We start from the raw sequence: 72,089 nt of genomic DNA on the forward strand, positions 1-72,089 counted from the left end.
ACTTTCACATTGATTTTGAGACCTATGTTTTTATACGATTCTTAATCAGCATAAAATTCTCTATCAGAATCAATCATAAAAAAGGGGGGTGCGAAAGTCGAGTAACGCCTGATAGTATTTTATTTCCAAAGAAAAGGAAGTGACTTTTGAATAAATACTTTTAAAAAAAAGTATTTCACTAGTCTGCTTTGCAAGGTGTTGAAGATACATTTAAGTTCATTGTGATAATAGATATGTTTTCAAGATTGAAAGGAAATGTACTGTTAATAAAGCTCTAAAAACTAGAAAACCCTAGCTCCCAGAGCAAAAAATTCCTAATTTAAACTTGAATGCAACCACATTGACTGACCTTATAACATGGAAAGAACTCTACAAACTTATCTTAACCTGTCAAATGAACAATAGTGATGTAGAGAAATTCCTGATTGTCCTATGGTATCTCATATTTCCCTGTAAACGCACAAGGAGTTGAGAAGGCAGTTAAGGAGTAAAATTAATATAAGTTATGCTTAATAATATATTTTAATTGATAAAAAATTAAGAAATATTTACTGTCATGAAAGTAGTTTTTAAACAATTAGCTTCTTTTTTAGGTAACTGCTGCTTCTGAAACAGTCTTTGGTTTCTAGAGAAAAGATCGATTGATTTCTACAGAAAATAGATTGATAATTGCTCTTTTTAATAGCATGAAGGACATCTCTTCATTTTAGCATTCATTTTAGTCATTTTTAGTGCCTATAACAGAATATATTATAGAGATATTTTAATATTAGAGAATATATTATTAGAGAGAAAATAGTTTAATTTTTGTTTGTTAAATTTTATAATCTTAATATCGTATTATAGAATAAGCATTTATGAAACCTGGCACCTATACATGCGATACCTAAAGACAAAAAAATTCTTGGAGGCGACTTTGTTAATCAAAGTTGAAAAGTACGGGATCCCCTACTGCCCATGCCCCCTGCCCTAGTCAACTACCACAAAGAATTATTAGTTCATAACACAATATAAATAATTGTTAATTATGCACTGGATTTTACACATTATATAAAACCACTTGGATGATGGTTCATCTAGTACAAAAATATTTCAATCACTATAATCGATATTAATGAAAGGGGGTTCATATGCAATTTGAGGTCAAGTTTATTCAAACTTTACTCAATTTGTTTAGCTAAGTAGCTGGAGCAGCTTTTTAAGGTTGTTTAAACTATTATTGAGTTTTGATGATTTAAGTGTGTTTATTGGTATGAATCCAAGGACTTCAGTTTTGATCTTTCTCTATGATCTTGGAGCTCATTCTTCTTATGTCCAATACTGCTTCCTCTGCTGGCTCATCAGCATTCCTAAGCTCATCAAAAATAAAAAAATTGCTCATTTTTTCAATATACTTGAGTCGACCCTTTGTGAAATTGAGCCTTTATTCTTTCTTTTTACCATTTCTATCAGGACACAGTTATCTATTACTTTCGGAACGTTTTCTTTTACGCAGAAAAAATGTTGTAGAGAAAGTTGTTGGTGTTCCCACATAAGCTGAGCTTCCACTCATCTGTTTTAGCTACGGGAAAGGGATGGGAAAATTAATCACTTGAGCATGCGCAATTTGTAATTTAATTTTGAAAACTAATTATTGCGCATGCTCACATGATTAACTTTCCCTTTCCCTTTCCCTTTCCCTTTCCCTTTCCCTTTCCCGTAGCTAAAACGGATGAGTAGAAACTCACCTTAATACCATCAACGAATCCGAAAAATAAGTTACTCAAAGCGTATATCCTTTTATCAGACATCTATCAAAAATGTATATAATTTAACATTTGCGCTAGCAAAACGTTATAAGAGCTTTGATGCTTAATACTGAGGGTTAATATAAAGCAAAAAGTTTAAGTTTCTATTCTGATTGTTAATAGTGAATTAGTTTTTATTTCATGACAAATATTCCGTCGCCGAAGTTAAATATAAACTGTATAAGTTCACTCGAATGATATATATTTGCAAATCTGTTGAAATAATATATGTTCCTGATCTAATAAAAGTTTTTTAAACTATTTTAAGTTCTTATTTTATAGAGTTTATAATCTTTATTTATTAATGAAATCTATGGATTTTCTTTATCCAAATAGTGGATCTTAAGTCAACCTATTAATTTAAACATAAGGGTAACCATTCCTTAAGGTTCAAATTAATTTTGATGGGCGATTAATTCTCCGATTCATGAAATATTTGATTGTTTGCGTCCATTTTGTCTCAAATATATCCAGGATTCGATTTTTTGAATTTGGCCTAATTCTGCTGGCAAAAAGCTATATGGTTTGCTTTTTGAGCTATCGTAGACTGATGGAGGACGAATATATTCAGATGCGAATGCCCCGTCTTATTATGCTAAAGTCAATTCGTCGTAGATTTTTTTGACTGATTTCCCAGTTTGTAGCGAACTGAAATATACGTTCAATAAGCATATTTTCCCATCTTTTTTTTTTTTGTTATTTTTTTGAAAAAGGGCTTTTGCTAGAGAGCTAACTTCATATGCATGCAAAATTTAAAATAGAGAGTGGTTTCTTATTTTTCGCACAATGAAATGGTCATCACTTGATGTAATACTTTGAGAAAAACGAATTTTTTAAAACAAAATCTAAGTAAAATTACTTTATGAATAAGCAAAATTCATGAGCATTTGAAGAAAATAATGATAATAGCAAATAATTAAAAAATAAAATAACAAAACTCGTGAGCAAAAGTTATTTCAAAATAAACCGATAAACATTTTAAAAGCTCAAAGAAAAAAGAAAACAATTTCGTAAGGTCCGTATTAATGTAAATAGCGCCAAAATTTCACTAAAATATATAATCCATTAAATTAGTAATAATTATTCGTAAATATGTTAAAGCTTGTATAATAATAATAAAAAAAGCAAAAAAAAGCAGAAAACAAAAAGTTAGCGTAAAATCGACGGAAGCTCGCAAAGAATGTCTTCAGTAATTGTAAGTACAGTATCATCTATTTTATAGTGTGTCTCCTAAAGACCCATACACCCTATTTTGTAGTGTCCTGTTTTGTAGTTTACAAAGCTTCTGTCAGTTTTTTTAAAATATATCAGCACCTTCAACAGTTTGTCTAATTTCTATATCAGTCAGCTGTTTATTAAAAGGTTAAATTTAGATGATTTCCCTGGCTTATGTATAATACTGTTTTAACATACCTCTTTACTATTGTTGAAATTTTTAAAGATTAAAGTATTTCTTGAAAGTAGCATTTCTAAAAGTAGATGTTCTGTTTAGCCATGTTATTATTATTAAAAATGATCATGTTACTATCTATACTTTTGGAAATAATTAACTTTTAGTATAGTAGTGCTTTTTAGCAAGATTATTACTAAAATCAAAATTCCTGTATGTTCAAGAAAGAAAAAGTAAATTTCAAAAAAATTTTTATATTTTGAACGCAAAATATTTCAGTATTATACAAAATGATATTAAGTAATCTAAGCATTATTATGCAAAATCTGGACCTTATCTCTGATTATGAAGCTAAATCTCTGAAAATTCCATCACTTAAAGCTAATGGGCCAAGAGCTTTTTTGCTTTTTTTTATTATCTTTTTTTTAAAAAAAAAAGACTTTTGGTTTCTTTAGGGTCAATTTGATCTCAAGCTTTCCAGATTCTATCTTTCAAATCTTCTTTCTTTATAAATGACCTTTCTGTGATCTTATGGTCTGAATTTGTCTGTAAATGCTTAATAGAATTTAAGTCTGTTAACTATGTTGAGCATTCTATTACTTCTACAGCATTTTCATGAACCTTTTTTGTGTTTCCTTTGCTGTATACATGGGATCATTGTCTTTCTGGAAGATAAAATTGTTGTCTAATTTGAATTTTTCTGGTCAAAAATTTAAGGTTCTTTTTGTGGATATCTGTTTACATTTCACTATTCATGATGTTATCAATAAAAGTTATTTTCTAATTCCTTGCCATGATATAACACCCCAAACCATAATGTTTCCAACACCAAATTTAACAGTTCCTCTTATAATGCTTAATCTATTTATCTCATTATCATTTTTAACAAACTTTTTGAGCTCCATCAGATGATCTCAGGTTATATTTTGAATTATTGCTTCATAACAATTTCTTCCAGGAGTCTAATGACATATTGGCATACTTTTTACCAAATGTCAGTCTTTGTTTTATATGTTTTTGAATCAAAAAAGGTTTCTTGCCAACTAGTCAACCTTGAAATCCTCTTCAATCTTGAAATGATCTTCTTTACTTGTTCTGCTAACTTTCTTGCAGGTTCGAATAGTTTTTCTTCAATTGCAAAGTATGTATGTATGTATGTATGTATGTATGTATGTATGTATGTATGTATGTATGTATGTATGTATGTATGTATGTATGTATGTATGTATGTATGTATGTATGTATGTTGAGCAACAAGCAATGTTTTGGATTCTAAAATAATGAAACCAGCTGATAATATTCAATTTAAAACAAAATTGCATGATATAAAACAGTAAGACAACTGAATAATAGTTTCTAAAGAATCAATGTTAGGTGATCATCTAGCTGGTGCAAAACAACATTAGATAAACTTTTGTTTCTAATTTAATTGTAGAGTTTAGCTAGTTTAAAAATAATGCAGTTTAAACATTCAAAATGGATTATTTACATACAGTATTTCTTTTTTTTTTTTTTTTTTTTTTTTGACTGATTAAATTTACAGATTTTATGAAATCAAATCCTTTTTAAAATTTCAAGATTTTGAGTACCACTTTGAATTGGGTGCCTAAATTTATTCTAGAAAAATACTACATTGAGTTCTTCAAGTTTTAATAAAATAAAAAAGTCTAAAAATTTTTTCTAAGTTGATATAGATTTACTGAAATATGACTTTTCTCTTATAATTTAGTTTTTGATAAGCAATAATATTATTTATTACAGGAAGATCCCATTCTTGAGCGTACATTCAAAGGTCATAAAGATGCTATTACAAGTGTTGACTTCAATGGTAATATTAAACAGCTAGGTATGTTCCTTATCTTTCTGAAACATATGTAAGCTTTCAAAAAATTTTTTTTTTCCATCCCAATTTCTGTTGTAGCTGTTATTATGTTTATTATTACATTATTGTTGATTATGAAGAATTATTATGGAGCGTCATCACCTCATTTTTTGTGTTTCTAAATGTTTTCAAGAGTCAAACACAAATTACTTCAATGGCGCATAATTCAATAAGCAACTAAAAATGATAGCTGCATTCTTTTCTTTTTTCTCTCTAATATTATTATTTTTCTAAAATCTTTACAGTGTTTAGAAATTATTTTAATCTATACAGATATCAATGACATTTTAGAATGTGTTCTATCTATTAAACTATTTATACTACAAATCTAAATATAAGTTTTGATATTGGTCACTTATTAGTAATGAGAAACTTCTCAAACAAATTTTGCTCTTTGTTTTCAAATAAATTCCATAGCCTCTAGTGACAGTTATAAGCTATGCAATTAATCAAAAAGCTATAAAGTTGCACTATTTTTAGTGAGTAGTTCAATGGATTCAACATTAATGATATTTCATTTCAAGCCACATATGAGAGCATACAGATTATCTGGTCATAAGGTAATTTTCTTTTCTTCATGGAAAAGGTAGTTTTAATGTTGGTGTGATTTTGTTTCTCTTTATTTATTTAATAGACTTTATAAACTTTTTTGTTTAGTTTTTTATTCTGTTTGTTCACAAATTTTAATTTAGGATGCTGTAACATCTGTTGTCTTTTCCCCTTCTGGTCACCTTATAGCATCTTCTTCTAGAGATAAAACTGTTCGACTATGGGTTCCTTCTGTGTAAGTTTAGCAAGCCATGTTTTTGTAGCATATTTCATTCATTTTATTGTTAATAATATGGATTTTCTAGTCCCATAATCTTTTTGCTAACACTGGAAAAAGTTAAAGAAAAAACTTTATTTAAATCAAAAATGAGAAAAAATTTTAAAATCAATTGGAAAGCTTTATGGAGTTTGTAGTTACAAAAGAGGATATAGTTATAGATATAGTTATAGATATAGTTTTTGATATGATTATAGATATGGTTTTTAAGATGGTTATAGATATGGTTGTAGATATGGTTTTACACATGGTTTTTGTTAAATTTCTCTGTTACTATTTTAACTACCTGCACTAGAAGCCTACTAGCAATTCTAGCAAAGAAATTTTATATAGTAGAGGGACTGAGTTTGAATGACCTTTTATAAAATGTTAAATAAGAGTAATACAAAAATCACTTATTTTTGAAAGAACAATTTTTGAAATAACAATTTTTCTTATTTGGAATTTTGACTGATTTAAAAATTAGTTAAAGAGTTTTTTTTCAGTAAAGGTGAAAGCACTGTATTCAAAGCACATACATCAACAGTTCGAAGTGTAGATTTCTCAAAAGATGGGCAGTCTATGGTTACAGCATCTGATGATAAGACTGTAAAGGTTAGATTTTTTTTTTTTTTTAATTTTGAAGCTTTTAATTTTCCTTGAAATGAATTTAATCAAAGATTGCAATTATGCATTTCAATTTTTAATATCTTTTACATTAGCAAATAAATAATTTGTCCGATCTGTAATTATTGTTTACTTTTTATCGTAAACCATTATGCTGTAAATGACTATTTTATTGAGTTTGAAGGAGTTCTGTGGGTGTGAATTTGCATACAAATATTATATTGCTTATAAATATGATATTGTACTCTTAGCCATTATAAGATATGTATATATTTGGTTGAAATGTTTTCTAAAATTGACTTTTTTTATATGAAATAAAAATATTACTCGAGAGTATATTTTTTGTTCTTAAAACAAAAAAATTTTTGCTCTTGAAACAAAAAAAAAAAAATTGTAGTGGTGAAGTCTTGAAGTTAATAAAAAGTATTCCTAATTTCTAACCAACTAACACGCAATCAATAATCGTATAAAAAAATGTCAAAAAAAAACAAACAAAAAAACATGGCGAAACAAAAAAAAAAAAGAGAAAAATAATAAAAATAAATTTACATGAGATAATATGTTTATAATTATATAACATCAAAAAAAAAAAGAAAAGAAATTGTATTTGGTTTAAAAACTAGAAATACAATTAAACAAGCCCAAAAAAATATCATGAAATGGAGCACTGATTTTAAAAATTGCATCTGTTTTTCACTATAAATTTAAGTTTTCCTGCTTCAGAATACCCATATTTCTTTTATTTATCATACCCATAACAGTTTTAAAACTTATAAATGTATAATTGATTTGTATTTAAGAATTGGAAAGGTTTATGTCTTTGCCTGGTATTTTTGATTTTGTAAAATCAAGAATACCAGGTGTTGAATTTTCATACTTAAGCCAGGAAAAGATAGATATATATATAATCAAAGCAAGCACCATATTTATCAATTGCTTTCATTTAGTATTTCATTAAGTCCAGTTGAATATGCACTTGAATATATCCAAAAGAAAATATTTTCTTTTCCTGATAGTTCAATAATAACATTCCTATCAGCAAATAATTCCTCACTAACCAATCTTATTTATTCCAACTGTAATGCTTTTTAAAAATGTAAATGTGAAATATACTTTTTGAAATCAGTTCACTGAATTTAAATAATAAAAAACAGTTCATGGAATTGTTACAAGTATTCTTTTTGTAGGTTTTGAAGATTTTAGATTTATAGAGTTTTTTTTATTGGTTTTTTAATTGTTATTGGTAATGACAAATAATGATTATTCATAAATAAATTGTTATAATTACCCTTCAACAACTATACTTCACTATTGTTTAGATTCTTTTCAGAATTTTAGAAGAGCTGTGCATTATGTGCTATTTTTTTACCAGTTGATTGTTATAAAAATGTTCTTTAAGGTTTTTTTTTATCCAAAAAACTGATTTAAACTGCAAGAATAATAACTCTACAAAAAGAGATTTAATTATTTTAGAATGTATTTTTGCTTTGGATTTACAGTTGTGGACTGTTCATCGTCAGCGCTTTTTGTTCTCATTGACAGGACATATGAATTGGGTTAGGTGTGCAAGGTATGCTTTAACTAAAAGAATTACAAATTTCAAGATATATATATTTTTTTAATGTAATCATGTGTTTCTAATAAAGCTTTTCTGCTGTCAGCCATTCATACTTTATTTCTAAAATTGAATCATTGTTAAACTCAGTTTTTCTAGTAAAAATATATTTTATTTATAAATATATATAAAATATGTTACTGGTTGTGCATATATTTATGTGCTTCAACAAATTTAGTTTAGATATTTTTTTTTGACTAAATGGATGTTGAAGGTTATGTTTAGGTGCACAGCACATTCAAAAAACAACACTGTATAGTCATATTCAATGTTGAAGACAATAGTTAATTAATTGCCCATAGTAATTTTCATCTTCTTTTTTTTCAAATGTAAGGCAAATAACAAATATGAAAATTGCACCCAATAAAGTAATGGGTATTTAACTAAAAGCTCTCATAAAAATTACAAAATATAGTTGCAATTATTTAACTACATTTTCATTAAGTTTTATTTCTTTAAGTTTTATTGATTGTAACCAAATGGCCTAGTGTACAATAACCTCATATCTTCAATTAAAAGAATTGTTTATAACCAGTGTGTAAAGGCAGTTTTCTATTCATAAATAATATTCTGAGTGAGAAAAAATGAAACAGAAAATGCTTAGATTGTTGGTAACTTATTTATTTTTCAATTAAGTAAAAGTTGTTCTAGTTGTGAAAGTTACCTTTAGTCAATCTGTATGAATTTAGTCAATCTGTATGACTTTAGTCAATCTGTATGTTATCTACGGATAACTTTTTTGTTTTAAGAAAAGTGAAACTTTCAAAAAATGAAAACACGTGAGAAAAAAAAACATGTGATGAAAATTGATAATGAAAAATTTAGAAAGTTTAGTTAAATGTTATTTATTTTTAGGTGTTTATAGGTTAGATACATTATTACTTTTGTAAAATTACATATTGTGTTCATTGTTAAAGTAAAGAAATATGAAGGAATTTTAAAAATGTCTCATTTTATACTTGTACCCTACTACATTCCAATACACTTCTATTCTAAAGACTTTTTAAAAAGAATTTAAATGTATAGGTTTTTATTCAAGTCAAGAAAACAAAACAAAAAAATAAGAAAGAAAACATTTATAAGAATTAATTTCATTTACTAACCATCATGCTTAGTAATGAATAAAGCCTTGGAGAAGTTTCTACACAAACATTATCCTCATGGATTTGTATAAAAACAAACTAAGTTAACAAATATACAAATAGAAATGCAAAAGTCTTAATCAATTGATCAATAAAAGTAGTCAGCTCTACAGCATTAAACTTTCCGCTTGTAATATTTTAGGAGAAATTATAACAACTTTCAGGCATGAAAAAAAAAACATTAAGTAAAATATGATAGCAACAATGATAAAAAAAAAATTAATTTCATATTGATTAATATTTAATACTCACTGTAAAAAACTTTTATAGATTTTCACCAGATGGGAGATTGATAGTTTCAGCTGGTGATGATAAAGCAATAAAGTTATGGGACCGAAGTTCTAAACAATGTTCACACACATTCTATGAATATGGAGGGTTGGTTTCTGCACCTTGTATTTTTTTATACTACACATGGCTTATAGATTTAATTTTAATTGATCATAAAATAAGCGTTAGTGATTGGAATTTTTTTTTATTGCTAATATTATTTTTAATAGGATTGTCAATCATGTTGAATTTCATCCAAGTGGTACTTGTATTGCTGCAGGTGGTGCAGACAATGCAGTCAAAGTATATAACTCTTTTTTGAAGTTGGGTTTTAATGCAAGTTGATGTATACTTTTTTTTAAAGAAGTTTTATCTGGTAATAAGAGAATGCTTATTTGTTTTTAGGTTTGGGACGTACGTATGAACAAGCTGTTGCAGCACTACCAAGGTAATAAAGTCAAATATTGTTGAATTGTTTTTGTCAAATTTTATGCTATTTCAATTAGAATGTTAGTGTAATGAACTGTTAATAGATAACTCTATAATTATGGTTTTAAAAAATATATTATGGTTTTTCCTGCATTTAGTTCATGTGGGTGCTGTCACTTCTCTGTCTTTTCATCCAAGTGGAAACTATTTAGTATCTGGATCTGCTGACTCCACTTTAAAGGTACCAAAATAATGGCATAAAAAGTAAGCAGAAAACTGCTGTAAAAACTTGATAGCATTTTTCTGTAACTATTTTAGTATTAATTTTCTGCTTTTATGCTATTTTTTGTATTTGTTTTGTCATGATTTCATGTAATTAGTTTTCATATTAAAAATACATTCATCATATTTTATTATGATTTAATGTATTTTTTGATTTTTAGCTCTATTCTAAGTTGAAACTTTAATTTGTTTAAACATTTTATTTAACATTCTGTAAGAGTTTTTATTTAATTTGTTTAAACATTTTATTTAACATTCTGTAAGAGTTTTTATTTAATTTGTTTAAACATTTTATTTAACATTCTGTAAGAGTTTTTATTTAATTTGTTTAAACATTTTATTTAACATTCTGTAAGAGTTTTTATTTAATTTGTTTAAACATTTTATTTGACATTCTGTAAGAGTTTTTATTTAATTTGTTTAAACATTTTATTTAACATTCTGTAAGAGTTTTTATTTAATTTTTAGATCTTAGATTTAATGGAGGGTCGCTTATTTTACACATTGCATGGCCATCAGGTCTCTTTTTATTCTTTTGATTTAGTTTTAACATGTTTATATGAATGAACCATAAATTATGAAACAAAAGTGCTTTAAAAGATTGTTAAGAAAAAGATAGCAAAGTTGTTCTGGAGTAAAATAAATATGAAATCAGCACTTGCAGATTGACACATTCATTTTATTTTCAGGTTCAAGCCCTACAATCTTCTGATAAAACTGTTAATTTATTGAGCTGCAGGATCTAGAAGAATATTAGAATTAAAACAAACATTTCTTATCTCTGTAATATAAATCTATAATATAATCTCTATAACAAAATCTTATCTCTATAGCTAATTATTTTAGATTAAAGTAACTCCTTCAAATTTTTCTCTTCATGAAGTTCAATCAGAAAGTGCATACAATAGTAGCCTTTACTTTATTTTCATTCATTTACTTAAGTAAGTGAATGAAAGTATTAATAGTATTGTTTATTCTAGGGAGCAGTGAATTCTGTGAAGTTTTCCAAAAATGGTGATTTATTTGCATCAGGTGGTGTGGATGAACAAGTAAAAAGATAAAAAATATTGCAATTTTTTATTTTATTTTTAATATCGTTTGTTACGCAACAAATCTTTAAATTTATTTAGATTTTGGTTTGGAAAACAAACTTTGATTCAATTGAATATGGTGATGGTGAGATATAGTTTCCTATTTAAAAGAAAAAATTATAATATTTGTTTCATAAGAGTTTTTTGGATGTTTAACTATGTGTAAGTTTACACAAAATTTTAAAATGTTTCAGTTTTACAAGCGCATAGACAAAAAAGCAAATCACCTCACTGCCATACACATGACCAGCCACCACGAGTACATGACCTGCCACCACGAGTGCAAACAAAACAGGTTGTTATTTTTTAATCATTATAAAAAAAAGAGAACAATATTGTAAATCATGAAATATGTTTCAAATTTCATAACGCTGTACTCTTCAAGTAATGGTGGCCTTTTTTAAGTTTTTGCGTGTTTAATGCACTTAGTTGTACCTTTCATAAGATTGCAAAAAAGAAAAGGCTCTGGTACATTAAAAATTTCTGCTTTAAACTAACACTTGTACTGCTAGAAGAAAGATTAAATAATTTTTAAAATCTAAGTATCTGTACAACAGTAAAAAACACACTTCAGAAATTTTGCTATATTTCCTCTGCTTTTTAATGAATATATACACACTATAAAGTTTACTTGTTTTGATAAAGATAATTATCAATATTCTCATTTGCATCTAATTTTAATTTATCAAAACCTTTTTCAGTATCATCATCATCATCATCATCATCATCATCATCATCATCATCATCATCATCATCATCATCATCATCATCATCATCATCATCATCATCATCATCATCATCATCATCATCATCATCATCATCATCATCATCATCATCATCATCATCATCATCATCATCATCATCATCATCATCATCATCATCATCATCATCATCATCATCATCATCATCATCATCATCATCATCATCATCATCATCATCATCATCATCATCATCATCATCATCATCATCATCATCATCATCATCATCATCATCATCATCATCATCATCATCATCATCATCATCATTGAAAAAATAAAAAACATGCAGTTTAATAAACATAACAAAAAAGCTTAACAAATTTGATTTAATCTCTTCAATCATCATTCGCCTCTACCAACAGACACTGACAGCATCATATTTGCCCTCAATTTGCCATCTTCTATTATAATCTTTAACTGTTTCAATTATTTTCTGCTAGTGTTTACAATGATTTCAAACTTTACTTCTTTTGCAAACTTTATTCTATTTTCTCCAAATTGTTCAGTATACTAATAAATAGTCCATATTTATGACCTTTCACAAAGAGGACAAAGTGGCAAATTAGGATGTGATATGTACTTTCCAGGTTCAGAATAACATTTCTAATAGTTCTGCTGGTTTCTGCAAGAACTTTTCTGGAGAACTTTGGAGAACTTTGATCAGAAGGGATTTTTCTATAGTTATATATAGTTTTTTCTGTATGCATTTTCTTCCATAGTATTCCAAGTGTAACCTGTTCAACCTGAAGAGAACTAAAAGCAAAAGCTAACAAAATTCAAAAAACTCAATAAGTTTATTACAATTGTGTGGCAACCCTAAAACAACCCTTGTAAATCAGGTTGGAGATAAATTGGTAGAAGTCTCTTGATTTTTCTTAACTTTTTGTTTCCTTTGAATAGATATACTAAAGATCTTTTTGGTCCAATCAGCAAGTTTTATTTTGAGCATTTTTTCATATGCTAAAATATACTTTTTACATCTCTCTGTGCAGTTAAAATTGGGAAAAATATTATGCAAATAGGAACTAAACTTTCTTGACATCAAATCTTTGCTATCCTTTAGCGTGAAGATAATTTAGAAAACAACACACAAATCTTCTATTTGTGTACTGTTTTCTGGTTATACGTTTCATGATATTCTCAAGTGTTGTTTTGCATAATATCCTCAAGTGTTACTTACAGGTAGAAGAAACTGGTTAACGTAATATTTCTGCCTGCATCAACAATCTTTAAACAAGATATTTTTTCAAATTCAAAAATAGTACTAATAATTTTTCCGGACTTTCATGTATTTTTAAATTTCCGTTTTTATTATAGTTTTAAAATGTTAGTGGTCATTAGGTTTTTTCTAACCTGAATAATTTAAAAATACATCATTTGGAAGAAAGTTTTTTTTCTAAAGTTGTTTTGTTGCTTGATGGTAAAAAAAACAGCAACTTTTGTTATTTTGTTAATTTTGATTGCTAAATTTCTTTATGATAAAAAACTATTTTTATTACTTCGGTCTTACTTTAGATTAACACCAATAATGAACCTCGTGACCTCGAGACGGCTCATCCTTCTATTATGGAAGTGGGCCCAGCCCTTTTCTCTATTCCCCAGGTATTAAATAGAGTTAATCCTTATAATTTTCAGGCCCATATTGTATTAATTTACTTTTTGTTGTAAGTTAACATATTTTTAGATTTGAATACGCTGATATTTATTAAAAAACGGAAAAAAGTTTTGTCGTTTATATAAACACAAGACCAAAAAACGCTACGTTTTTATTATTATTACTATGTTTTTGTTTATGTAATATACATCTAGTTTTATACTGACAAAATAAGAAATGTATTTTATTTTTGATAGATGTAAATGCAATCTATTCTAGATAATAGAATAGGCTGTATTTACATCTATTAAAAATCTATTGAATTTTGTATCTATTTGATTGCTCAGCCAAATGGACGAGATTATTCACAACTGATCAGCGGAGATGGAAACGATTCTCCAGAACCTTTTTCGGAGGCTCAGTCGTGTACAACCCCTTTAGAAAGAAGAGATATACCACCACAGCTATCAGAAACTTTAGAACATATTGTTGCGCAGTTAGACGTTATTACCCAGGTGACCCAAAGTTTATTAACTAGCTAAAGTATCAATCAATATTTATACATTTCATGTAAATAAAAATGTTACAAAAAACAAGTACAAATAGTGATTTACTAATAGTGCACAATGACCTAAATTTGACAAAAATTAAACAAAAACGCACAATGAAAATATATTAAATGATTAAAAATAAATTGTTCACATAATAAAAATAGAGTTTCTCAGAGGTTATATAGTGACACAGAAAATATGTATAGTAAAGATTATATAGTGACACAGAAAATATGTATAGTAAAGATTATATAGTGACACAGAAAATATGTATAGTAAAGATTATATAGTGACACAGAAAATATGTATAGTAAAGATTATATAGTGACACAGAAAATATGTATAGTAAAGATTATATAGTGACACAGAAAATATGTATAGTAAAGATTATATAGTGACACAGAAAATATGTATAGTAAAGATTATATAGTGACACAGAAAAATGTATAGTAAAGATTATATAGTGACACAGAAATTTACACACTATTTAAATATGTATAAAGAATTAATATAAAGAATTAATATAAAGAAGAAGCAAGAAAAAGTTATTAAAATAAAGTTTAAAATGTCAATAAAAAATCGTGGTTTGTTTTGATACTGTAATATGCTAATGATTAGATTAATTGTATAAGTTAATATTAGATAAAGTAGGTATTAGAGGATTAATGTTTTAGAGTTTTTACGTATTTTATTTTATCACTTCAACATCTCTGTGATAGTATTTTGCTTTAGACTGTTTCAATTCTGGAACAAAGGCTCACCATGTGCGAAAACAAACTTCGTGAATGCATAAGCAATCAGCAAAAAATTTCTCTTCAAATCGGTCCTAATTGACGTATTTTGTCAACATATTGCTTTTGCTCTAAATTAACTGAAAGTTGTAAAGTTTAATTCGTTTACAAAGACATGCTTAAAAGAAAATCTACTCTGAATTAAAACACCCAAGCTACTTATAAGTTAATAAATGCTTTTAGCTCCTCTTCGTTTTTTTCTCTTTGCGAATGTAAAATTATCGTGGTTGTGTCATTTTGTTGTGTTTCTTAAATTATTGTAAATAGGTAAAATATATTCCTATTAATAAACATGGTTTTTTTTTGACTGTGAATATTGTTGATGTGATTCTTTATACCTACTTGAAAATAGTAGTTATAAATATTAAAAGCAAAGATAGTCAGGGTCGACTTTGCACGACTGAATTCGAGTTTGTTAAAGTCAACTAAAGTACCCCTTTATAATTTAGTCGATTTTGGTAAAGTCTGATTTTTTCGAATTTGATCGATTTTAAAAATCAACTCAAGTCGAAGTACTTTCGAAATCGAACTGTAAAAATCGACCTCCATTTTAAACGATAATTAAAGTTGTGTCCAATTTCTGGCTTTTATTGTAAAATCGTACAACCTCGAAATCAATAATGTAAGTTTGACTAAAACCTTAAATTTTTAAAAAAGTGTGGTTTACTAGCTGGCAATCTTTGTAAAGTTGTACAAAATCGACTATTAAAGGTTCGACCAAACCGTATTAATAATTAACCATATAAAATTACCAAATTTTACCCATAAGTCATGTTATATTACCCATAAACTATCTTATACTACCCATACCAAATTAAAAAAACAAATTTATGCTAAAAGTCAATTTATCTTTGCTCCATCAAAGGCGAAATCTTAGTCAATGATATATATTAACTAGATGTCTAACTTCACAAAAATTCCGCAAGAAAAAGTGAAGCAAGTTTTTAAAGCTTTTAATGCCGGTAGTCTTTTTTTTTTAAACTGACAATACTTCATTTTGGTATTGCTTTTAATTAAAATCGCGTCATTTCAGGCTGGCAAAAAATTTGCTTCCTTGCGGAAGCGCGAGTTAGATATCTAGTAAATATATATATATATATATATATATATATATATATATATATATATATATATATATATATATATATATATATATATATCATTGGTCTTAGTTTCTAAGTCTAAAGTTTTGAAATCTCAGTCAAAATTTAAATCATAATTTGTTTTCTTCCTTAAACTTCCCAATTAGTTCAAATAGTTTTTCTGCTAATTTAGATGTATTTTTTGGACATTGAGTATATGGCGTAACATGCATTCTTTGTTTTCCATATTACAAACAATAAACTTATACAATTCATGATAATCAATTTTAATGGGTAAGAGAATTAATTTTATGTTTTGGTGGTAGGTACAAACACACACAGAATGGGTTTCTGATGAGTTTGGCAAAACACACCATTTATGTCTTACAACACAAAACTTGGAAAAACTTTACTTTAAAACACAAAACTTGGAAAAACCTTATTTTAAATGCGGATAAAGAACTTTAAATGAGAAAAATAACTCTTTTAAGCTTGATAAAAGCAATCACTTTTGCCTATGGACTTTCCAACTAATATTTACAAAATCCTTTTGACCAGGCTCTGGCGAAAGTTTTCACCATCTTCATAAACATTTTTCACTTAAGTATTTATTTGACCTGGCAGCATTTTACCTCTTTTAGTTTGTGGAACTGCAAGATGGCGAATATTAGGTATTTGTCGTATAATTTTGTGCTTTCAACTTCAGTTTAGAGCACTTTCGATTGATTTTGAGAAACACATTTTTTTATAATTCTTAATCAGCATAAAATTCTCTATCAGAATCAATCATAAAATTAGGAGGGAAGGGGGAGGAGGAGAGAAAGTTAAGTAGCGCCAAAAGTTTATAAAAATGCCAAAATAATATTGCCAAAATAAAGCTATAGTAAAATAAATATGTGCATTGAAAAACAGTGAAATAAATTGTGCCTTTTACGGGTATTTATAGTGCCGGTTTTAGCACTACCAGCGCCATGGGCGAGATTTCTACAGCGCCCCTAGCTCAATTTAACCCCATACAAAAAAAAAGGCAAAAAGTAAAGTAAAAACACTTAGTAATAACTAATTAAATAACCAATTAGTAATACAAATAACTATTAAATAAAAAAAAAAAACTAATAAAATTTAGCTTTTCTTACCTTTCTATCGGCAAACTCTTTTATGAGTTTTTATCAAAGTCAATTTTTTCAGTAACTTCATTTTCGATTGACAAAGTTGCTAAGTTTGTCAACTTAGATTGGGATACTGTTGATCTTTGAAAAATTCCTCTCCCCACTAGCAACCGTAACAGGTAGAGTCAATAATATTCGCAATGCTATCCAAGAGCTTTATCCATATATTTGGATAAAGCTCTTGTAAGTTGCAATCTTTAATAAAATTCAAAACAAAAACAGGAGTAACCACATTCTTATCATACAAAAAACTTTCAGACTTAGGAGTTCATCGCACAACATACTACCTTCAACATCTGACTTAGAGTCCGCAGTTAATTTCAATTGGAGATTACAACAAACTTTGACAAGGTCTTGTTTTTCCGGAATCTATTTTATATTGTACAAAAAAGACCATGATTCTGAATACTTATTTAACTGATCAAATCTTTCATTGAATGAAGTTAATCTAGATATTTTAGTTCTCAGTCCAAAAGATATTTTAGTTCTGAGTCTAAAAGACAGTTAAAAAATTCAACTTCAAATTTTTTTCTGGGGAAGTTATAGGCTCATCGCAGACAGTTTCTCTAGCTTAACGCTTAACACATCGAACTCTTGATGTGGCTTTAAACACAGGCTCAATTTCTAGTTCTCTAGCCAATTCCTTTGCCGTTAAAATGGCAGATTTGAATCCTGTATTTCTATATTCCTCCAAAAAGGTGCAGCATTTTTTCAACATTTCTGTGCATTGACCAAAATCCATCTCTGATGATTATAGAGATTTACTAACAACATTAACTTGAAAAAGTATGTCATACCAAACAACCAACGAAACTATGAAACTGAAATCTTTTAAATGTTCAGCTGAAGTAGAAGCCTCATGAGAGACTTGAATATCAGCTTTTTGATTTTCAATAGCCAAAGTAATTAAAGCATCATGGATTGCACTAATTTGATAACGGACTGCTTTAACAATACTTATTCTTGCTTCCCAACGTGTGTCACTTAGCTTTTTTACGGTATATATTCCCAAGTGATCGGTTAAAATTTTCCAACGATAAACAGAAGCTGAAAACAATGTAAACAACCTCTGAAGTACCCCAAATAAAGTGACTGATTTTACAGAAGACTTAGCGGCATCACATAGTACGAGATTGTAGCTATGAAAGGCACACAGTACATAAACAGCTTAGAGATTTATTTCCAAAATTCTCCTTTGAAACCCAATATTTTTTCCTTTCATGATCGCCCCGTTGTCATAACCCTGACCCCTACAATTGTTTAATTCCAGTCCGTATTTATTTAAAACATCTATAATAACTTTAGAGAGTCTTTCACCAGTTGACTCATTGACAGACAAAAATTTTATGAAATGTTCTTTCACTGATATTTTATCATCATTTGATGATAAATCAACAAATAGTATTGTCAGTGAAAGTTGCTCTAAATGAGTAATGTTCTGAGTACAGTCAGCTATAATGGAATAATATTTTGATTTCTTTGCGCGCGATACAATTTCTGACCTCACTTTTGTACCAATCAGCTCTATTAATTCATTTTGTATATCTTTTCCGCAGTAGTGGTCTGAAACATCACCCTTCGTAGCTAACCGAAAGTGTTCCTGCAACTGGATCAAATTTGGCTAAAAGTTGTACTAAGCCCAAGAACTTTCCATTATTAGGCGTATATAGTTTGTCGGAGGTACCTGTGAACGCCATATTGTTTTCAGCTAAATAAAGTGTATTATGCATCAATCTGGACAGAACATTATTCCATCTTTTTGTTTCTTTTCTAATCAAATGTTGCTCTTGGTAGTCTATTGTTTTCCCTGTTTTTAATCGTAGTTCAGTGTCGATCCATGAAAGAGAAAACTTCTTATAAGAAGTGCTATTCTCATGAATTTTTAACATTTCTGACAAGTGTTTCCAGTTGTTATATCCTTCAGATACTAAACTCGACGTTGATTTACTATCAAATAGCCGGCAACAAAAACAATAAACTCTATCCTTGGAGACGGAATATATTAACAAACGACGCTGAATTGTTTCGTTGTTTGCAAGTTTTTTTGTGAAATGACAATTAGAGAAATGCCGGCCAGTATCATTCTTTGGATAATTATCAATGTGAGTTTGTACTTGGCAGTTAGATATTATAGGATCAATAACTTTGCTATTTCGAATGAGTGGCCATATGGCTGGATCCGATATATTCATGAAATCAGTGCTAAAGTCATCTGGAATTTGTTTGCACATCGCCAACGGAGTTTGTTGCACATCGCCATCGCAAGTAGATATTTTAGTTCTGACGCTATTTTAGCAAGAGAATTTTTTAATAGCGCAATTGCAGCTCAACACTTATTGATTAATGACCCCTATTAGTGTTAAAAACTCAACACCGATCGGTTAATTACTAATTTAATGTTTTTTAGTTTAACTCGTAAAATTTATTTACATCTCTGTAGAGTTTTCTTGACGTTTTTTTTTTTTTTTTTTTATTATGGTTTATTTTTAACAAGTATAAATAAGTACTTACAACTATGTAACTTTTCTTTTCGTGCGTAGACAATAATAAAAGACAATAATAAATTTTTAAGTAAAATAATAGTACTTTTAAATAATTATAATGAGATCCAATCTCCACCAACATAATGATTTTGCGCTAAATTTCGCCCCTTTATTTTCGGCACCCTGGGCCATCGCCCAACCAGGCCCTACTCTAACGCCGCCACTGGGTTATCTTTACAATATTAGTTTATTTATAAATAAACTAATATTGTAAAGGTTTGAAATAAATAGATCAATACCTTTTTTGTAATTAGTCTTAAACTAGACATGGTTTACTGAAAAATTACTGTAAAAAACCCGGTTTGCATTTCAAAGTTTTTTACTAAATATAAGATCGAATAACTTCAAGTAATTATTTTCGATTTCTTCCTTCAAAAGTTTCTATAGCTATTAAATTCTGTAAACGTATGGTTAATGTAACTGTGTATACTTCAACGTTTCAGCGTTGCTATAGGGGTTGCTTAAGAGCGCGGAGAAAAAAAAATATGTTAAAAATCTCAAATTTCAAAGGCCCATAACTCTTGAAATAATGAAATTGGTTCCTAAATATTTTTGATTATTCCGAACAGCACTGTTAACTACATTAGTGTCAAAACTCAAGTATTTCTGAGATGATGGGTTATTTTGACTTGTTGTTTAGACATGGAATTACCCCTTAAGAATTAGGGAATCGAGAAAAAAAAAAACATCCAATTAAAAATAATGAACTATTCTATTTTTCGTAATTCTATCGTTTTTTGACTTTTTTGTGACATGAAAATCGGAGTGCCCTACTAAACAACTCTAGCAGTGTGATTTATGTCAGAGCTGAAAACCTTCCCAAAATGTTAATATCTTTGCTACTAACACTGTAAATGCAAGACATTTATGTTTTAAATGTAGATAGAGAAAGTTAATAGCAGAAACATCTTGGTGTATGTACCCAATTTGTTATTTTGTTCTAATTGTCTTGTTTTATTGGAAACTAAATTCGTTGAAAACTAAAGATTTGACTGAAGAATGAAGAATAGTCTCTATTATAAAGAGCAGTGCATATTTTTTGGAGCTTATTAGCAACATAATGTATAGTATTAGGTTGAAGGTTTTTGTTAGTTTGAAATCTTTTTGTTTTTAGCTGACAAAACGATGAAAAACTAATCAAAGCTGGTAAATATGCAAGATCCTTGGGAACAAATATGCAAAATGTAAAAAGTTCTAACAACTTTGTTAATATCTTTCCAAAAGTAAGGTAAATTTATGGATAGTTAAAACACAATATCTATCCAACACACCTCAGAGAGACCTTTTATCATTTTTTATTTTTGCACTTTTTTTAATAAAATATTTTGATTAAGGCTAGTTAACTAGAAAATTAACTAATACAATATAGATATAAGATATGAAATAATAGAGGACTATTGCGTATTAATTTTCTGTAACTATGTATGGGCTTTATTTTTTTTAAGACAAGCAAAAGACAGATTATGTTTGATAGAAAATGAATTTGATCAGATTGAAGGTAAATATTTTACAATAAGTTTATTTATCTTGAAAGATATTAACATTCTTGTTTCTTTATTATTTATTCACTTCTAGTTGAACGGCTGCCAGAAGATATCTTCAAGACACTGGCTGATAAATTGACATATCACTGGTACAGAGTTGCTCATTTTCTTTTGCTTAATCAAACAGAACTGGATCATTTAGAGGCCGACTTCTCAACAACATATGAACGAACATTTCAAATGTTAAAAAAATGGGCAAAAGCTAATCCTGATAAAATCTGGGGTGAGTTGAAGTACATCTTGGCACAAGTTGGGCGAATGGACTTAGTGATGGAATGTGAAAAAAGTATCTTTATAAATCTTATTTATTTTTAATTTAACTTAGATTAAACATGTTTTATATGAAATTCTTTAAGGTTTACTATCATTTAAGACTTTGAATACATTTTTCATAGCATATTAAACAATAAAATTCTGTGGTTTTTTACAAGTTAAAACTGTTCAATTTTTAGTAAGAATTCTATGCTTGCATTGATTTTTAAAAATATTAAATTTTCTGAGATTCTTCAGAAAATTGTCTTGATCTTTATCTTTGTCATTATTTAGTATGCTTATATACATGAATAATTTATTATGAAGTAAATAAACTTAACAATTTGCATTTTTAATGATGCTGTTATATGATAATCATTCATATTTTATTTATATAATCATAATAGTTCTTTAAAATATTATAAAAAGTTGTTGTTTATGTTGATATAAACCAGGGAGTTCATTTCTGAATTCAAATTCAAAGTTCATTTTGCAATAAAAGTATTTTTCATTTGTTCTAAAATGTTAAGAGCTTTATGCAACAGTCCTGTGAGAATTGATCTTTGGACAGTAACACCAAAAACTTTTACTTATGGTTTTACGTTTTGAGATTAACAGCTAAAGTTCTAAAGTTCTAAAGTTCTCCGCACCATCTTTCTTAGCATGGAAATGTTGAATTCCAATTCTAATTCTTTAACAAAGAGTAAATCAAATTTTTAAAATAAGTTTGTTTGCTACTTCAGGTCAATTAGGTACATGTTCTAATATATAAATTTTTTATATTAATAAACTAACTTAACATTTACATAAAATATAAAAAATGTCTATTCAATCCATTTTTAAATAAACAATTTACAACTGCATAGATATGTTGAATAAGATATGATTTTTTAAATCAACTGATCTATGTATAAAAATTATGTATATATTACCTAAATGTTTATCTTTTTGGATTTACCTCTAGAAATTATGCAAATGAGCAATTATGGCTTGCCCACAAGAGGTTTTATTCTTGTTTTAGAAAGTAAAAAAAAAACTCCTAAAAAAAGTTGTAGATGATGAGGTTTTTACAGGGAATGGGGAAAAATTTGCTCTGATACCCTCAAAAATTATTTTCTTACATGGATGTACATCAAATAATTTGTCCTTTTCATAATTGAGTCTTTTTTTTAGTCTTTCATAACATGCAGTTGAAATTTTTGAAGTAATCAGTTTTTCAACCTAAATGTACTAGATTTGACTAGTGCACCATCAGCCATAGCACCATAAAGTATGAACTTGAGAGATATTAATCAGAAATTTTAGCAACTTTAAAGAACTTGTCAGGTGATATACTGTTGGGGGTATAAAAGATCTTTGTTGGAAAGATCATGTTCCAATAGTAGTTACAGGCTTTAGTGTCTGCCGGTTGTTAAAGGTGAGCAAGATGGTTGATGGAACAGAAAAAATTTGGAATCACCAGCAGTTCTAAGACTGAAAGAGTCGAGTTTCCAAAAGCATTTTATTGAAATTTTCTGACACAACTAACTGAAACACTGTGATTTACATTAGGTCTATGCGAAGATTTATTGTAATTTGTATGTTGCCTATATATAATTGAGCAAGAGTTGGATTTAAAGCAAGCCTTAACCCCTCATATGCTCCAAAGATTCTGCTTTTTAAAGAAGTTTTCAGCAAAATTGGTCCATTTCAGATTGACAAAGTATAAAACAGGCTCAGAAATAGTTGAAAATTCTGATGCAGTGAAACAGGAAATACTAGTATTTGCTCCTGAGTCAGTGCAAGATCATTATGAATTCCTTGAGCTATCCATCATATTCCTAGGAGGTTCAACCAATACTGCAGGATCTGCACATGGAATCAATTTCATAATGCCATATGTTATACATCATTCAAGATGTAGATAATTTCTCACTTAAAGTCTGGATTTTTTGGTTACAATGTAAACTTGAAGTATTTCAAGAGAAAGTTCTCTATAAGATGTATGTTTTCACAGTTGTCATATATCTGAAAGTCTGGTTTACTGTTTTAATGGCTACTGGTACTCTTCTCAATGACCTTTAACTACTTCAGAATATCTACAGCTACAGGCAGTTTGTTAAAAGAAGTTGCAATAGCTACTTAGAAGAAGCTTAGACATCAGTTATGGTATCTGTCAAAATAATTAGTGATTCTTGCTTCTTTCAATCTGAATTTTTGATCTGATTTGTGTCATCCAAAACAAAATGAAAAACAATGAATGCACTATATAGTCCAAACAATTTGTTAAACCAGATTCTAAACAAATTATTTTGAAGCCAGCAAGTCCTTGCTACACAACTTAGAGGACTTTGTAAATTTAAACACTTGTGATTTTTTCAGCAGTCTCCATCTTAGTTCTCACTTGCACACAGACCACAAAACATGAGAAGGTAGAGATGATTTTAAGCAAAGAAAAAATATTAAGAACAAATTTCTGGTCACAAATGAGAATACTAATAGGTGTATCCCTTGTGCAGAAGTTCAAATAGAGAAAATTAACATTTTTGCCATGAAATTATCGTTTCCATATTTCATATTTTCTGAATTTTCTCAAAACACAGTTATTCTGAAACAGGAAAACTTAAGCTCATAGTGAAAACTTGATACATTTTTGGTTCTGAGGTCAATCCATATATATTTTTTTCTGTTGGTGTGTATAATTCTATTTCTAGTTTTTAAACAAAATATCAACTTTTTTGTTTATATCAATGTTTTATCTTTTTGTGGTTTCAAAAGTTTTTGCTTCGGTTGCCTTATACTTTTCCTGATTTGGTGTGTTATGTTTAACGATAACCATAGACAATTCTCTCATATTTGGTTTATTTCTCCTTTTTTTTTTAAAATTTTTTTATTGTCTGTTTATGGATTATAGGTCAACTTTTAAAAAAAAGCATTAAAGAGCGTTTAAGCTTTATATATTCCTCAAATAGCCTAATATACTGAGCAATTTCCTGGAAACAATCTTTACCTTTAGCACCTAGTGGGATATTTATATCCCACTAGCTCCTTTATATTTATATCTATATTTATATATTATAACTACATTTACATCTACTGTAACATTAAAAAGGCGTATAAGGCGTAGAGTGTGTCACGTGTTTAACGACCACTTCTATGTAATTTTAATGGATTGTGTTCATGTAACTTACATATACTAAGTAGTAAATAACAAATAATAAAATTTTTAGTAAAAATTTATTTAAAGTATATATGTAATTTGTTTGCTTTTAGTATTTGCCAATATCTCGTAATGAATATAAGATTAGTTTCAGAATCCACACTTGGTTTGTCGTGGTTGTCAATATTTTTCTGATCGTGGGATAAACTTATCACTGGCAAGCTTATAAACTTGTAAAAACTAATCAAATCACTCATTAATATTAAAACTCCCAAGTATTTCTTTCCGATTGAATTAATGTAATTCATTGTTTTGACAGTCTAATTTTCTATGATAGAAAACTTGAAGCAATTTTTTTTTGTGATATTATAAATGTATTCTAAGTATTTCCATGACAATATGACGTGCGCTTGGCTGGTGTTACTTAACGGCGAGTTGGATGCAAGTTCAGAAATACGATTTAAAGATTCTGTAAATATAAGATCAAGTAAAATAATTGTCGGACTTCTGAACAGTTTGAAAGAACACATTTTATAATACAAAGCAGTCATTCATAGTTTATGTAAAATTAAACTCACTATTTTGACCTGTCGTTAGTCCTGTAATTATTTACAGGATTTCGTAAATACAAACCTGTATATACAGACTAATTTACAGCGTTGTAGATAAAAACCTGTAAAAATTTAATGTTGTAAAATCTAAACATTTTATTTAACCTTCAGTAGTGAACAAAGTAACATTTAAAAGTAAAAAAACGTAAACAAAAGGTCAACAAAGTCATAAACAAAGGCATCAAATTAAAATATTCTTAGTAGTTTTCTGGATTTTTCATACTAGCAACGAACCCATTTTTTTTTTTTTTTTTGAATAAAATTAAAAATACAGAATAAGAAAAAAACAAAAAAAAAAACAGTTTTTATCTCTCGGTAAACTTCTTCCAAATATATTTTAAATTCAAGTATATTTTTTTCCTTACTCTTTTCTTTAGGTGAAATGAAATTCAAATCTCTAAATGCCGTCTTTTTTACGTTATAAATCTAAATTTTTTTACATATTTTTTCTCAACATTCTTTTTAGAATTAATACCAAGGTATGCCACTTTTGGAGTCCAGCGTCCATCAGTTGCATTCTTTGGACGAGAAAAGGAGTTAATCAAAATGCATGACTGTCTAATGAAGTTGCAGAAAAGTGGAAAATTGTTTTTAGTTTTAACAGGAATGTCAGGGATCGGAAAAACTCAGCTTGCTCGAAAATATGCATCGGTCTACCACAAATACTATGACAACATTGTATGGCTAAACTCAGCCTATGGTAAAATACGTGCATCCATGATAAATCTCTGCAACCAACTGGGATTGCTTATAGTAGATTCAAAGGGAGATACCTTTAGCATTGAGACAATAACCGCAAAAATTCACAACTACTACCGAATAGGAAACACGTTATACATTTTCGACAACGTTGATGACGAAAGCGTCAAAAAGTTTGAAACTTTCGTTTCGAAAATACCGAGCTCTTTCACTATGGTAACATCGCAATGCAGAGGTTGGACACATAACGCTTTAAAAATGGACGTAGAAAGTTTTTCTCCTGAGGAGGGAATAAACTTCATGAAGCAAAATATAAAAACAAACAACGAAGAAAAACTGAAAGAAATTGCCGTTGAGTTAAGTTATTTCCCTCTTTCTATTCATCAAGCAGTTATCTATATTAACAATATGCACGTCTCCCCACAAGAGTATTTAAAACTATATCAGTCTAATCCAATTGCCGTACTCGACGAGTTTCTGGAGTGTGAAGCAGAAATTAAGTCAGGAGTTGCAGCAATCAACATGGTTTTACACAAGCTACACATGAATGGCGAAATTTTGACCTTAAACGTTTTGAATTGTTTATCGTACTGTGATGGAAAAAGCATAACGCAAGAATTTCTTAAGCAAATCTGTACACATTGGGAAGAAATCGACGATACCCAGAAGAATCACGTGATCATAGTCATGATGAATTACTCTCTAATAAGTCGAGAGGAGAACGATAAAAGTTCAGAACGTCACACATTTTCCATACACGACATAACGCAGTTGGCATGTCAGACGTACCAAAAACAAACAAAAATGTTTCCGAAACATTTGAACGTCCTAATAGCCTTTATAAAACAGCAACTCTCTCTACAAAAACACCACAATCAGTTCGGTTACCATTGGTATAAACATTTGATATATTTATTTATGAAAAACGAAGAAATGATGTGTGAAGAATTTAGCGATTTTTCCAGCGAAATATGCGCGTTGCTAGAGACTAAAGGGCTTTTTCACGAGGCTGTGACTATCATGAAACAAATGGAAAAAAGACAATCTGAAATTCTCCGAAGCACTCAACCGTCGACTTTGACAATAATGAATAACAAAGCACTCTGCTTGGATCAGATGGGTAAATGTAAAGACGATGTTTTCTCTGAAATTGAAAAAGTTGAAACGGGAATTTTGGTAATTAATCATCCGTCAACTTTGACGATAAAGAATAACAGAGCACTATGCACAATGAATATAGGTAAATATAACGAAGCTTTTAAAATTTATTCTGAAATTGAGGAGACTCTAAATGAAGTCCTGGAAAGCAATCACCCGTCGCTTTTGATCATACAAAATAATAAAGCACTCTGCTTGCTTGAGATGGGTAAATATGAACAAGCCATTAAAATTTATTCTAAAGTTGAAAAAACTCAAACTGAAATTTTGGGGAGCAGTCATCCATTAACTTTGACGACAATTAACAATAAAGCAAGCTGCGTTATGGAACTAGGTAAGTATTATGAGGCCATCGAAATTTACTCTAAAGTTGAAAAAATTCAAACCGAGGTTCTGGGAAGCAATCACCCATCAACTTTGGAAATAAAGAATAATAGAGCAATCTGTTTAGATAAGATAGGTAAATATGATGAAGCTATTGAAATATACTCTGAAATTGAAAAAGTTAAAACTGAAAATTTGGGAAGTAAACACCCATCAACTTTATTAACAAAAAATAATAAAGCGCTCTGCACGATGAATATGGGTAAATATGATGAAGCTATTAAAATTTACTCTGAAGTTGAAAAAGTTCAAACTGAATTTCTGGGAAGCAATCATCCTGATACTTTGACGACAAAAATGAATACAGCTGGCTGCATTATGGGAATGGGTAAATATGACGAAGCTATTGAAATTTACTCAGAAGTTGATAAAATTGAAGCTGAAGATCTGGGGAACAATCACCCATCGACTTTAGCAACAAGGAATGCGAGAGGACTTTGCGTTATGAAAATGGGTAAATATGATGAATCTATTGAAATTTTCTCCGAAGTTGAAAAAATGAGAGCTGAAGTTCTTGGAAGCAATCACCCATCAACTTTAGTAACAAAAAACAATAAAGCTCTTTGTTTGACTGAGAAGGGTGATTATGATGAAGCTTTAACAATTTACACTGAGGTTGAAAAAATTCAAATTGAAATCTTGGGTAACATTCACCCGTTAGTTTTGACGACAAAGAATAATAGAGCAGTTTGTTTGGAAAAGATAGGTAGATATCATGAAGCTGTTGAAATTTACTCTGACCTTGAAAAAATTCAAACTCAAATTCTGGGAAGCAATCACCCGTCAATTTTGACGATAAAGAATAATAGAGCGGTCTGTATGGATCAGATGGGTAAATATGACGAAGCTATTGGAATTTACTCTGAAGTTGAAATAATTCTAACTGAGGTTCTGGGAAGTAAACACCCGTTGACATTGGTAATAAAAAATAATAAAGTTGCTTGTATGGATAAAAGAGGTAAATATTATAAAGGCTTTTACTCCGAGGTTGAAAAAGTCTGAAGTCCTGGGAGATTATCACTCGTCAACTTTGGTAATGACAAATGATAATGGGGTATGCAAGAAGCAAAAGAGTTACCAGTCGCCTGGTGTTATGTGGGAAGACTGTTTAATTCTCTGATTTAAAGTTAAAAATTTTTTCGAAACATCTTTTTAAGACTACCAAATATTTCAACTTGGTTTTAAGTTTGCTTTTACTTTTTTTATTTCAGGAAACTTGTCTGTAAGAAGAGTTTAAGATATTTTTCGGAAACTGGAAACGAGTGTGTGCGTGCTTATTTTTAAACAATAAAAATGTCCCTTTTGGATAACAAAATTGCTACATAAACTGTTTTCAAGTCCTGACAGCGTCAAATAAACTCTTGATAGACTTCAGAAATTTTTTGTTTGGCGTTGATTTAGAACTACTGGATAACGAGAATCCAATTGTATAGGTTTGGAAGAGCATAATGTGGGTTCCACTCACACAGCCAATTTTTTAGGGCTGATATCATTCAGTTTAAATGTAGAAAGGTTTTAAGCTACGTCTTAAAACCTTTTTGTTTCTTAAAATGAATGCTACTATTAAGGGGGGGGGGGGGGGGAGGGGGAAAGGGGTGCGATAGTACACTCCAAATGTGCTATCAGTTCCATGGTGAGGTCCTTTATCAGTGCTTCCTGAATCAAATTCAAGCAAATATTACTGATATGACAGGAGATAACAAAGATTATCGAGCTTTGATCAGAAGAAAACAAACTTGAAGTATTTTTAATTCTCTTCTGAAAAGAAGAGAATTAAAAATACTCAAGTTTGTTATAAATAACCTGGAAAGAGAATCATTTTTCAGATCATAAAACGAACATTTACATTAGAAATCATTCTTTACACTGGGAAATCATTCATTACATTAGAAATCATTCTTGGAATATATATATATATATATATATATATATATATATATATATATATATATATATATATATATATATATATATATATATATAAGATTAAGAACTGGTAAACTAAAATGTAAAAAAAAAAACACTTATAATTTGTTCTCCCAGTGTAAAGAATGATTTCTAATGTAGATGTTCGTCTTATAATCTGAAAAAATGGTCCTCTTTTGAGGTTATTTTTAATGTTAATATATGTATGTATGTATGTATGTATGTATGTATGTATGTATGTATGTATGTATGTATGTATGTATGTATGTATGTATGTATGTATGTATGTAGGTAGGTATGTACGTACGTACGTACGTACGTACGTACGTACGTATGTATCTATGTATTAAGATTAAGAGCTGATAAACTACTATGTAAAAGAAACTTAGGGTAAAAAACGCCTGTGACCTTCTCCCCCCCCCTTCCCACACACACACACACTGTGTAAAGTCACCTCGCATATTTATTCACCCCTAATCACGGTACTAGGATTACTGTAAATCGAGTTTTGTAATTCAGAGTAAATAAGATCTTCTCAAAATCATCCTCTGTTTATTGACCATCTTTCAACAACACAATCAATATTTACGTCGAAAAATCTTTTATGTTTAAAAAATCTTTTTCTCAATTAAAAATAGCAAGTGAATTTAGTAGGTCTGAATGATTTGATTCATTTATCATTTTAAATTAAATGAAGTCTTCGTAAAACGTAAACCAAATTTAATTTGTCTCAGTTTACTAAATGCACTGTTTTGAATTAATTTATTTTAAACAATTTATGCATTTGTGTATATTGATCTTTACGCTGATGACCTTGTTGTTTAAAAACTTAGAAATGTTAAACTGTTAGAAACAGCTGCAGCAAAATCCGAAAATCTAACGGTAAAAAGATATTGTTTCAAGATTGATAGATTTTTCTGTACTCCCTGAAAAAACCTAATGAATATTTTTTAAAATTAATAAAGTTACTAAATTATTCGTGTTGCGACCACACTCTCGAAAGGAATTAAGTATTTGCTTAACATGTCTAACTAGCTCCAAAAAAAAGAGCTATGCTCCATTTTACATGACATTCGTATTACTTGCTAAGTTATAAGACTGAAAAACTTTATCATAGGTTTTCGATCGTACTTTAAAAGATAATATGTACTTTTAGTAATTCCATAACCACTAACTCGGTGCTATTTTTCTGATTAACATATCTGAACTTTTAACGCTAACTCTATACAAATTCTAAACAAAGTCATTGGGTGTTAAACAAAATTTGAAGTTAACTTAAGACCTCATGTTACCATCTTAGAGATGGTGGATAATTTTGGTCCCAATTAAGTTAAAAGCCATTGTTTACATTTTATTTAAAAGTATAAATGCAGCTGGTGGTGCGAGCCAAAAAAATTTCAAAAACTTCAGATTGTATACTTTTACTATGTTTATAAGTAATTTAGTTAGAGAAAACTTCAATTTATGTTTATAAGTAATTTAGTTAGAGAAAACTTCAATTTATAAATATAATCTCAAAAGAAGCCCTTAGCAACAGTATAGCAACAATTAACAATGCTTACTTTTGAGCTAATTTTCAATAAATTTAATCAAAAAATTAATTTCTAAAATCTTCTAAATATATCTCCTTTGCTTTAAATCAACTTTGCAATTACATTATTTCCATTACTAATGTTTAAAATAATAATAATAGTTAAAATTGTTTTATTTTGCTTTTATGCGTTTTCTCTGTAAACAGATTTTAAAACTTTGAACAAAAATATTTTTTGGGTTATGGCTATAATTTTCACAGATTGTTTTTCAGATAACTGTGAAAGGATGTGACCAAAAAGAGGTATTTATAGTTAGCTGTTGTTGAGATATTGACATTGGCAGCACAAATTTTACCTAAAAAATAAAAATCATTATTTAAAATGCAGCCATTTTGATTCTGTAAAGGAACCCTTTCAAAAAACCTTTTTTTACATAGCGAAAGGTTTTCTAGTGGAAGAAAACCTTATGCGAGTGTAAAAAACCTTTAGCGAAACCTTTTTTTTTACAGAGTACGTAAAATCCGGTCTAAGATGCGTAAATAAGCACGAAATTTGTGTGCTACGTGAATTATCGAAACTTATTTTCATTAAACGATACTGCGATTCTTCATCGAGAGAAGAAAAGGCATTTTAAAAAAATATAAAAGAGCTTTTTACGAGATTTTAAAATAATTTGAAATTGGTATAAGGAAAAATCTCATCAAAATTTATTTAGGACTTAAATTTGTAATTGTTTTTGCATTTGTAGTAAGTAGATATATTTATGTACTGGAGACTCAAACAAATGAAGTGAAGAGGTTGAGGTTAGTGGTAGATTTGTCTAGAGAAGAGTGTATTTGGTTAGGGAAAGGTAAAATGATTTTAAGGTATGACTTTGTTGTTTTACAATAGTTCTTGTCTATTTGTTATGGGAACATATTTTTAGCACTCTGTAATTTGTTAATGAATTGTAAAATTAAATCAAAAAATACACAATAAAAAACATAAATTCTTCAAACCTTGAAAAAATTCGCGAATAATAATCTTATAATACAACCGAAACCCGTTTTAAGAAATGGCGAAAGACTATTTTCTTTCAAATTCTCCACGAAGTTGGTTAAGATTTCGGCAGGCCTTGTAACAATGAGATTTTGTCTCCCTCAATTCTGCGTATATATGTATAAAGCTTCTGTAAGATTTTTTTAAACCAATTTTTATTTCAATTACTAAGTTCTACAGGAATTTCGTAATTCTTTTATGAAGATTTCTTTCAACTCTTTTTTCGCTTTTTTTTGAAGTTCCCAATTACTACATTAATAAAAATTCGGTTTCTATAGTTTCTTATACTAATTTTATATGAAGTCTGTTTAATTCTGAGTGAATCAGGATGCAAGATTTTCTCTTGTTATTAAAATATCTACATTTTTATATTAAAATTTGAATATATCTGACATTTGTAAAGACATAGACACTACCACATGTTTCTTAAAGCTACTGTATGCTTAATATTTCTGAATTAAGTCCAAGTCAAATGCGATACACACGGTACACAACATATGAATTTATAAGATATTGATGCATTTGAAACATATAGACGCATTTATGTGAATTATATTAAATTTTCATGATTCTTTAGATTCGCATTTTAATGACTGAAATAAATATGTACAAAATTTATAATATTCACCAAGAGGTTGCTCAGATACTCGGTGCCTAAATAGTGGGACTGAGGTTTGCTGTGACATACTTTCAACGCCCAGCGTTTATTTATTATCGGGTTTGATCAATATCATTCGATTTGAATACAGATTCGACAAGCGTTTATCAAATAAGCAAACAGATTGAACTCTTTATACTGCGTGGCTTCGCCTTTATGTCTTCTGTTTTAAAAGTTGCTTTTACCTGTAGGCTCCTTGCAAACGCAACTGCTTCGTCAACAGCTTCAGCAGTAGCTATAACAGCTTTAGCTGCCTTTTCTGAATCGCCATTTGCAACTGCATCAGCAACAGCAGCGGCCATAGCTGCTGCTTTAGCACCCATCGTCGGACAAGACTGTTTTGCAATATGCTCAGCTGTTGCTAAAGCGACCGCAGAAGCAACAGCAGTAGAAGCAACTTTCCGCATTTCAACGTCTGATGTCAATACGGAGCACTTTCTAATGATTTCAGAGAAATGGTCGGCTGGTTTTCGAAATGACGAAACTAAAGTTGTATCTGGCGACTTCAAAACTGAAACTAAAACAGAAAATAATTCCTTAAGATGCATTGATGATAAAAAAAAAAAAAGAAAAAAAAAAAAAAAAAAAAACCCGAACGTGTTCTCGTATACAACAAGTTTTTAACCGCTACGAAAAAAAACTCTGCAATTCTAATTAATATATGACATCAGCTATGAATACGAATACCAGATAGCAATCAAACATTACAAGATATTTTAAAGATCTGAAAAAATTAAACAACAGATTATTTTATCAGCAAGAGATTGTAATTAGGCGGGTAGTAAAAAGACACTAAAAAGAAAAGAAAAAAAAAGACGGGTTTTCCCAACTTTGCCTTTATTAGGAAAACGACTATAAAAAAACTATTTCAACAGAATTCCTTTTTAAAAACATATTAAGGTGCGGTCTACATAAGGTGCAATAAAAAAACAAAAAAATCAATTTATAATACAAACAAGCAAAATCTTTTGATTCGATTAAGTAGATTCTTTTTAAAACATCACCTCTTTTATTCTCTTCGCCTAAAGTACCGTGACCGAACATTGTCATGTTGCATGTTTCAATTAAACTTCTAAACTGAGTGTAGTCAGGAACATATGCCATCCCAGTTCCCACACCTCCACTAATATCAACTAACGGTTTATCAAAAGCTAGTTCTTGACTCGTATTTGGAAGAACCAAATCTTCTTCAAACATTGCCAAAACTATTCGCTTATCTTTGGAATTGTTCTTGATAAAAGAGAGGTGATCGCCTTCGAAATATCTACAAAAAAAATTTCTTCGTTTCTTTTTTCTTTCAGATAAAAAAAAAAAAAAATTAACAAAAAATTTCAAGATTTTCTAATATCATAATCTCAGCAGATAATGTTCAATCTCAGCAGATAATGTTCGATAATGTTGACATAAAATCTCCCCTTAAAAAACTTATGATTTTTTCACAATTGAAATGCTGTTCAACTAAAAAAGGCAAAAATCGCATCTTTTCTTCATTTAACAAATATCCATATTTAACAATATCCAACATATTTGACATCTCAAAATTTAATGCCACTTAACATACCATAGTATTTGGAATAAGCCCGGCATCCGTTGGTGCACACAAGAGGAAAAATAAATTATGATTACCCAGAAATCAATAAAAGTTTTCTTTCATCAAAAATGAAAAATAAGTCCAATTAACATATGAATACATTGACCTATTATGGTAGCATTTCATTTTTATACAACAAAAATGAATTAAAAAAAGCATATTCTCAATAATATATCTTGGATGCCTCATTTCCCGTGATGTTTAAACATGCTCATTTCCCTCCCTATCTACTTTGTTCTTTGAATTATCTTTACTTCTTAACAAAGAATACTGATACATTTCCCTCTAAATTTAGATGTTTGAGTCACCAAAACCATAACTAGTTGCAAAAGGTTTGGAAATCCTATAAAAATCCTTTTAAATCCTATAAAAATCCTTTTAAGGGGCGATTGTATATATCAATTGAAACACTATGAAAGCAATTGTAAACAAAGCATTAAAATCCCCGTGATTTATTCCACTATGGATTTTTCCCTTATTTTACTAATGATAGAAAAATTAGGCACCTTCTTTTCAGTACCTTAATGTTATTTGTCACAAAAATCTATAAAATTACACTGATCAACAAGCTTTTTTCATCAGACATAATTTTACATGGACTAGATGGAATTTTTTAACGCTGATTTCAAATCTGTTTTTAGTTTTTCTGTAACACGTCTAGTTTTTGTGATGAAATAAATTATGTTTCGCAGTATTCTATGATTTTGTTATAATCTAAACAATATTACTTCTCATATCAAATTTTTTTGCTGACTAAAAATTTCATTATTGGTATGGCTAGAACATGTAAAAATCATTCAGACACATTTCGCTATGTGTGCGGATCATTTACAGCTTCGGGACAACGACGTAAAATTACGAATGACCTAATGAAAATCGTATTTTGGATGTACACTAGGCGATCAAGACAAATCATGGGCTCCGCACATTATATGTACTACGTGTTCTAGTGATTTAAGTGATCAATTTCATATGCGAAAAACTTCACTTCCATTTGTTATACGCATGATATAGAGGTAACCCAAAGATTACCTAACTGATTGCTACTTTTTCAGCATTAATACCGAACTGGCTTTTCGGTCAAAGATAAGCTCAAATCTGTGTATTCAAATTTGGATTCAGCCATCAGACCAGTTCCTCATGATGCGTTACTGTCTGTTCCAGTCTCTTCAATGGACGGACTCCAGTCTGTTGAAGATGAAACTGAATACAATACTTTTACTGGCAATAGTGATCAGGATTCTACGGATTTGGACTACACCACTGATTCTGATATTAGACTAGAAACCCTTACCCAAGATGAGCTCAATGATTTAATTTGAGTTATTCTTGTCATCCTTTGTCATGTCCTTTAGCATCTAGACTTAAGCAGGAAACACCTTGGAACAGGCGTAATGGTGTCACATTATCGAAAACGTAATCTTGACTTATCTTTGTTTTTAGATGTTGATTGCCCATTGTGTTTTGCAATGACATCAATAGACTTTTTGAAGTTTTATGGTAGTCCCACATACTTCTGAATGGCACTTGTGTATTGAATTTTCAAAGTGGAGTTTGAAAGCTGTGCTTTTACATAATGGCAATCAAAGGCCTTGCATACCAATTGAACATTAAGTGAAACACATGGAAACATGAGAATATTACTCGAAGCAATCAATTAAAAACCTCATCAGTGGAAAATCTGTGGTGACTTAAAATTCATTGGAATGTTAATAGGTATGCAAGCAGGGTTCAAAAAATTATCTTGTTTCCTGTGCCTGTGGGACAGCCGTGCTACTGTAGAACATTATGTCAAACGTGACTGGCATCAATGGGATGAGTAACCCTTGAAATTGGAATGAAAAGCTTCTCTTGTTCGCTGAAGAGCTTGAAACCTGTTTTCTTCATTTTGATGAATTAGGGAACATGATGAGGCACTGCATGGACCTTTGGTTTGACTGAAACTGGAAGGAAATAACTTTTCATTTCTCGTTGCTGTCAGACAAACTAGCACTGTGTGAAGTAATCACCGAGCTTCTGCAAACTTTTGTTGAAAACTTGGTTCTATAAAGCAAATCGATCTGATTTGATTTAGAGCAGACCCGAGTTTCTTCATTAAATTGTTAAAGAGCTCAACATTTAGTTGAAATTGTACATGCTTTATGTAAAAGGGTTTCTATGAATAGTTGTTGAGCTGCTGAGTATACTAAAATAAAAAAATTTTGTTAAAGCTTTTGAATCTTTAAATCAAAATCAAAACAAAAAAACAAATATTGTTTATGACTGTTGTTAAAAAAACTTACCAATTGTTAGAAAAAGTTTTCAACTTGATTTAACTAGTCTACCAGCTTCATGAGGAGATGCCTCTTTTAAAGCCAAAACTGATTTGCCACTTGCTCAGCTCCAATAGCATCAGCACCAGCCGTGTTTCTTAAATTTCTAGGTCTAGTTCCAGGAGTACAATAGTAAGGAAGTCAACGACCAAGGATTTTCAAGCATTTTGTAAAACATTTTACTGAAGTTTGAGATGACTGTTATGGTGTTGGAGCTGTTACAAACTGGATGTTATGGTGTTGGAGCTTTACAAACTGGATGTTTTATTTTCCTGTTATGGTTTGCAAAAATAATCCAATATTGACAATGAAAAGTTGATTAAAATTGCAGCAAAGTTGTATAATTTCAACTTGAAACCTACAGTTAATGCAGATGACCAAAGGGAATGTCATCCAGGAAGTTTACATTATTCTGAATATATTGAAAAATTTTTTAAATGCAACAATCTGTCAGTTCTTGAACCTTCATGCAGATTACACAATATCACTTTCTGCGATCTTGATGGTTTTAGGCAAAAAATAGCATTTTTTTGTGATGAATAAAATTATTTTGATCAAAGTTGTAAACTATACTTTGAATTGAACACTATTACTTGGAAAAACTGTGCAACTCCACTCCAAAACCGAGTTTAATAGGTCAATTTTTTGTAAAAAGGCAAAAACATTTTTAAGCACAACAAAAAATATGAATTTTATCTAAAAAACAAGTATTTTAATTAAAATATTCAGTTTTACTTTACATTATGGTCTTAACAGCTATGAGACTAAGTCCTATGGACCTTAAAAATTTAGGCTCTCAAATTTACAAACCATGACAAGCCATAACTAGTTGCAAAAGCCATTATTAGTTGCAGAGCCTTATATATATATATATATATATATATATATATATATATATATATATATATATATATATATATATATATATATATATATATATATATATATATATATATATATATATATATATATATATATATATATATATATATATATATATACACACACACACACACACACACACACACACATATTAAGGTGTCACAAAATAGTTTAAAAAAAACTTTTGAATACTTAATGCACTTCCTAGATCTAAATTTCTGTATATTTAAAAAAAAAAAAAATTAGCTAAATTGAATAAAAGTTAAAGGTGGGGCTGGGACAATTTATTCTCCCCTAAAGTATTGGAATTTTCTGAAGTTAAGTATTGGTCTTCATTTTCTCTATTTCAGGCATTTTTGCTTAATACTATTTAATAACATTTAAAAGCATTCTAAAGTGAATTTTAAATGAACAAAAATAAATGTAAACTAGACTTAATTTCTTTTTAATTTTTGAGTTTTAATAAAAATACATTGAAAGCTTAAAATAACTACTATATTACTCAAATTAGTAATAGAAGCAATACTTGTATTTTTAAGTAGATTCTGACATCGTGATAAGAATTTGCATTTTTTTAAGAAAGCTCATAATAAATTAAAAATAAATTTTTTCAGAAAAATTTCACTTTTTTTTCAAGAAAAAATCAAATAGCATTAATTTCATAATCAATGAACAAATTTATGCACCTTTTAACTATGGGTTTATTTAAGTATGGGTAAGTAAGTCAAACATTGAAAGTTTTAGGTCTTGGAATTAAAAATAGTTTTTAATGATGTTTATTATTTAAACAGGCTCAAATGATCCTAAAGGAAGACCCAGAAAGTCATCTAAAAATTTCTGAGTCTTTGTTTGGGATTGTTTGTAAATACCTTGAAATGGAAATATCTTATTTTAAACACCTTCAAATGGCTGTTTCAAGATTGCCTGAGATATTAGCACTAAAATGGAGGGTACACATGAGCTTTCTGTATACAGAGTTAGAAATGCACATTGCCTTTAAGAAAACTGACTTTTGGGACAAATGATGTAAAAAAGCCAATACTTTCTAAGAAGAGCACCAAAGCTGGTATAAAATAAATTTGTATAAGAGTCAGCCTAATAAATTGCCTTGAACAAATTGTCTATAGTAATGATGTGGGAAGTAATAACAACAAGTCAAGCCATTGATTACTGAGTTTGAGTGAAAAACAGTATATTTATTTAATAAATTTCAATAATATTATTGAAATATTTTGAAGCTTGTCTGGGGTTCTTAATAGGGTCATTTGCTTTTGTCCTAGGTATATTTTAATATTTAAAAATGTAATAAAAAATGAATGTGATAAAATGCACAATATGATGAAAATTTTAGTTATAGTTTATGTTCAGATGGAAAGAAAATATTACCTAGCGGTCAGAATAATAATAATCAAATCAGATGAAACAATTGACTGTTTACTGTTTGAAACTTCAAAACAAGCATCCTGCAAGGCTTGCATAACCACCTTTACTTCTTCAGAAATGTCTGATGAATGACTCACATACACCATATACTGGGCTACAAAAAGAAAAGAAACATAAGTTCTTTAAGTTTAAAGAAGAAAATGTAATTGCTTATCCAGCTTTAGCAAATATCCAATGATATTAAATCATACACCTTCACACCCTTGATAGCAAAACATACACTCACACCCTTTATAGCAAATCATTCACCCTCACACCCTTAATAGCAAAGCATACACTTACACCATTTATAGCAAATCTTAAAAAGAAAAAGAACAGCAACATAACCAAGATTTAATTCACTAAAATTAAAAATGGCTTAAAAAGACTCTAAGTTTATTTTAACATAACTTTATTAAACCATCAGGCAAATTATAACATTATTCAAATGATATAACAATAGAGCTGAGTTTAAAAACAAAAACAAAAAAATTAAAAATAGACTACCTGCTATAGACTCTAACCAACTTAAACAGTTTAATGATGAAATAGGAGAGACATTTGGGGAACTACCTGGAAAAAAAAAAAGAGAAAATTTCAACTGATATACCATTTACAGTTTGTACAACATGTAAATTTCTATTAACACATATACCTGAATTCTTAATTGGCATCCACCACAATATGTCTGGATATTTAAGAACAGCTGTTTCATATTTATCAATAACATCAAGTAATGGCACACTTTTTGCTGAATGTGATGAAAGAATCTGAAAAAAAAGAGGGGACAACAAATTTGTGCAATCACAGCTACAACTTCATAAAACAACTTTGATATTTCAAAAATGTTACTGATGAATAATAAATTTTTACATGAATATTAGAGTGGTCAAAAAAATAAAATATCCAGTTCAATTCTCCACAAGGATATTCTTATTCAATTAGTAATTTATTTGCTGAATTCAAAAAAAGCTGATGTCATTACAAAGTAATGACAAAACCACCTTCAATTATCTTTAGTGTTCTTAAAATAAACTAAAAGCTAAACTTGGAAATTATTAAGTTATATTAAATGATTGGATAAGTACAAACCCATCATTTTGCCCAATCGTCAACAACTTTTAGCATTCCTAAATTTTATTAGTGCTTCTGCTAAGTTGGACCTCAAAGGCCTATCAGTTATTCATCTCTAAATGCCTCATATCTATTAAATTAGGTATATTAATAAATTTTTTTATCATATCAGCTTTAGTCTCATTATTAACTTAATCATCAAGTATAGTAATTCTGAATATTACCATAGATGCAAAACAAATACGTTGATTAATGTTTATTTCACCCTTTTTTCTAGGTATTTGTGAAGAAGTCCTTGAAGTTTAAAGTCATTCAGTGTAGCTTTGCTGTCATTGGAGCTTTATGCTAGAAGCAAAAATATACCAAAGTCACAAAGAGTGGACTTGAATTAACTCCAGCTGCTTTAAGTACAGTGATTTTCACTTATTCTTCAAAAAAAAACAAAAAACATTTAATTGAGCTTTAACCATCAATCTATTGTTATTAGTTGCATCTGATACTCTAAATCTAAATCCTCTATAGTCATCGGGGGGAGAGGAGGAGGAGGAGGGGGGGAGGGAGAAACACAGCAAAGTATGAGTAATTCTCTGGTATACTTATCATCTCTAAAGTTTCCACATAGGAAGATTTGAATTCTATTTTTATGCTATCTGTAATGCCAATAAAAAAGTGTTTCCTGGCAAAAAAGTTTATTTTGTTGATGTTTAGCCATATTTGCTGAAAACAGCTAAACTATTTTGGAACCACTTTTTGGCTCTAGAACAACAGAAAAAACATAATTGATTTTTGTTTGACAGCATTACCTCAAACATTATTGAGAGTTTTCTTATAAATTGAACATGCACATTTTTTTATCCCTCTATTTGAAGCTATTGTGTCAAAAAAACAATCCTTTAATTGTAGGTTTAACGCAAATAAGCCCTGCTCCTTTACTATAGTTCTGTTGATTAAATACAAGCATTTGCTCCTGACTGCCACCTGTTACTAGAATAACAAAATAAGAAACTTCTCTCTGTCATAAATAATATTTGGAAGCAGTTTTATATCCTAGTAAAGAAGTGACTCATCAGCTCAAAAGGAAGCATTTTGTTAGTGACTAATGCTGCATGTGTAATAACACAAACTTTTTTCAATAGTAAATTAGTTTGTGTTGTTACACATAGAGCATATTAAAACAAGCTACGATTTTTTTTAAAAATAGCTTTATTGGTTAGCAATCAAGATTCAAACACCCATTTTAGGCTTTTTAGACTTTTGAAAAAGTTGTTGTCTTTGTATCATCATTATTTTACTTGTCTAAACAAGAATGTTCTCTTTTAGCTTTTAACAATAAAAAAAAAAAACTTCAACAGTTTTTGAGGTTTTGTGATTTTTTTTTGTGCTGCTAAGTAAAGCATGTTTTGTGATTCACATAAATGAAAAACTTAAAATCAAGAAATATCACACTTAGGGTATGCACAAAGATACACATAAAATAAAAATAAATTATAATCCCTCTGTTTCAAAATATTATCCAAAAAAACAAGAACATTATTACAAACTTAACTTATTCATAATATACAATGGCATTTTCCAATTAACATTTAGTATGCAGACCCAACTTTTATGCATTGTTGAAAATATGAAAGTGGCATTGTTAAATTCTTTTTCAAAAGACCTTATAGCAGTAACAATTTTAAGAAATAGCATTACATTTGCTACACACTTGCAAAAAATAATTAGCTTTTTATATACCTCTATAATTAAAAAACAATCTAGCAGATGCTATGAAGTTGGTACCCTTAAATGTTCATATACAAACATAAAGCCGTATAGAACAAGAACAGCCAAGTGGAGCAAGATTACTTAAACTTTTTAAAAAAAAGCTTACTTTTAGACCACCCTTATCTATATAATTATAAACATATATAAAAAAGTATACACACATATTTACACATACAAATGTGGACAAACACATGTATGTGCATACACATGCTTGTATCACCTCATAGTAAATTCCATTAAATGATTGCAAATATTTTTCGATAGCATGCAGGTACTTAGCAAGACAACTCCAACCACGGTTTACAGCATGGCGTGAACCATGTTGCAGTGGTACTCGCGCCAAAACCTGTAGTGAATTCTTTTCATTGGATTGTGAAACATTTACAATAATGTCACAAACTTTTATGTAAGTGCCCGTCTGCCAATAACTTAATATTTGGGATTGTAACTTCAATTGAATGCAAGTAGATATTAAGCTTAAAAAGAGTTGAGGTGGTCTAATAGAAAGAAAGCGAAAGAGCCATCCAACTTCAATATGAGTGTCAGGACATGTAGATAACCAAGCGTTTATCTGCAAAACAAAAAAGTAAGTACACAAATAAATTTTAACTTGGAATGGTAAATTCGAAATCAGAAAGATATCAATCATTTTAATAGTTTCATGATGAATAAAGAAAGATGATTACAGAAATAGAAGTTTATCTATGCCTGTACTTAGACAATAGTACTAACAGCCTCTCTTACTATTAACGTTAATGTACATTTTGTTGTTGAATTATTTCTTATTGATACTATTTAACACAAACGTTTTTAATAAAATGTAAAAGCTGTTGAAAAAAAAAGCCTTAAAAAAAAAAAACAAAAACAGAAAGGTGAGAAAGTTTATTATATCTGTGTTTAATGTGTTATTTTATGAATATATATATAATATATATTCACATGCTAAACTATTATGAGCTGAAGTAAGGAGATTTTAGACCAATTAGTTTACATAAAATTAACAATGATTGAGATCAAGAAAATTCAATTGTTTATTTTATGCTAATTTTTAAATTATCACTTAGTTGAGTTGATTTTTTAGCTGTTTCTTAATTTAGATACCCCCTAGATTATCAGCTGAATCACATGATCACACAAAAAACATGCTAACAACACTTAGTGAACTAAAAACAAAGATGATCTAAAGAAAACATAAACTTCATCAGTTTGAGAAAGTCTTAAACATTTTAACTTTAAATTTACAACAAATTTTATACATTTTATGACTTGGACAATCTGTTTTCTAAGATTTTTTTAGTATTTTTTTAACTTTTATAATTATAACATAACTTTTCATCAAAATATTGCTTCTCCCTAATATTGTTGGAATATTTATCTGCTAATAGTGTTATATCTTCAAGATGACTAAAATGTAAAACCAGACATGCGTATGTATGTTTAATAAAAGGTTTTAACCATGGACTTGAATAAAGTCTATAACTAAACATTAGTTAAGCTACAAACCAAACCCATTTTTCTCATAGCTACAAAAAGTTACAAAAATGTAATAACAAGAGAAATAAAAAGAAATCATAATAATAATAGTTTTTTAATTTATGATATCAGTCATAGTTATGATATTGGACTTGCTGATAAAATTATCAAAAACAAAAGATGTAAAAAAATCTTTATTAAGCTTTAACTAACAAATTAAAAAATTTTGCAATAGAAATTTTTACAAACTTATAAGAATACAAAACCAAGGTATAACTATTAAATTTTAAACAAATTGATATAACTCAAAAAAACTTAAAAAAAAACAAACAATAAATTAATATTTAAAATAGCCTCCTTTTACTTTTATGCATAATTAGATGTGATGGAGCCTAGATTGAATCAATCTCATGCAATAATTCTTTGGAAAATTCAGCCCAAATCTCTGATAACTGTTGTTTAAATTTTTCAAATGAAGTTATCTGATATTTAGCAGGTTTTCCATCAATCCAGCTCCACACATGCCCAATAGGATTTAAATCAGGTGACTGAACACACCAAGGTATAACTTTGTGTCGCAATTCTGCTAAAATATCCAATTTTTTCTTTTACATTAAAACAATACAGCCAACTGTTTTAAACGTTTTTCTAGAGAATTTTTGTACCTATACTAAATTATTCTTCCAGTACATATATTTTTGAGACTTGGACCTTTATGAGAAATACATCACTATATTCTAACTGAGCCTCCAAATCCTTGTAATCTTGGTATAACTTTGTAAGATAAATACTTTTCATACTTGTTTCTTTTGACATACACCTCTCCCTTATTTGATTAAGTACCTCATCCCAAAAAATTGCATGAGACTATTCTTCAACATACCAGTTGATTCTTTCTCAGCCCCATTTCAATCATTTTAGGTGATCCTATACTTTTGTTGAGTAACATCATTCTCACTACTTTTTACCAATTGTAACATTCTTTAAAAAACCATTTAATTCCCTGGTTAAATTATGAAAACTTATCCAAGAATTTGATTGGACCATGAAAAAAATGATGTTTAACTTTGAGTAAACTACTTTAAGGTAATAAAAAAAAAAAAAGTAAAAAAAAAAAGGAGATACTTGAGTAATGTAAGGCAGCCGTCCTTGCATTGGTAAATGATAAAGCTTATAAACAGATAAATTCTTCATACTTGGTACAACCAACTCAAATTCATAGGCTGCATTTGTAACACTAGAAAACATAACATATGCCAACTGAAGTGCTTCTATCACACGCTCTATTTGGTCAACAGAAAGGTTCCAATCCTATATTTCAAATAAACAAAGATTGTACTATGACAAAAAAATGTATAACCATACCCAACAACTGAATAGCTTATCAACAAGTTAAAAAAACAGTAACAATTTGAATTCTCACCACAAGGAATACAGGAATAATTGTTTCACGTAATAAACCATTCTCTATAACCTGATCAAATGCCTTTCTTAATGTCCATTCATATGGCTTTTTTCCAGGCCAGACTGCATTTATATGATCTTTCTGTGTCAATTCATTCAGTAAATGTTGTGCATTTGCATGATGACAATGAATCTTTCCTATAACCCCTGCAAATAACTGTGGATTGATGCATAGGAGATCATCATTAAGAGGAACATTGGAGTTCGCCTTATTTAAATTGGATGAAACAGACTTGTTTAGCAAAAGCAAACATCCCTGAAAAAAAAAAAAAAAAAGGTATATATATATATATGTATATATATATATATATATACACACACCTATAAACTTTTTTATTATTGGCTAATTAAAATTTAAAAAACAAATTTTCTTATTTACTGGAAACAACAGAAAAAAGAGAATCTTTTTTAATAATAAAACTTACTGATCTATTTTTACTTTAAACTTTCTGCATAAGCAACATTTAAACTAAAAAATTGTCAAACTGTAGAATAGAAAGTTCAAATGAAAAGAAACCTTTTATTCAAGAAAAACTGAAAGAAGTAAGAATTATGAAAGATTAAGATAAAGTTTCATCGCAACTCATGTTTTTTTCTAACACAGAAATGTGTACTGCCATTATGCATTAAGAGGAGAGAGATAATATATTCAACAAAAAAACAGTACAGGACAACCTTGTATTACAAACAAGAGAAATCAGGATTATTGCAAAGGTCACAGAGTTCTGCAAATAATGCAAAACAAAATCTTGGATGAGTTACAGTTTATGCTGCTTGGATATGATCAAATAAAATTTATCTAACTTCTTTTCACTCAAAGATTCAATTCTGGATTAGGCTGGTCCATATTTTTGTAAGATTCCAAAAAGGACTTATAAACAATTACAAAGTTATACCCATATTTTGTGAATACTCACTTATCATAAAAACTCTATTAGATTTGATTGTGTGACATAATATAACACTTGTTAAGAAATTACCAATAAAGTAAAAAATATACTTTAAATTGAATCTTGAAATAAAGTTTCCTCGTTATAAAGTACCATAGTCTGGTCTTTTTTATTATTTTCTGAAATGTTATTTCAAATTACTTTACTTTCAATGTATAAATTACTGTTTATAGTTTATTACAATAAGGAAATATTTAAAGAAAATAAAGATTTATAGATTATAGTAATAAAAACTGCAAAACCTCAAACACTTTTAATTTAAATTTAAAGAGGATCAGCTTATAGCATAAAATCATTCGAATAGTAAAACAAAATTTCTAACATAAACTAGAATAAAATCTATTAAAGTTTAACATAAAAGATATTTTATTTAGAATATGGAAACCACCCAACAGTAAAGAGTTTAAAGAGAAAAACTAAATGTACCCAGTAAAAAACGCTAATTAACTAAACAAAAAGTTTAGCTTTTTGATTTGAAAAAATTTGATATAAAGCTCCTACCAACTCTTCCAGCAGCTTCACCATTCCCCACATCTTTGACTCATCTTTTACACCATATGTATACATAATAGCGACTATCTCATGCCATCTTAAAAATCCAATATTTGCATGTTTTAGCAAACATATATGAAAATAAAACTGCTCCAGAGTGTCATCAACATAATATGGTGGAAAATAATTTTCATTTATAGCAGTTCTAAGTATTAACTCACGTAGTTCATTATTTCCCTAAACATTTTAAAGATGGTGTAAAATTGAGTTATTTAAATGAAAAGAAAAACTATTTTAAAAACTTGACATGAGGTTTAACTTATAAAGTAATGGATTAATAATGACTGAAAAAAAAACAAAAAAAAAAAAAAAAAAAAAAAAAAGAAAAACAAATCAAAAAAACTGCCAATGTTTAGTAATAACACTTAACAATCAATACAGACTTTAAAGAGCATTACCTTCCCAGCTTGATTTGCAATAATTATATCTTTATGGATAACTGGCCTATGTTCCAACAACCATTCTAATTTTTTTCGTTTAAACCCAATCTTGGAAAACATTCCTAAACTCCTGAAATAATAATGCAATTTAAGATATATCATTTTGGTATATTATTGTTATCAGATATTATCATCTTAACATGCTAATATCATGTTTTTATATCAAAACCACATTAAAATGATAGTAATACATTTTGGATAGAAAATTTCTTTAAAATTCAATTTTTTTTTTAATAGTAAAAGTTTAAACATTAAACCTAAGAAATTTTAATTCTTCATTTATTTCTCTTATTTCCTCTTCTTCTCGTTCTTTGACTTTTAGCTGAACTCTATCACACAAATATTTTATCTTCTCAACTGTAGACAGATCACTGAAGCACCCAACAATAACAATAAATGCACCTGGAACCTATTCAAAATTTAGATAACAAATTACTTTAACATAATTTTACTTCTTCAAAAAAAAAAAAAATTAACTTAAATCAAACTAAGCACAAACCTTAATAGGATTAAAAAAATTCTGCATTTTTTTGATCTGTATAATTTAAACTCCAGTTACTATAAAAACATGGATGACAAGTGAAAAATTGTGAAAAATGTAAAAACTAAAAACCTTCATATTTATAAAAAAGAACTTTTTTTTGTCTTTTTTTTTTTTTTTTTACTTTTTCTTCTTGATACAATATTCTTTCCACTTTCCACTTAAAATCGCTTCCACTTAAAATCGCTTCCATTAAAATCGCTTTACAGGTATGAAAAACGTGAAAATAACAGATAAAAATAAATGAACTATTGCAGCTAATATTTTGATTTTTTGTTTAATTCTAAACTGCCATGAAGAAAGTATATTACAGGTTAAAATATACTTTCATTTCTTTTATACTCTGAAACAAAAGTCATTAAAATTGTTAAAGATATAGTTAAAATAGAAGAAAAAAATTCTAATAAGAAAAAATAAGATAAAGACAAAGGAATTGCAAAAACTTTAATAGTTATGTTATAAGAATATTGAATGATTATGGTATAGCAGCTTAAAAAAATAATAAAAAGTAACTTTAATTATTACTACAAATGATAAAAAAAAACTACCTTCGCTTGAATCATGGAGATGATGTAAGGAATACTTAATGCGCTACTGTAGACTGTCAGGTTAAAGGTTATAACAAACATACTGCGCTTGTTAAAAAAAATTGTTGGGAAGCTTTCCATGGTCTTAAATAAAAATAAGAGTTTTTATTCACAGAATACAAGCACTAAAATCAAAAGCAATAAATCTGATAACTTAAGATTTACAGTTACAGAATTACTCACTCCTTGTAACACAACCGCATAATCTAAATAGCATAACTTTCGCACACAAACTTCTATTTGACATTTCTGTTTTTACTGCCTAATAAATTTATACATAACTCTTTGTATAAATATAGGGGCTAATTATCTTTTTGTCATTAGATCAAATATTTTTTTGTTTCATGTTTTTATGAAAATACAGAAATCTTTTGTAGGAATAATGGTTGCATTTAATCTTAGATCAAACATGGAAAAAAAATTTCGTGCTGAAAAAAGAAAAGTAAAGTTTTAAGTATTTCTTCTTTACAAAAAAAAAAGAAATTGGAAAATAATAAATTTGTTACAGCTTAAAAACAATAAGTATTCAATGCTTTTATAATTATTAAATACTTTTAAAAAACTAAAACACTTACTTTTCGACCTCCCCAATCCCAGCATTCAACTAACAGGTTTCTTTTTTGTGAATGGATTGTTTCACTAACATCTACAACAATGAATTTCTCAATTAGAATAAACTATTGCATCAACAAACACTTTCCTAAACTATTGCTGCAGTAAAAATCAAAATACGATAATTGTGAAAAGATGTAGTTATTGAAACTACTGATTTTACTTTCAGGGACTAAAGTTGTCAAGCATATTGTAATAATTACTGTGGTCTTTGTGATTATCAATTCAAATGGCACCTATTGAGGTTGATATTATCCCCTTAATTCTTTTGATTGCTTTCGCTAGAGCAGTAAATATGTAACTTCTTTTTATTTATTTATATAGCAATATGATATAACAAATTTTAATTAAATTTGAATATATTTTTTAATAAAAAATTAATCTAGGTTGGATTTCAAAGCAGGAGAAATAAATTTGTTATATAAAAAATGTTTAGAAATAGATTTACCACATTTTAATTCAATATTACCTCTTTTAGCATTTATGACAAATTCAAGTCAACTCTTAAAACTAGAACATGTGGTCTGGATGTAGGTCATAGATAATTTGGCCCACTTCATCTTGATACCCTTGGTCAGAGAGCTTTTAAAACATTTTCCTGATTGATCTTTCTAATTTTTTTCAATACTTAACTCTAGACAGCCACAATCAATTGAGGTGTGTATGAACAGCTCTCTTTACAACCACTGCTAGGCTTTCTATTTACATGACCAATAACATGGAAAAAGAATTCACAGGATAGACAGTAATTACGGACTTATTAAACATCTTGGCAATAACTTTGGAGTGGGGATGGTGCCATTAATTGCAAGTTTAATAATTAGCTGAATTTCATGTAAAATTGAATGTAAAAAACATTATAAAACAATTGTTTTGAAAGTGCTACACCTTTTACTAATTTTTTTGTTGTATACAGTATTGATATGATAGAAATATATAATTAAGAAACCCACCATATAACATTTATCAAATAGACAATAAAAGTAAGGGAGAATTAAGAAGAGTTAAAATTTTGTAAATAATAATATAAAAATTAATATTATAACAAAAATTGTAATATACAAACAAAAGTTTTACCAGAAGCCATATTAAAAGGATACCACTTTGTAATAGAAGCAGACAATGTTACTCCATCTGCTACATTAACACTGTCTTCTTTTAATGATAGCAAAAGATTTGTCTTTCCACTTTGTGTATTACCTAATACAAAACATGTTAATCTTTGTGAAATATCATATTCGCGCATTGTCTCTAATATTGCAGAAAAACTACTTTGTATAACCTCTAGTGATGGAAACAAAATTCCTTGACAGCCAGCAACATTTAGATGCTTTAAAAATTCAAGCTTCATCAAGCAACAAGGCAAATATTTAATAGAAGTTCCCTGCATATCAATAAAAGATAACTTTTCACATGTTGATAAATATTTTAAAGATTTCTCAGTTAAATTTTTGCAACCAGCAAGTTTAATCAGCTCTAATTTCTTGCAGTTCTTGCCTATTAATTGTATAGCATTGTCAGTTAACTTATCACAACCACACAGCTCTAGCACTTTTATTTCTGATTGACATAAAAGTAAATTTTCAATGCCACAATCAGAGATACACTTACAAAAGTTCAATTTTAAATATATAAGTTGATGACAATAACTACCAACCATGTTTAAGGTAACATCATTAACTACAGCTAAGTCACTAAAATCCAATGAAAGCAGTGTAGAACGAAAGTTTGATAAAAATTTCTCAAGTGCGTCATTTGTTAATAAACTAAATCCAGATAATGCAAAATGTTGAAGTTTTGAAGTCAAGTTGTTAATTAAAGCAGGAAACAGACGATTATCCAAAACCCAGAGATTTAACTTACTGGGATTGTTGGCATCACTAAAGCATTCATTTGAAGATAATATGGTTAAAGACAAAAGGGAACTGCAATTCCGCCCAATTGATTCAATGCCTGATCGTGTAATCTGATTTAGGCATCCTGAGAGTTCAAGCTTGGTTATTTTATTGCAATAAGCTGTTAAAAGCTCAATGCATTCATCATTAAGCCATAAAACATTCTTCACAATCAGGGTGCGCAAATTCTTGTTAACAAGTGGAATAACAGCACATATCTCCTCAACTGTGATTGAAGTACAGATGTTGAATTCAACTTCTGAGTATGAAGCATGCTCAAATTTCTCCTACATCAAAGAAATACTTATATCTTTTCAAAAATTTATAACCGAGAAGTAGCTTGAAAGATTTAAAAACTGTTTCCATAAACAATGATTACGTAGAGCTTAATCAGTAATTGATTTTTCACAATTTTTTACTTTTTTACTTAAATCTCTAAATTTTAAAATAGCTTTTTTGAGAGTGCTTCAAGTGTGGTTTTGAATATATAAAAATTCAATATGAACTGAAATTATGAAAATGCAGTTCTTAACAAGGTGTTTAAACATATCTTTACATAATGTTTAAAGTTCTTGTTTTACATTTTAAACCTATCTTTAATCAATTCATTTTCTGTTAGCAACTTTTAAGATGGCATGTACACAGTGCTCAAAGTGAGGTGGGATGGGGTGGGGTGCCATACCATCACCTTTTAAAAAACTGCAAATCATCCCATTACTTTTTTAAGTATTTAAAGTGGGGCAGGATAGGGTGGGAAGTTATTCTGACACAATTTAAAAAATGCAAACCATCTCATTTACTTTTTTCAAATAATAATTAAAATGTAAGAAAAACTAATTTATAATAAACAACACTGTTTATGATATCTTCCTTGGAAAAAAATAAAATGGTAAAATATTTCTGTTGCCATTTTTGTTTGTGAGAGGGTGCCAACAATGGGTTAGTTACGTTTTACTTGTCACCATTTAAAATCTTGAAACAGAATTCTAAATCATAAGTTTTTTCCTATTCATTTTGGTGTGAAGTTTTATTTTCAAAAATAACAGGCTGTTTGATTATTTAGAGATAAAAGTTAGATATGGAAAAGACCTCTTTAAAAAAACAGCTTTCTAATTTTTTTTTTTTTTTTTTAAGGTAAGTATTGGAAAAACTAAACAGTAATTATGTGTAAAATCTAAGTCTACTATGTAAATCTGAAAAACTAAGTTTTTTCTAAAATTGATACTTGATTATTGAATAATATAATAATGCAAGGGCCACCAAAACACCTTTTTCAAGCCTATAGAGCCTATAAAATTCCTAAAAAAAGTATTCATTACTCAGATGTTCCCATTTGACATAACGTCTTGGTACATTTTGGGCATCCTTGTAAAAAACAAAAGCTTATCATTGCAAAAAACCCAGTAATTGATATAAATTTGCCTATAGTCTTTAAGTTTGTCTATATCTAAACTTAAGTAGATATATAGGGTGTTTCACTTATGACATTTATATACAAAAAAAAAAAGTATCTGCCAAATGGCCTCCTCTTGCAGCTCCACAGTTATCCACCCTTTTTTTAAAAATTTTCAATGATAATTTGACATAATTGAGACTTTATCTCACCAATAGCATGTATAATTTCATCCTTAACTTCAGGAACTGACGACTGTGGATTATCAATAGTGATAAATCACATGATCTTGGTGGCCAAATAGCATCACCATTTCTGCTGATAACTTGTCCAGGAATATTGGTGCACAATAAAGTGATTGTCTCATTAGCAAAATGAGATGTAGTGCCATCCTATTAAACACAAATGTTCATTAATTAAGGCCACAAAAATTTGGTTATCATTCAACCATATCAATCACCATTAACAGTTAGAGTTTGACTAGCAGCATTTTCAAAGAAGTAAGGTCCAACTACATCACTGAACCATAATGCACACCAAACAATGACTTCTTTAGGATGCTTCTTAAATAATTTGTTGTGAATGACTGCTATGACTGTATTTTTTCAGTTTTTTGATCTTCCACTGAACCTATCTCTTGAAATTCAACAAATAGTGCTTTTAGATAGATGATTATGTAAACCATAAAATTTATGAAATTTTCTAAAAATATTTTTCACAGAATGCTGATATTTTCATAAAATAATTTAAAAATTTGAACACATTCTTGTACAAAGCCTAAAAACAAATCGTCCATTTTCTGATATTAAAAGAACAAAAATCTTTGCAAGTAGAAAAAGACATGGGGTGTATTTTACAACCAGATCATGCTTGTGTAGATATAGCCTATCACATTGCAAATGAAATGCGTAAATATATTTAGTAAACTACATATATTGGATAACAAAAGTAGGCTTTATAATTGATGAATCTACCACAATAAGCAAAAAATTTACTCTAATAATCTACTTGCAAGTAAAAATCCCAGAATAGAATGTTGTTAGTTGTTCTTTTTTTAACAATATTAGTGGTTTCTTGGCAGGACAACAATCAAACAAACTATACTTACGCAGGCGATGTTTTGTAGTATCTATGGTGCACTTAACACCATAATTCTTGCTCAAAATACCATTTAATTTGACAGGACTTCTGCGGGGGATTTTGTTTTGATTGTCTTACCAAAACTCTGTCTTGATGTTCTGTAGTTATCTTTGGCCTTCCTAGTCAATGCTTGTTTTCAAGTGTCTAAGGGTTTCTATATCTCTTAACTAGTACGCTAGTTGTTAATTTAGCCACATCATAAAGCTCAGAAATTTGCTTATAAGAAATCTTCTCTACAGCAGGTATTATTAAATTTTTCATTTCTAGTGACAATTCCTTTGACTTTCCCATTGTTTTTTTAATTCAATTTAAGTTAAATATTATCTCCAGCAAATTAGTTTTAATAACAAAATGTTTTTCTTACTGAAATTTTCATTTTTTTAACAGGGCATGGAGCTGTTACAAACTTTTGCACAATTATGTTTTCAATAAAATTTGGATTTCTTTCTTTCTGTAACAAATTTTTATTTTTTTGAAATTAAACTATGTAATCACTTTAGAAGAGCAATTGTTAAAAATTCCATTCATTTTCAGTGAAAAGGCAAAAAAGTTATGATGAAAAAACTAGAAAATTTTAGCTGTTTATAAACTTTTGTATGCTACTGTATATATATATATATATATATATATATATATATATATATATATATATATATATATATATATATATATATATATATATCAACACACATATACACACATGCGCATACACAAATACATTGTGGTGGCACAGTCCAAATATAAGCAGGATGGCAATGTTGAAAATCATCCCATTACCTTTTTTCCCACTTCGAGCATGGCATGTATATATGTACTAGAGTCAGCACTGACATCTTGAAACTCATTAACAATATATGGTAATGTGATATAAGTAAACATTTTTCTGTAAAAAATCATTGTCTAAACTTTTTTAAACATCAAATAACATTTCATCAATAAATAAGAAAAGCACATTAAAATCTTTTTTTTTTTAAAATTTGTATAATACAATTTCAAATAAAAACAACTGGGTAGTGTATAAAAGAAAATTAAAAATAATATATTTAACTTGGATATGAAAGCTTACAGGTTTGGTCCTCTTTAAAACTGTTTTTGTCTTTAATTTGGGAAACTGAGAAATACTGCATGCTATTGTAAAATTTTAATTAACTAGCAAAAAAAAAGCTGTGACCAATATTATCAAGAAATTATTTTTAATCAATGGGACTTTCTTTTAGTTAAAAACCATTTAACTCTTTAAAATTACTTTCAACAAGCCTTCTAACTTTCTGAGTGCTAAATATTCATCAAGGAGAAGTTTGGCCAGTTGGTTCCTCATGGAAATTGTTGATGACTAATATGGATCTTTGATCTCTTTTTTTTTTTGTAGAAAAGCTAAACACCTTGTCTACTTTTTCTAATTTTTAAAAATTCTATTGAAATTGATTTTGGAGGCAATTAATAATTTTTCCAGAAAAACTAAAATAATTTTTTTTAGCAGTAATTAAAATAACATTTAATAACCCAAATTAAATGGCAGATACCTCAATAACAGAAAATACCAGTCAAAATACTTCAATAACTTTTTTTATGAAAGTCACTTGCTTTTTTAATATCTCAATTCTAATTAATGATATTGAACTTCCAATTGTTATTGCATATATAAGGTTTTCTTTTTGTTTATTTTTTTGAAAATTAATTGGTCAGCTGCTACTTTCCATTAAAAACAAAAAGTTAAAGGATTTTCCAACAGTTTCATTTAAACAGCAAATGGAAAAAGTAACTTGCTAATTGTTAAAATCTTTAAAGATGTCAATGCTTATGTTATAGCACTTTGTTTGGGTTTACCATATAATATTAATTTTCAGCATCTAATTCAGCATAGATACATGCATATGTATAGCAAAAAAAAAAATTCAGGATCTAATTCAGCATAGATAAATGCATACATATAGATGAATGTAAAATTGAAAAACTGCAGTTATTTAGGTGAAATAGCACCTTAATATATCCAATTGTTGCATCTTTTCCAAAAACCAGAATTTCTTCTAAATCAATACTTAACACATCCATTACTTGAATACATCTTTGATACTGGAGGTAATTGTAAAGAAGTTTATTCCATCCATTTTAAGGTAAAATGTATCTATGCTTCTCAGTAGGCCATCATTTGAAGCAAAAAAGCTTAAGATACAACTGAAACCTACATTTATATATTAAATAGATAATTCACATTTGTTTAATCAACTAAAAGCAAAATTTAATCAAAATTAAAAGCAGAAAGAAAAACATTGTTAGTGTTTTGATTATTTTAAACTAAGCATCAGGCTTTGATTTTTATATGATTTTTATATTGATAACAAATAACAAAAAACAAAATAGAAATTTTAAAAGACTATCAATCTTTTAAAATAAATTAAGTTTTCTACAGTTTATCAAAAAAACAACCTTTGTGTTTAATACAGCAAAATTTTATAGTGTGACAAATAAATGTTCATATATACAATTGGTTAATACTTTTGAGAAGAAAAAAATTAACAAATTTAGTTGAATGGGACTATAATGCAAAATTTTAAAGGGAATATAGTACATTTCAGTAATAGTGCTTTTCAACAATATTTATTATTTTTTATCACTATCTTTTAATACCTTTTTTATAAATAAAATTACTAAAGAAACTTGTATTTAAAAGTTATAAAATATGGGACCATATATAAATTTACAAATCTCTCTGTATACAAATTTATTAATTATCAGATTTCTAAATACACATTCAGTTTTTCCAGATACCCAGAGATCTGATTTTTATCATGAACCTTTGTTGATACAGGTTGTTATTGATTTTCTCATAGTACTAATTATTATGACAAAATTAATTATTGTGAGATTGTAAACATTTCTAATGGTGGTTGACTTGGAAGACAGATTTGTTTGAATTTGTTGGAAAACAATGAAAATAAACAGAATATAATTCTTAGTGAACCCCTGAGGTGTAGACACCATAAATATATTAACTCTGCCATATTTAGATATCAATATATATATATATATATATATATATATATATATATATATATATATATATATATATATATATATATATATATATATATATATATATATATATATATATATATATATATATATAATATATGTTCACAATTATGATAACGGGCTTATAAATACAATAACAAAGTATTAAACCATAGATAAACATGTCTTTTGCGCATCAAATCATATAAAAGCCAGCAAAAAAAATTTTCAGGTATCAAAAATAGCCAAAACTTGTTACAAGTAAACTCATGCATTGTATTTTTTCCAATCCCAATACAATTCAAAAAATTTTAGACGAACATTTGAATTAAATATATAAATTAATATTTAATCTGTTGACTTTAACTTTAGTTTAAAATTTCAACAAACCAAAACATAAACATTGCACTCTCCTGTGAGGCGCTTCTACTTTAAGTTAAACTATTAGTCTGATTTAAAAAATATCCGGTGAACGACAATTATTTAAAAGAAAAAAAATTAAAAAAAAAAGTGAAAATCGAGAAAAACATCTATTAACAATAATAATAGTAAAAACAACGATGATGATGGTGATGATGATGATGATGATGATGATGATGATGATGATGATGATGATGATGATGATAATGATGATGATGATGATGAATAATAACAATAATAATAATAATAACAATAATAATAATAATAATAATAATAATAATAATAATAATAATAATAATAATAATAATAATAATAATAATAATAATAATAATAATAATAATAATAATAATAATAATAATAATAATAATAATAATAATAATAATAATAATAATAATAATAATAATAATAATAATAATAATAATAATAATAATAATAATAATAATAATAATGATAATAATAATAATAATAATAATAATAATAGTAATAATAATAATAATAATAATAATAATAGTAATAATAATAATAATAATAATAATAATAATAATAATAATAATAATAATAATAATAATAATAATAATAATAATAATAATAATAATAATAATAATAATAATAATAATAATAATAATAATAATAATATTAATAATAATAATAATAATAATAATAATAATAATAATAATAATAATAATAATAATAATAATAATAATAATAATAATAATAATAATAAAAGATGATGAAGATGAAGAAGAAGAAGAAGAAGAAGAAGAAGAAGAAGAAGAAGAAGAAGAAGAAGAAGAAGAAAAAAGATGTAGAAGAAGAAAAAGAAGAAGTAAAGTTCCAGAGTAATAAGATAATTAGTAAAAGAATGTTTGATCAAATATTGGCTCTTCGAGATAATAGCCGAGTTTTTGAACAGCAATGTTGTATTTCACTGGCAAGTTTTTAAAAGCAATTAAATCCAGTTCCCTCTCTCCTCCCCTCTTTTTTTCCACTTCAGAAAAACTTTGGTCTATTTCTTGTTAACGCTTTGAAATGGATTGTTTTCTACTCACAACAGCGTAGAAAGTGAATTTTTTTTCGAGAAGAGATTTTTTGTGAGACCCCCTCCTCATTCCATTTCTTTCTTTTTTTTTTTTCTTTTTATTGTTTGAAATAATTTTTTAAGAAAGTACTCTTTACAAACAAAACTTCCAATAGGATTTAATTTTTGAATCTACTTTTAATATTACAACTTTCAATTCTACGTTGATGTTTTAGTGATGTATTACACGACACCATTTATTGGTTGTTTCTTTTAAACCAATTGGTTGGGCTGCTTAATTTGCTTTTCAAACTAATTATTAACATCTGCTGAATTTCTTTTTGAAAAAGGAATGCGAAATTAAAATACACGCATGCGCTTATAAGTATAGATTTTCTCACAATCTGTCCATCTGCAACTATAATTTTCAAGAAATGTTTCATGAGCCCATTAAGTAAACATTGCGGTGCTTTATATTTTATTATACTAATTAAACTTTTTAAAACGTTTTTTACGCAGAGAACTCTTTTTGGCGCGAACCGTTTTTAGTCGCTTCTAATATTTCGTTGAAGTGAGTGTTATCGAATACTTCGTGTTTTCATTTTATAATACAAAATGTGTCTGTTGTTAATCAAGGTAAGTTTAGAAATGTTGTAGGTGGTCAAGCTGCATTTATTTTCAGGTGATCAGACTATGTTACTTTGCTAACTTGTTATTTTAAATTTGAAGTTTAAGTGTCCAAAAAATCTTCTTGAAGGTTATAATTGAGTTTTTAGCCATCGCATCTTCAATCATCTGCATAGATGTTCTCAATGAAAGATTTAAAACAAAATAATCGCTGCTTTGGATAAAAAGAGTGTCTTTTGAGAGTTAGTAATATAAATCGGCACAACATTACGAGAGATTTTGTTAACGTTAACAATATCAAAATTGAAAATCAGTATCCTTGCCAATCAATCAATAAATCAAGAAAGAGAGTTTTCTAAAAAGAAGAAAAAAGTTTCTTTCATTAAATTAAGTAATGAAGAGAGAATAAATTACTTAAAATGCTTTAATAAACGTCTTAATGAGTCTGCTAAGAAGATGAATCAATCTTTAGAGGAATTTTGTAAGTTTTTCTACAGACTACTTAAAATTAAAAAGTAGTAGTTTTCATGGTCAGAGTCAAAGTTTGAAGATTATTTCACCAAAGCTAGACACTGAAAGAGGTTAACTTTAATTCTCTTTCTTTGCGTAGAGAAACATGTAGTAGCTACAATGGTCTATCGAGTTGCACTTTCAATTTCTCAAGGGTGCATTTAAAAGTACAAGAAATAAAATAAATCTGTTAGAAAGACCAACGCCTAAAGAAGAAGTTTGATTATAAACACAAAATCATTCAAATCTATACACCTTGGACACAAAATGATGGCTAAAGGTTGCAACACGTGTTTTTCCATCCAAAAACAAAATATTACAAATAAATATTGCTAAGAGTTCTAATATTTAACTGCTGAATAATTATGTAAGTTCAAATTCAGTCCTTACTGAATTTTAAAATATACTTTCTTATATAGGGTGTGTCATAAGTTGTGTGTGTAATTTTGATTTAAAATTGCTGCTTAAAATTATCATAGCATATTTATTAAAAATCTATACATGTAAAAAGTTGAAATAATAATTTACATATTAATATTAGTTACGTAAAAAAAAAGCATGGTTTTGCAACTTTCAATTAAAGAGAGAACTGAAAATATTTTTTCTTTTGCCAAATTTAGGAGTTTTCAAGAGGTTAGAAGAAAACGGAAAAATCATTTTACCACTCTGCCATGAGAAAACGATTCTAAGTTTAGTTTAAGGAGATAGGCAATGTTCACAACTAAGAAAGATCCGACCGCTCTCGTTCTATTGCTACAGAGGAAATTGTTTAAATCGTTAGAAAAATGGTCGAAGAAACCAACGGCTTGTCAATTCAAAAGGGAGCTTTCGAAATGGAATAAGCAAAATTATTATATAGCTACTACCTTACTATTTTAGATGTAGGTTTTCAACCGTTCAGGTCAAGTAGAGTACAAGAGCTAAGTGAAAACGATTAACGTGTACAAGAAATAATTTAAACAATTTTGATAAAAAAATTGAGCTTTGTGAGATCGTGTTGTTAAAGTTTTAAAAAAACTCAAACTTGCTAAACAAGATTATTTGGTCAAACTTTTTTAAACGGTTCTTTCCTGGAACAACCTCATGGAAATTGAGGCAAATGAATTTAAAAATAAGTATCAGAACAGGAAGATCGTTGGAAAAAGACATTCAACCACTTGGTCGGTTGAAATTCTTTTTCCTACTATCTAGAAGAGAGTGTCGCGTGCTCTTACTAATGGGGAGCTCACAGCCGGGGAGCTTAAAGAATTAGAATGTACATATGATGATTTTCTACGTCTTGTTGACTCTGAAGTACCAGTCAATAGTGTTGATGGTCAAGAGAATCTTGAAAATCTCTCCACGAGACGAAGTTTGATGGATCAATCTCCTCTAAAAGATCCGCTTTTTTTGTGTGTGTGTGTGTCTGCACTTGCGCAATCTCTGCGAGACGAAAATCGTCTTGACGGGGTGCTAATACAAGCTGCGAGGGTTGCGGTGATTCAGCAAGAACCAAACCATTTTGTTTCTTTTTATCGGTTTAGTTTCTTTTTTTTAAGCTAGTTTTTTTTTTATCGGTTCCGTGAATTAGCATCTCCTATCGAGCAGAGGAAAGTTTACTAAGTCTTATAGACAAAACAACACAGCGCTGTGATAATTACACACCAAGTGAGGACTAAATAGTTAGCAAATATACAGTGGCGACAAAATAAATAGCACAGATTGATGTTCAATATGTAAGTGATATATTTTCCAGAGATCTGAGTTTTTGAGATCTAAACTTTTTCAGCCTAATAAAATATTAATTTTAGAAGATAACATTACTGAGTAAGAAAAGAAAGTAACTCAGTTAAAAAAAAAAGTACAATCATATAAATGATTTAGAAGTACAGAATAAGGGGGGAATTTAAATACACCCTGTACAAAATTATCATTTCGTCCTTTTTCTACCAAAATCATGGAGGTTCTTTGTATAAATAGTTTAGAAAACTTTATCAGAGGTAAATTAATATTTAGTGGGGTATCCTTTAGAGTCAATAACTGCTTGACAATGACAGCTCATTGACGAGATCAATTTTTGGCATCGTTCAGGCGTAATGACGTCCCAAGCAGCCTTTATTTCAATCCAAAGTCGGTCTAAATTTATTGCAGTTGACCGGTTTATGTTTCTGTTAACTTCCTCCCACAAATTTTCAATAGGATTTAGGTCTTGTGAATGTGCAGGCCACTCCAATACATCAATCTTCTAAGCGTTAAACCACATTTTAACACTTTTGGCGCTGTGCTTAGGGTCTTTGTCTTGTTGGAATTTCCAAACCAAAGGGAGATTTTCCTCGGCATACGGCAACATGACGTTTTCTAGTATTTCTTTGTACATGTATTGTCACTTGAATTCTATGCAACGGGGCCACACCACACCATGAAAAACTGTCCCAAACTATCACATTGCCACAACCATGTTTTAGGGTCTTAAGAGTATACCGAGGGCTGAGTTCTTGGTTTTGGGAACAACAAACATATTGTTTTCCGTCGGATCCAAAGCGATTAAACTTAGACTCGTCAGTCCAAAGCACATTTTACCAAAAACTTAAATCCTTGTGTACGTGCTGTTTTGCAAATTTCAAACGGCTGACGAGATTACGTTTTGAGACCAATAGTTTTTTTCGGGCAACCCTTCCAAATAGCTAATATACGCGTAAGCGACTTTTAACAGTGCTAACAGACAGATCGAGTTTTAAATTTTGAGCAATTTGTTCTTTAATTTTTGGTGCGCCAACAAAGGATTCAGCTTAGCGATACGGGCAATGGCTGCGTCTTCTCTGGGGGTTGTCTTTCGTTCGCGAGACTTGCGTTTTTTGTTGCTTAATGAACCAGTATCATTAAATAAGTTAATAGCATTGATAGCTTTCTTACGAAAACAACCCAGCTATTTCAGAATTGTTCAATCCTACATCTCGAAATGCCTGTACTTTTCCTCGAAAGACTTTTGTTCCATGTTTACCTCGTTCCATAGTTGATAGATAATGAATTTTTTTTTCAGCTAAATGAATTACAAGAATATCCTTTAAATACTGAATAGAATGATTATCTTTTAATATAATAAAAGAACTTAAGTGTTTTTAAATAAAAAATAAATGTGTGCTATTTAAAATGACCGCCAAAAGGTAAATACGACCGCTTAAATGCTCAAAACAAGCAATTTCGACAGCTATAAATGTCAAATGAGTATTTCGGTTCAAAAAGGTGAACATTGTTGATGCTATAAAAAATAAGAGCAATTACTATAAATACAAAAAAGTTGGCATCAAAAAGTAAAACCAACTGGTTATGAAAGTGTGCTATTTATATTGTCGCCACTGTATATTTGTTGCAGGCAGTGCCATCACCGATGGTTTGATTGGATATTAGTGCCTCGGTCGATAATGTCTCCTGTGTGCAGAACGTATCACTCAGCTAATTTCAGCAACAGGCTTCAGATCTCAATCAAGCAAAAAATGTCGTCACATTCTTTTTTTTTAATCTAAAACAAATAGTGAGCAGTAAACTCATATACATCAAATGCTGAGGACACATTGGAAAGGCTCACCTCGTCGCTGTTGATAAGTTTTATAAACGGGCTAATACGATTTGTGCAGTCATACATATCAGTCGTAACAAGAAGCTAGTTTATGTCAATTAATATCATTTTATTGAAAATATTATGCGAATGCAGATGTCTATCCAGGATGTTATTTTAGCGATTGTTCAGTTAGATCTTAAGGTTTTAAGCAGGTTTCAATTTTTAGACCTGTACGTAAATTGAGTTAGAGACTCGACTCATGATTAAACTTGTGCGTGTTGCGTGTGTTATGGATTAAACTTATGCGTGTTGCGTGTTGCGTATTGATTTTATCGAGACTTCTTTCCAATCGATATAAAAGCTCTTGCATCGCAACATGTGATTTTTCACATATCTTTTTATAATAACTGCACAAACTTTTCTCTAATATAAATTTTTTTGCATTTTAAAGAGAAAAATTATATTGATAAACCGAGCATTACTACGTTAACACATCTCAAACCTTCTATAATTTAAAGCAACTTATTTTTGTTATAGAGAATAATACATAAATTAATAGGCCGGGTGAATAAAAATGAGCAATTACTTTTACTCAGTAATTGGTCAACTTTACGTGAATAAAAACTTCAGCAGTATTCCTCATATTTTTATTCAAGTAAAAGTAAGCATTTTACTCAGTAATTGCTCAATTTTACTTTAATAAAAACTTAAGAAAAGTTGTTGAAGTTTTTATTAACGTAAAGCTGACCAATTACTGAGTAAAAGCAATTGCTCATTGTTATTCACCCGGCCTATTATGTACTGAGCGTTACTATGTTACGACAATATATTGTCGTAATTAAGATCCAAAAATAACTCCACCGCCTTCCGATTTTATAGGAATTTCTTTGAAACGGAGTGATCATACTTACCTAGTGGAATAAATACGTTACCTTCTTGAGAGCAGCACCAGTGCAAGCAATTGCACCGATGCCTGCACCTAAGCCCAAATCTATGACTGCATTTAGGCTCAAACCTGTACCAGTTGCTCTCACTGATGTAGAACTCATAATGCTTTTAATTTAGTATTACTATGACAACAGAAAAGAATTCTTCTCGTTTTTTAATTTAAAAAAAAAAACCGTTGTAAATGATTTTAACTATAGTTTCAAAAGCTATCGATATAATCTATTTGTAGTTAAAAAATGATAAAGATGGAATAAAATTTTGTATTTTTTAGCTGTATGGTTATTCAAAGAACTTAAAATGGATATAATTTGGATGGAAATTTCGCATATATGCCGAGCTATATATCTAGTAGCAAATATACTTAAATATACCTAATGAATGTATCAACGCCGCAAGCTAAAATTGAGGTAGATAATAGATGCAGTTTGATAGTAGAGAATATTTATTAAATTTGTTAAATGAGTTTGTAGATATTTCAGAATGGAATCCTTTCGAGGAAGCTCATATAAAAAGACACCGTCGTATATCCCAAAATGAGTACAAATGTTAAAAAAAAAGGACAACTGTTCTTTGGATTGGGCAATACTTTCCAAATTACTTCTAGTACTACTAGAAAAGGAGAGTTCTGGCTCATTTTGCTTTTCGCTCTCCGTTTTGATTTTTTTGGTGATTGAGGGGTGTGAAAATGTTTTGATGCCCGTTTTGATTTTTTTGGTGATTGAGGGGTGTGAAAATGTTATTGGTGTGTGTAAAAGGTTTTCTCATGAGAAAAGGATCCATGAAAAAATTAATGGGTGTAAAGGTGTTGAAATCGTTCGCGAAAAATTTCTTTTTTTCTTTGTTCATGCTCTTGTTCTTGTTTTTCTTCGAGAATTGATCTGCAAATTTCAATTTCGCGCCATCCAACTCCTTTGCTCCTTAAGTGTTCAATGGGGTCAAGTGTTTTTATGCTTCTGATTTTTCCGTCGTCATGTCTCAAGATTCTCGTTTTTCCGTTCATTTTATTATGTCAAGAAAAAAAAATTTTTTTTGAATGATTTTTGAGAATGGGTCTGAGAAGAAATTAAGACAAGATGGGCACATATTTTCTGTCTCTTTTGAAGTATAATCCATCTTTGATTGAGCTTCCTGTGACCCAGGGTGTTAAAAACAGTCCGTTTCCTTTGTATGTGGCAATTTTCATTCCTCTTCCGTTGCTTTTGAGGTAACCAATACCATTTCCGACAATTTTTTCGATCAAAGTGGGCGCAAGAGCTCTCAATAAAGGTAAAAGAAAAGGAAGAAACCCTCCTTCTGATTTTATTCCACTTCCCAAAATTTTGTCGATCATATTGGAACCGAGAGAAGAGGCGACACCGCCCAAAGCGGCCTTTCCAAAAACTGGGACGGCTTTGGCTGCAACCCTTCCCAATAAAGGCAAAAGAGCACCAAGAAATCCTCCTTCAACTTTTACGTTGTGTTCCAATTGAGTTTTGCTCATTTTTATGGTGACTCCAACTCCTCGATTGAGAGCGTCAAAAATTTTTTGGTGTTGTCTTTCTGTTAAAAGCAAAATGTCGTTTCCGTGAAGATTTTCATGTGAAATGCGGATGCTCGCGGGTTTTCCTTCAATGACTGATTTTTTTATTTTGTCAATCTGTCCCTGAGACACATTTAATTTGACACGAATGTAATTGCTCATTTTTTAATATCGGAAAAAATTATTTCACTTCTCGAATGTGATAACGGATCGTGATGTCCTCTCCGCGAAAGTCGATTAGATTTCCGTCTTGATCGACAACGCGTGTGATCATCGTGGAAATTTCTGGTACTTTGACAGGGAGGTAGACCAAATGGGTGAGTCTTTCGATGATTTTGAATCCAGGACCCACAGAGGGGTAAAAGGAGTAAATGCAATTGAGTTGTGAGCCATTGATGTATGCTGACCCGATGACGTTGTTGACGATTCTGATCGTGTTGACGTTTGTGATTCTGACAATGTCGTCGGACTCGTATTCGGAATTGGAGTCCAATTGTCTTTTTGTGAAGCCCAAAAGGGAGGCGATGCTGTTTTCGACGTTCAGGTCCATCAAATAATTTACTCCGAGTTTGATGGTTGATTTCAAAGTGTTTGAATTGGATCCAATTTTGATGTTTTCGGGGGAGTAACTGATTTTGTTTGTAGTGACGTAACTTGAGCTCTGAGACGCATAATTTTTGATTGTGTTTGAGACGATTTTTTGCAAATAATTGTTGATGTCGATGATGTCGTAGCTTCCTTCTGGAATGACGACGTTTTCCCAATGGACACCATTGGTCATGCTGTACCTGAAAGAATTGTTTTTGCTGGTGATGTTTGGAAAGCTGTTGTACGTCTCAAGACCGAGAAAAGCCATCTCATATTTTTTTTCTTTTTCAAAGACGATTTTGTCCAAAAATTCTGTTTGAATTATGTTGGATGTTCCATCCACATCGATGATGATGCCTGACATTTTTTTTTAATGGGCGAAAAAATTTTTCATATGGCTTCTTTCGGAAAATAAAAATCGTTGAATCCGCTTCGATATTTTCCATTGTGCTTTTTTGACGACAAATCAATCACCGCAAATCCGTGAGGTTCAGACCAGCAATGTCTGCAAAACTTTTTAAACTCATCTTTTTTCATGTCGCTCGAAACGTGGTCTCGATAAATGTGATCAACGTTTTTTGAGTCTTGAGGAAAGAGGCAAATAAAGTTGGTGTTTTCTCTGATCGTTTGTCGTGGGAGCATGAAATAATTTTGAGCGAGGTAGAAGCAGTCGATGTTGGAGTGTCTTCCTCGGATGTAATATTTTTCGCACTTGTTTTGTTTGGTCAATTGAAGGTCGTCAAAGATCATCAAATTGTTTTTGGACGAATAAAGATCTTCAGGTTCAGGAACATCGTCAGCCGTTTCGAAAAATTGGCAATTCATGTCCTCGGTTTCGGAAAAAATTTTTGAAAGGTCGTTGATGACGCATTCTGGGTTTAAATTCAATTTTTCCATTTCGTTTTGCACCTTGAACAAATCGAGGATGATCTTTTTTGGCAAATTTTTTTCGAACGAGCTTTTGAGTATTTTGTACTCGGGCTGGAAAAGAGATTTTCCAAAGACCTGCAAGTGGTTATAATCCAGCCATCCAGGCTTGAGCAGCAAATTGAGAAGCAGCGTTGTTTTTCCGCAACCGGACTTTCCAACGATGATTCCTCGAATGCTTCTCGGCAAAAGCGGGTTGTTATCTCTTTTGCTTTTCCCAATATTCCATGACAAATCGGTCACTTCCATTTTTTTTTTTGTTTGAAAAAAAAAATGTATTGTGTCAAATGCAAAAGGAAAACAGAAACGATCCATTTGAGAAACGAGGTCTCAAAAAACAACAGAAACATGATCAAAGGAACATGTGATTCTTGTGGAACGACCAAATGCCAGTTTGTTTCTTCGACGGCAAAAGGGGGTGACTTGGTCAAATCGATCAACAATTTTTCAAAAAAAATAAAGCTTCCGTGGGCAAAATTTCCAGGAGAGATGCATGTTCCAGGAATGAATTTTGCAGGGCCTGGCACAAACCTGGACAAAAGGCTCACATCCACCGACATGTATCAGGAGTGGAGCAAACCGGTGGACAGAGTGGACAATGCGGCATATCATCACGATTTGGCATATAAATATTTGACCGACGTTCAAAGCAGAAATTTGGCGGATCAAATGATGCTTGAAGAAATGAACTCCATTCCAAACCCCACTCAAAAAGAAATAAACGAAAGAAAGCTTATCGCGCCCATCATCAAAGCCAAAGCCAAATTCGGATTGGGTGTCTCTAAAAATTCGAAGAATTTCCACGGATCTGAAGGATATGCAAAAAAAAAAAAAAATTCCACTGAAATGGACGGATCAGCTTGCAGAGGAGCTTCACAAACCGGTCATTCGTCATTTTAAAAAAAGAAAAGTGTTTGTGAACGACATCGACGAAATATGGGCTGCTGATTTGGTTGACATGCAATCGTTTTCAAAGTTCAACAATGGTGTCAAATATTTGCTCATGGTGATCGACGTGTTTTCAAAGTACGGATGGATCGTTCCGTTGAAAAGCAAAACCGGACTTGAAGTGGCTGAAGCGTTGAAAAAGATTTTTGGTGAGAGAAAATGTGTCAAAATGTGGGTGGACAAAGGAAAAGAATTTCACAACAAGCACGTGAGATCGCTGGGTGTTCAATTATATTCCACTGAAAACGAGGAAAAAAGCTGTGTCGTCGAGCGATGGAACAGAACGATGAAAGAAAAAATGTTCAAATATTTTTCAGCCAACAGCACCAACCGATACATTGACGTTTTGGACGAAATGGTGAAAAATTACAACAGCACAAAGCACTCGTCCATCAAAATGACACCAATTGAAGCCAGCGAGGAAAAGAACAAAAATATTGTATGGGCGAACCTGAATGGAAAATTGCCAAAAGAAAGACCAGAGCCGAAATTTTCAATAGGTGATCAAGTGAGGATCACAAAAAAGAAGCCTCATTTTGAAAAAGGATACACGCCGAGATGGACCGAGGAGGTTTTCACAGTGTCCAAAGTTCAGCGAACGGATCCACCCACGTACAAAATCACTGACGCCAGCGGTGAAGACATTCAAGGAACTTTTTACGAGCAGGAGATGCAAAAGACTGATCAGAGCATATTCAGGATTGAAAAAATCGTTCGCCGAACAAAAAGCAAATCACTGGTCAAATGGAAAGGATATCCAGACTCGTTCAACTCATGGGTTGAAAATGACGAATTGATCCGTTTGAAAAAACGAGTTAAGAAAAATTTTCTTTTCTTATTAAAATGACGAATTTCGTGACGGTCGGAAATTTTGATGAGAGCAAATTGTCGGTTGGAGAGGTTTATTCCGCAACCAAACCCATTCAGTACCAAAAGATTCCGCTCTTTTATGAGTACCCCGCTGGGAAAGCACCTTTCATTTTGAGAACGCCCGTTTTGTTTTCTCTTGGCATGTTTGAGAACTGCAATTTTGGAACAAAAGAGCTGGAGGGATATTCGATGTCCTTTCTCGGTTTCGACGAGAAAAAAGGAATGAGCGAAAAAGAAAAAAAGTTTATCGAGGTGACCGAAAAGGTATCAAAATTTCTTCGCGAAAAAGTCAAGGAAATGACTCCCACTTTGAAAAAGGGAGGGAAAACAAAGAAAATAATGACAGAGGACCTGTCCATTTTGAAAAAGAAATCCGATAATCCGAATGCCTCGCCCATTTTTTTCGGAAAGTTGTTCACAAAGAAAAGCGAGAAAGGCATTGAAGTGTCTTCTTTGTTTTTAAAAAAGAAAGCGAAAGAGCTGGTGAAGGTGTGCCCTTTGGAATATGTTCGGAAAAAGTGCAACGTCGTCGCCTCTTTGAAAATTGAAGGTGTTTTTGTTGGAGCTCAGATCGAGTCCATTCAGGTTAGAGTTCCAGAAGTGGTCATTGCAAAAAATGCGTCTTCAGTTCAAAGCATCATGGGTGACGATTTGGATTTGGGTGAAATGGAATCTGACGAAGAAATGTGAAAACACGAAAAAAAATGGAATCTGACGAAGAGATGTGAAAACACGAAAAAAATGAAAAAAAAATGAGTTAAAAACATTTTCTTTTCATATTAAAAATGCATGCCCCTCACAAGATGTACAAGAATGTCTCCTCAGCAGAGAAGCACGTTGACTCGAACCTGGACATCTCGAAAATGTATTTGGAGCACATGGATGGCAGGATAAAAGAGTTGGAAAAATTCAAAGAGTCGGACCGGACCAAAAATTTGGAAAATTTGGTGGACAGGATCAAAGAGCTTGAAAACCTGGTGGAGACAATCAAAAACCTGCAAAAAAAGACATCGCAAAATATTGTCGTGACAAAAAAAAATTTGGATCATCCAAATTGTTATGACGTAAAAGGTCACCATAAAATTTTTGCTCAGAAGGACATTAAATTTTCAGCTCTTTCTCTGACGACAATATCGTTGTCCGTTGGGTTGAGTTTTGACAGAGGCATCGCTGTCGTCACTTTGATGAACAAAATAAGTAACCAATTGAACTTCTTCAAAAACGATGTGATTTTTTCAGAGTCTGTGGATGACGTCATTTTGGATGTGAGCAACAACAGCACCAATGACGTCATTGTCAAAAAAGGCGAAAAGCTTTGCAAAATAAATCACATCGATTCGAATTAAAAAAAATCTGTCTTTGTCAAAAAGATGGAGATAATGAAAAACACTGAAAAAATTTATCCGACTCTTCCAACAGCTCCGACGGATGGAGGTCATGTTTACCGGCTTCAAAAAATAAGCGAGATCCAAAAAGAAATGGAGGATGAAAAAGTGAAGAGAATGGCTTTGAGCAAAAAGTACCATCGAGTGTCGAAAATTATTCGTTTCGCTGACGATGGGTTGCAAACGGTGTGCATTGCTTTGGGGATTACAGGGGTTGCCCTTTTGTCAACCGTCGTTGCCACTCCAGTTTCGATTGCATGCGAGGGGGTTGCAATTGGATTGGGGGCTTTGTCCATTTTCGGAAACCATCAAAACAAAAAAATGATGTTGAAGGCTGAAAAGCACGAAAAATTAAAGGTTCTTTCCGAGTCAAAATTGAACACGATTGGCGACCACATTTCAAAATCGCTCATGGACGGGTTTGTGAGCGATTCCGAATATGAATTAGTTCTCAGCGAGCTTCAAAAATTTAAGGTCATGGCTGAAGAAATCCGGACAAATACAAAAAGCACCATTGACGAATTGACAAAAGAGTCGTTGATCCAAAAAGGAAGAGAAGAAGCCATTCAAGCGTTTAACAGCATTTTCAAAAAGGGAAAATGAACGCAAACGCAAAACGCAAACGCAAACGCAAACGCAAACTCGTCTGTGTTTAAGTTTTTTTCTGCGCATTTCAAAAATGGAATTCTTCAAAATTCAAGACCCGAAAAAGAGAGATGAGATTGTGAAAAATTACATGGCCAACCGGGAAAAGCTTTACAATGAGAGCCTCAACCGGAACGTTTCAGATGCGAATTATCAGACTGATCTGTCCAAGTTTTTTCAACCGTTGATCGAGAGCAACGAAAAAGTGAAAAACGAGATGAAAAGCATCGCATACAAAGAGTTTGACAGAAGTCCACTGGCTTTGACTTTTCCAGAAAGCGAGAGGTCTTTTGAAAGTTCAAATAGTGCTGAAAAAACGTTTGGAAAAATGAATGTTGGAAACACAGCATTGGAATATTTGTCAAAATACGCCACCAAAAAATTTTCTGCAGACAGAGTTTTTGGAATTCACGCAAAAGAACGAGGAAAAATGTTTATTGGGAACAAAGAAATCACCATCGATGAAAACGACGTCGTTATTGATGGTGAAAAGTTTGAGGGGACTTTAGGTTTTTGGGAGTTGATCACAAGATCAAGACCTGATATGACAAAGGTGACAGACGAGGACTTGAAAAATTATGAAAAAATACTGGTTGAAACGCATGCAATGGAGAGAGAAGGGAGACCGACCGCACCAAAATCTTCGAGAAGCGAAAAGTGGGAAAAGATTGTTTCAAAAATTTGGGAAAAAAATTACACAAAAACGAGGGGAAAAAAAGGTTATGGAGTGATCATTCTTCCGAGCGATCCAAATGCTCTTGTGCAACGACTCAGTTTGAGCATCGCCGCTGGTCATGCTGGAAATATCGCATCGAGAAACGAAGCTGTTTCCATTTGTGATGAGCTTTTGAGGCAGGGGGAAATCAACAAAGAGGAATATCGATCGATCCAAAAATACATTTCGTCGTGAAACACGAAAAAAAAAATTTCTTTAAAAAAAAAAGCTCATTGTGAACAACAGAAGATATTTAAAAAAGAACGTCATCGGAGGAGGGGTCGTTGACACGTTTAAAAATTTTTTGAGGAGAATAATCGCTTCAAACGCATCAAAGTCGTCTCTTCAATTATTGAGGAAAGCAGCAGCAAGCGAAATTGGAAGAGAAGCGATCACAGCCGCCAGATCTGCCGGAAAAGAATTAGCCTCTTCGGCCATATCCACCGCCAGAGACGTTGCCATCGACAAAGGAAAAAAAGCGATTGAAAAAGTTTACGCCAAGACAGGAACGCCAAATCCATTAGTCAACACGATTTTGAACGAGGCGGCAAGGCAATATAAGTCTGTTAATCCGATGGAAGAGCTGCACAAAAAAATGTTTGGTTCGCCCATTAAAAAGAAAATGACAAAAAAGAACGCAGTAAGAATCCAAGATCTGGTCAAAATGGGGAGCGGTCTTTTGATTGCGTGATTTTTTTTTTTTCTCATTTTAAAAAATGATCAACACCGACAGATTAATAATTGACGAAAAGCCTGTCTACGACACAGGCATTGAAAAAGTCGATTTTTTCGAGTACCTTCCGAAAAATCTCGATTTGAATTCTTCAGGATCAATCGTTTTTGAGCTTGATTGCCAGTCTGTGCAGACACTTCCGTCTGAGGCTTACATCCTCGTCGAAGGGGTTCTGAAAAAACAAGACGGGACAGCTTACGCAGCAGCAGACAACATTGCTTTGGTGAACAACGCCATCATGTATTTGTTCAGTGACGTCACTTACGACTTATCGGGACAGCAAGTGGAAAGAGTCATGTATCCAGGTCAGGGAACAACCATGCTTGGATTGTTGAAATATCCTTTCGGTTTTCAGCTTGCCGATGGTTTGAAGCAAATGTGGTACAAAGATACTTCAAACGCAACTGGAACCACAGGATTCAACGTCAGGCGAGACCACTTGTTTGCAGACACCACATCCATTGGCGCATTTTCGTTCAGGATCCCTTTAAAGCACATTTTTGGTTTTTGCAAAACTTACGACAAAGTCGTTTACGGATTCAGACACACGATCACCTTTACAAAAAAAGAATACGATGACGCCATTCACAGAGCCGGAACTGTTGCTGCAGGAATGATTGACATCAAAAAATTCCGACTTTTCATGCCAAGGATTGAGCTTGATGTTTTGAAAAAATCCGAATTTTTGAACCTGATGTCAAAGAAAATCACCGTTCCAGTAGCATATAAGACAAACAAAGTCGAAAGGCAAGCCATTCCAGCGGGTCTCACAGAATTCACTTGGACCCTTGGAAGAATCACAGAAAAAAGCGTTCCGAGATTTATCGTGTTTGGTCTTCAGACAA

The 72,089-nt window shown here is 30.0% G+C and overlaps 3 protein-coding genes, 1 long non-coding RNA gene and 1 pseudogene across 12 annotated transcripts; 3 read left to right on the top strand and 2 right to left on the bottom strand.

Annotated features, from left to right (window-relative positions):
- The first annotated feature begins 2,775 nt into the window (after window positions 1-2,775).
- Window positions 2,776-15,305, top strand: LOC145195104 (POC1 centriolar protein homolog B-like). 3 transcript variants are annotated; one of them, XM_090095704.1, is made up of 17 exons: window positions 2,776-2,982; window positions 4,939-5,023; window positions 5,540-5,619; window positions 5,752-5,843; window positions 6,371-6,479; window positions 7,991-8,061; window positions 9,519-9,626; window positions 9,749-9,821; window positions 9,924-9,966; window positions 10,106-10,188; window positions 10,698-10,748; window positions 11,210-11,278; window positions 11,360-11,405; window positions 11,515-11,615; window positions 13,594-13,680; window positions 14,020-14,187; window positions 14,956-15,305. In XM_090095704.1, the coding sequence occupies exons 1-17, from the start codon at window positions 2,968-2,970 to the stop codon at window positions 15,055-15,057; spliced, it is 1,383 nt and encodes a 460-aa protein (XP_089951830.1). In that variant the 5' UTR covers window positions 2,776-2,967; the 3' UTR covers window positions 15,058-15,305. The 3 variants fall into 3 exon arrangements, with proteins under 3 accessions (XP_089951830.1, XP_089951831.1, XP_089951832.1); XM_090095705.1 differs by lacking the exons at window positions 2,776-2,982; window positions 4,939-5,023; window positions 5,540-5,619 and having other exon boundaries at window positions 6,376-6,479; XM_090095706.1 differs by lacking the exons at window positions 2,776-2,982; window positions 4,939-5,023; window positions 5,540-5,619; window positions 5,752-5,843 and having other exon boundaries at window positions 6,376-6,479; window positions 7,965-8,061.
- A 2,531-nt stretch (window positions 15,306-17,836) lies between these two features.
- Window positions 17,837-19,496, bottom strand: LOC149885337 (zinc finger MYM-type protein 1-like; annotated as a pseudogene).
- Window positions 19,497-20,252: 756 nt separating this feature from the next.
- Window positions 20,253-28,855, top strand: LOC145194798 (uncharacterized). 4 transcript variants are annotated; one of them, XM_090095698.1, is made up of 5 exons: window positions 20,253-20,722; window positions 20,923-21,036; window positions 21,254-21,306; window positions 21,384-21,638; window positions 25,821-28,855. In XM_090095698.1, the coding sequence occupies exons 2-5, from the start codon at window positions 20,984-20,986 to the stop codon at window positions 28,595-28,597; spliced, it is 3,138 nt and encodes a 1,045-aa protein (XP_089951824.1). In that variant the 5' UTR covers window positions 20,253-20,722; window positions 20,923-20,983; the 3' UTR covers window positions 28,598-28,855. The 4 variants fall into 4 exon arrangements, with proteins under 4 accessions (XP_089951824.1, XP_089951825.1, XP_089951826.1 ...); XM_090095699.1 differs by having other exon boundaries at window positions 20,923-20,992; XM_090095700.1 differs by lacking the exon at window positions 20,253-20,722 and having other exon boundaries at window positions 20,833-20,992.
- Window positions 28,856-32,660: 3,805 nt separating this feature from the next.
- On the bottom strand, window positions 32,661-55,072 carry LOC145194795 (uncharacterized). 4 transcript variants are annotated; one of them, XM_090095695.1, is made up of 16 exons: window positions 54,822-55,072; window positions 50,277-50,595; window positions 49,491-49,613; window positions 48,377-48,447; window positions 47,763-47,885; window positions 46,931-47,082; window positions 46,632-46,743; window positions 46,183-46,410; window positions 44,691-44,987; window positions 44,393-44,578; window positions 42,015-42,365; window positions 39,612-39,726; window positions 39,464-39,529; window positions 38,921-39,071; window positions 33,754-34,013; window positions 32,661-33,266 (listed from the first exon to the last, which is right to left on the bottom strand). In XM_090095695.1, the coding sequence occupies exons 1-16, from the start codon at window positions 54,891-54,893 to the stop codon at window positions 32,857-32,859; spliced, it is 3,036 nt and encodes a 1,011-aa protein (XP_089951821.1). In that variant the 5' UTR covers window positions 54,894-55,072; the 3' UTR covers window positions 32,661-32,856. The 4 variants fall into 4 exon arrangements, with proteins under 4 accessions (XP_089951821.1, XP_089951820.1, XP_089951822.1 ...); XM_090095694.1 differs by having other exon boundaries at window positions 49,491-50,595; XM_090095696.1 differs by lacking the exons at window positions 49,491-49,613; window positions 50,277-50,595 and having other exon boundaries at window positions 54,822-55,069.
- Window positions 55,073-57,814: 2,742 nt separating this feature from the next.
- On the top strand, window positions 57,815-59,248 carry LOC149885338 (uncharacterized). The gene is made up of 2 exons (XR_016454932.1): window positions 57,815-57,927; window positions 59,049-59,248. It is a non-coding gene; the product is annotated as an uncharacterized LOC149885338 (long non-coding RNA).
- Window positions 59,249-72,089: the final 12,841 nt, after the last annotated feature.

This window comes from Hydra viridissima, unplaced genomic scaffold, assembly GCF_058129835.1.
Source record: "Hydra viridissima isolate aposymbiotic clone 2 unplaced genomic scaffold, HvirCarnegie_v1 scaffold_8, whole genome shotgun sequence".
NCBI classification, from domain to species: Eukaryota; Metazoa; Cnidaria; class Hydrozoa; order Anthoathecata; family Hydridae; genus Hydra; species Hydra viridissima.

Coding starts and splice junctions, on each gene's coding strand:
- LOC145195104 (XM_090095704.1), top strand. Junction 11,406..11,514: donor TTCAATTGAATATGGTGATG/GTGAGATATAGT, acceptor AAAATGTTTCAG/TTTTACAAGCGCATAGACAA. Junction 11,616..13,593: donor CACGAGTGCAAACAAAACAG/GTTGTTATTTTT, acceptor GTCTTACTTTAG/ATTAACACCAATAATGAACC.
- LOC145194798 (XM_090095698.1), top strand. CDS start 20,984: ATGCAAAATGTAAAAAGTTCTAACAACTTTGTTAATATCTTTCCAAAA. Junction 21,307..21,383: donor TGAATTTGATCAGATTGAAG/GTAAATATTTTA, acceptor ATTCACTTCTAG/TTGAACGGCTGCCAGAAGAT. Junction 21,639..25,820: donor AGTGATGGAATGTGAAAAAA/GTATCTTTATAA, acceptor CATTCTTTTTAG/AATTAATACCAAGGTATGCC.
- LOC145194795 (XM_090095694.1), bottom strand. CDS start 54,893: ATGGATGTGTTAAGTATTGATTTAGAAGAAATTCTGGTTTTTGGAAAA. Junction 48,448..49,490: donor TCCTTTTAATATGGCTTCTG/GTAAAACTTTTG, acceptor TCATTGTTGTAG/ATGTTAGTGAAACAATCCAT. Junction 39,072..39,463: donor TTGGTTAGAGTCTATAGCAG/GTAGTCTATTTT, acceptor TTCTTTTTGTAG/CCCAGTATATGGTGTATGTG.